This window comes from Onychomys torridus, chromosome 4, assembly GCF_903995425.1.
Source record: "Onychomys torridus chromosome 4, mOncTor1.1, whole genome shotgun sequence".
NCBI classification, from domain to species: domain Eukaryota; kingdom Metazoa; phylum Chordata; class Mammalia; order Rodentia; family Cricetidae; genus Onychomys; species Onychomys torridus.
Window position 1 is genome coordinate 3,543,118 of NC_050446.1, and position 71,208 is coordinate 3,614,325.

General features: G+C 50.0%; 1 protein-coding gene across 6 annotated transcripts; it reads right to left on the reverse strand.

The window, feature by feature from the left end:
- Positions 1–2,306: 2,306 nt before the first annotated feature.
- Gsn (gelsolin) lies at positions 2,307–57,437 on the reverse strand. Of its 6 annotated transcripts, none has more exons than XM_036186073.1 (20): positions 57,351–57,437; positions 56,742–56,841; positions 44,494–44,583; positions 28,539–28,600; positions 27,112–27,316; positions 26,443–26,597; positions 20,330–20,491; positions 18,571–18,720; positions 17,525–17,614; positions 16,077–16,209; positions 14,644–14,732; positions 14,279–14,494; positions 12,540–12,673; positions 9,799–9,889; positions 8,695–8,865; positions 8,027–8,201; positions 6,679–6,803; positions 6,416–6,493; positions 3,818–3,878; positions 2,307–2,724 (listed from the first exon to the last, which is right to left on the reverse strand). In XM_036186073.1, the coding sequence occupies exons 4-20, from the start codon at positions 28,560–28,562 to the stop codon at positions 2,555–2,557; spliced, it is 2,229 nt and encodes a 742-aa protein (XP_036041966.1). In that variant the 5' UTR covers positions 28,563–28,600; positions 44,494–44,583; positions 56,742–56,841; positions 57,351–57,437; the 3' UTR covers positions 2,307–2,554. The 6 variants fall into 6 exon arrangements, with proteins under 6 accessions (XP_036041966.1, XP_036041965.1, XP_036041967.1 ...); XM_036186072.1 differs by having other exon boundaries at positions 28,539–28,609; XM_036186074.1 differs by lacking the exon at positions 57,351–57,437 and adding an exon at positions 56,992–57,155 and having other exon boundaries at positions 28,539–28,609.
- Between the last annotated feature and the right edge of the window lie 13,771 nt (positions 57,438–71,208).

The following is a 71,208-nucleotide window of genomic DNA, read 5'->3' on the forward strand; positions in this document are numbered from 1 at the left end:
CACATACAGGCAAAACACTCATACACAGAAAATTAAAAATCTTTTTTAAATGTTTTTATAAGTTTGGGTACAGGGAGTGGTTATAGCTTACATCACATTATATATCTATGTAATATCACTAATTGTATGCCTAAGCTGATTAAAATTAAATACTCTGTCATACTCTTGCTTGCTATACAAACAACAACAAACAAAAACTGGGCATGGTGGCAAATACCTAGATTCTCAGCTTGGGGGAGGCTGAGGCGGAGATTTGCAATTCGAATAAAACCTGGACAACTTAGTGAGACCCTTTCTCAAAATAAAATAGAAGAGGATTCAGGAACAGGGAGGTGAGGCTGCTCAGATGGCAAAGGTGCCTGCAGCTCAAGCTTGGTGATCTGAGTTCCATCCCAAGAACCCAGTGTAGGAGAGGAGGGTCTCCTCAAAGCTGTCCTCCGACACTCCCCCCACACTCAGAGTCACACACACACACACACACACACACACACACACACAGAGTCACATACACACAGACACACAAAGTCACACACACACACAGTCACACACACACACACAGTCACACACACACACAGTCACACACACACAGTCACACACACACAGTCTCACACACACACAGTCACACACACACACAGTCACACACACACACACACAGTCACACACACACACACGGTCTCACACACACACACAGTCTCACACACACACAGTCACACACACAGTCTCACACACACACACACACACACACACAGTCACACACACACAGTCTCACACACACACAGTCACACACACAGTCTCACACACACACAGTCACACACACACAGTCACACACACACACACACACACAGTCACACACACACAGTCACACACACACACAGTCACACACACAGTCACACACACAGTCTCACACACACACAGTCACACACACACACAGAGTCTCACACACACACAGAGTCACACACACAGTCTCACACACACACAGACACACACACACAGTCACACACACAGACACACACACACAGTCACACACACAGTCACACACACACACACAGACACACACACACACAGTCACACACACACACACACACACACAGTCACACACACACACACACACACACAGTCACACACACACACACACACACAGTCACACACACAGTCACACACACACACACACACAGTCACACACACAGTCACACATACACACACACACACAGAGTCACACATACACACAGAGTCACACACACACAGTCACACACACACAGTCACACATACACACACACACACACACAGACACACACACAGACGCGCAGTTTGGGAAGTGTAGCTTGGTGGTAGAGCACTTGTCTAACTTGCACAGAATTTGGGGTTCAATTCTGAAAAAAAACAAACACTGACCATACCATCAAATTAAACAAAATGAAACACTTCCTCTCCGGTCCAAGCCTACCTAAAAGCTTTGCAGATACTGCAGGACTAAGCAGTGAGCAGGACACTCCCACTCTGCCTTTCCTTCCTGCCCTTTCCTGGTCAGCCTCTTGGCTGACTGCTTCCTGTGCCCTTTAGTTTTGTCTGCTGGACACAGGCAGGTTCGTTAGGGGAAAGGGAACCTCAGCTGAGCAATCGCCTGTTAGGTGGTGTAGTGGGTGGCTGTTCTTACCATGCCCTGAAGCACCGCCCCTAGAGAGGTAGCAAGTTACACCTGCCTATAACCTTGAAGTACATGCCCCTGGGGCGTGGCCCCTTGCGACCTCCTGATTTTGGATGCTGGGACAGACCAGGGCAGATCTCACCAGAGAACAGCGTTGGACCATGCTTCACCCTTTCAGGATCCTGAGACAAATGCCTTTATTCTGTCTTGTGAGTTAACCCCCAATAAATTCCTTTGATCATTAAGCAGACTCCGTGGATTACTAGCAATATAATCCCATTAAGGTGGCCTATAGGGAAGTCTGTGGAGATATTTTCTTGACTAATGATTGATGGGGAGGGCCCAGCCCACGAGAGGTGGTGCTTGGGTTGTATAAGCAAGCCTTGGGGAGGAAGCGGTAAGGAGTGCTCCTCCACGGCCTCTTCTTCAGTTCCGGCCTCGACTTCCTTCATGACAGGAGAAGCCGGAAGATGAAATGTTCTCCCATGTCTCTTTGGTCACTGGTTTATCACTACAGACTAGGACATTCCCCAGTAGTGTGTGACCAGCTTCTCAAGCTGGGTGGAGTTCATCTGCTGCCTCGCAGCCCAGGGGCACCTACCTCAGCACCTCAGAATCATCAGGGTTAGGAGCAGGTGCAGAGACTATGACACGCCTGGGGAGAACACACTTCAAAAAGCTTTTATTGAACTTAATTCCCAAAGCAAGGATACTTGAGGCAATTTTGAAAAGACCCTGAATTTTCCCAGGGCTGTTTTTGGCTACTGTAAAAAATACACACACACACACACACACACACACACACACACACACACACACACACACACAGAGTTATCCTGCTGGCCGCAAGATCTCTTTGGGAGACAGACAAAGGCACTGACTGGTGACATCGGTGGCTCTGGCCCTTACTCAGGCAGACAGCTCAGCCAGGGCCCTGTCCAGTGGGTCCACCGACCAGTAGTTGTCATCCCAGCCGAGGAACCAGCCCACAAAGGATGGAGGCTCAAAGCCCTGCCTCACGACAGTGATGGGGGTCCGCCTGTCCCGATTAGCTGGGTCCGTCTCGATGTACCGCTTAGCTGCAGACACACATGGAGAAGAAACCCAGGGACTCTTAGTGTCTCCTCCTCGGAGACAGAGTAGGGGTTGCCAGAGAATATGGTCTCATATTCTGACCACCACCATCTCGGATTGCCCCCAACACAGGAAGAACAGGAACTTCCACTTAAATTCCTGCTTCAAGGAGTTCTTCTCAGCCCTTCTCTGAATGTATCATTTCCCCCTGGTGATTAAGATATTAAATAAAGAAACCAGTCCTAGAGCTCAGTCTCTAGATTAGCTACCAAGATAGGTTCCCACATAGAGAGCCTAACAAGGGAATCTCTAGGGCATGCTGGGAATTGGACATGGGCTTGCCTCTGTTCCTTCCTTCCTCAGGCATTTTGAAGGGACACAATTATCTCTTCACACCGGCAGTAGCTTTTATATAGAATGTCCTCAGCCCCCCAGGCAGTGAGAACTCTAAGAGGTGGTGTTTTCGGCTGCTCCAGGCATTGCCCTCGAAGATACCCCAGCCTTTCCTCGCCCTTCCCAAGTCCATGGCATTACTCTGTACACTCTCCACCTCAGTACCTCACCACAGGCTCAAAATCACCAGAGTCAGTTGACCTGGGCTGAAACTTCTAAAATATGAATATGACTGAAATGGGAAACATCCAAAATATGAATTATTGCCTCAGGTAGTCACTAAAAGCCACTGGGACATCACCCCAAGCAGAGTTCCAGAAGGTCAGACTATGAGCAGAAAGTTCCCATGCCCATGGAAGCTAACTCCTAGAACATCAGAAGCTGCTCCTATCTCCCTACAGCCAAACACCCACCTCCAACCCACAGCCAAAGACCCCACCCACACCCACCACTCCCCCCCACAGCCAAAGACCCCACCCACAACCAAAGACCCCACCCATACCCACAGCCAAAGACCCCACCCACACCCACAGCCAAAGACCCCACCCACACCCAAAGACCCCACCCACACCCAAAGACCCCACCCACACCCAAAGACCTCACCCACAGCCAAAGACCCCACCCACAGCCAAAGACCCCACCCACAGCCAAAGACCCCACCCACAGCCAAAGACCCCACCCACAGCCTACAGCCTAGGTCCTCACCAGAGGTCAAGGCTTCTGTCTTTTCCTCTTCCTGTGAGTCCTTTCCAACCCAGACAAAGACCTATAGGTGAGATGTGAAATGAAAAAAATCACGTAAGAGATGCTGGTGACAGTCACTGCTGGATAAAAACAAGGGTGGAGGTGGGTCCTGTGTATCAGAAACAGACACAGCCCCCCACAACAAACAGCCTTTAGACAGCAACTGGAAAGGCATGGGACAGAGACTGCGGATCAGTGACCCACACACATGCTTGCCATTAACATGTGTTGGCCTGTAATAGCACTGTCTTTGGATCCAGTTATCAATGATGGCGTAAGAGTCTGGGTTTCCAACTTCTCCTGAAGTGCAGGAGTGTTGGGGGATATTTGATCACACTGTGAACCCCAAGTTAGCATTTGCATTAATTAAATAAAATTAACCTTGGGTCAGGAGGCTGAGTTAGCAACCAGTTGACAGAAAGTAATCATAGAGCCTCAGAGGGTGACTGGGAAAGACAGAGATGTACTAGAAGGGGTAGGGAGAGATTTGGAGTGGCATGGCCTTTTTTGTTTTGGTGGAGAGAAAGGATGGGCTTTTGGGGAGATGCCAGGGAGGAGAGAAGTTCAGCAAGTTGCTACTCAGCCTCTCTGAGCCAGCAGGTTTTCACCCTGCCTTTCAATCTCGTCTATAAGTAGAGACAGAGATTAGTTAAAGCCACCTCTAGTGGCAGCGACAGTCAGTGCAGCCCCAGCAGCCAGCCACTGATTCCTTTCTATTGCCAGAGAAGGAGGCCAATAACTGCAGTCACAATTACTGGCTGCATCAGGAGTAGATCAAGGTGCAGCCACTGTGCCGACAATAAAACAATACAGGAGGATCTGGAAGCTGGGCCATCACCTTCACTGGGATGAGGCTGAGAGGTGGCACCTCTGGTGACAGGTCCAGTTTGCCTCAGGCTACACCATTCCTCACATCTCATCCCAGCCTACTTCACTCATAATCATTGCAATATGGGGGCAGAGTTGGAAAACCCTCTTTAAGAGTTCAGAGTCACACCTTTAAGGGTGTGGTGGATTCACTCAACAAATGGGTGGACAGACGTTTTTAGCCTTCATCCAACAAAGGCATGCTGAAAGGCTACCAATCTCTACATCTTGACTGACACATGTCTAAAGCTTGTAATAAAAAGCTCATGTCATTGTGGTCCTTATGACAAGTTTGGTCCCACATAAAAACCTACTCTGCTGATTTTTACACATCATCTATTTTAAATCTTTGTATGTATGTATGTGTGCCTACTTGTGCCACAATGCACATGTTGAGGTTGGAGAACAACCTTGGGTGTGGGTCCTCACTTTATACTTTGTTTGAAGTAGGATCTTCCTGTTCATAGTGCTGTATCCAGACTAGCTGGACTATGAGCTTCCGGGGAGGCTGTCTGGTTCCCCCATTCTCCTCTTGCCTCGGGAGCATGGGATTGAGGACACACCTTATCACATTGAGCTTTTCCTTGAGTTCTGGGGACCTGAACTCGGGTCCTCACACTTGTGTGACAAATGCTTTATCCACTGGGCTGTCTCCTCAGCTCTGACACCTATTTTTATGCATCTCTCAAGATAATCACATTTAAGAGCAATTGCCATTTACTAATGACAATCAATATTGTCAATGCCTTAGACAAGAAAACGCCAGACTTCATGGCTATTTACAAGCGTGTTCCTTACAGAACCAGAAATCCCACTGAGTTGGTACCGGCCCTGTGTCCATTTGGCTTGTCTCGGGATTCCTAGCACTTGACATTTTGCCTGGAAGACAGTGATGCTAAGAAACACTGGCCAAGGACGGCCAAGGAGAAGTATAAACAGGTGAAGTCACAGACAGCTTAGTCAACAATGACAGCCGGATGGCTCAAGCTGCAGACCATGGTCTTCCTGCAGGGCTGCCCCAAAGCCACCCATGGGAGAAAGACAGACTTGGGCCTTGTGTCTAGCCATTCTATAGCCTGGAGGATGCTGGGGGCAGGCACTTGACAGAAGGGGTTAGTGAGTTGACACTCCCATGGCAGCAGACCCAGGGGGAGTAGAGGAGGTCAACTTGATGCAATCCTTCATTCCCAGCATCCCCTAGAGAGCACTGTTTAGATGCTCAGTTGATGCTAGATGAATGTCATCCATGCTGTTTCCTCTATAGCAAACCACCATAGCAGATGACATGAGAGATCCCAGAGCTGGGGAGGGACATTTCCAAGCCTCCAAAGGACACTGGGCAACTTAACCTGCACATGACACATTGCTAAGTTCAACTTTCTTCATACAGATTTAAAGCCATAATTCACACTCCCCTGAGGCTAAGGGGAGAAGGGCATGGTGCAGGGTCATGTCACCTGGGTTTCTAGAGTGCTTTACAGTTTCCAATGGCCATGCATCTGCCAGGCAGGTAACACCACTTCCATCTGAGGAAAAGGAGGCTTAGAGAGAGGAGACGTGGCTTGCAGTCATTCAGGACCTCCCTGAAAACACCTGGTGTTACGTCTTTTATGCCCTCCTTGTGGCTCATCTTGGAGCTAAAAGTCCAGCTTCCCCCTCTACCTCGGCCTTCTCCTTCTCTCCTTTACTTACCTGGTCCCAGGTGTCCAGGAGCATGACATCGTCAGTAGCCAGGTCTTCCTGCATAAGCTCTCCAGGAACCTCTTCGATCTGGGGAGGGTCAGAGGAGGTCAAGGAAGAAGCATCATTGCCCCATCGGTTACCAGGATGAGTGCATGGCCGGTCCTGCCTTCAGAGGCCCTTCCCCTGCACTGGGCCATCAGACTGTGTCTCTAGGCCCTGAGGTCCAGTGACCCCCAAACCTGCCACAAGCAGAGGTGTCACCCTAGACTCACCACAAAGCGTCCGATCCTGTTGGAGCAGGCAAAGAGGCGAGGAGGATGGGCGTCCATCTTCTTGTCTTTCAGCCTTGGGGATGTGCGGTAGACAGTCTTCCCACCCAGAGCCTCCCAGAAGCCATCTATGAGAGGAGATCGCATCAGTCACCCAGGGAAACCATGGCCCCATGAGTACAGCTCACCAGACCCCAGATCCAGCAGGCTGCTCTCCACCTGAAGATCCTAAGGGCTCGAGACAGATGGGAATGGAAAGGCCCGGAGAGGGTAAATTGGCATAAGACCCATGGCAGAGACAACAGCACCACAGGATGGGACTAATTATCTCCACTCAGCACACAGAGGCACAGGGGTAGTGATTCACCTAATTCACACATCCTGGGAGTGGTAAAACCAGGAGGTAAATCGTTTCTAAGTCCAATTTACATGTTCTTTCTACAACCTGCTCTGTCTATGTGTGTTCTGTCTGTGTGTGGCCATTTCTATGGAAATGTACCACAATTAAACAGTAACTGTTATCATTCTGAACCACTCCTTGGGGACCCACCCGGCATCCTGAAGTCATCTTATGTAAAGTCCCCTTTAAGAAAAATACAAACCCTCCCTTCTTCTTCTTCTTCCTCCCTTTCTCATCACGAGGTGGTGCACACCTCCACTCTCCCTCTTCCCCCATCTCTCTCCCTCCTTCCCTCTCTTTCTCTCTCTCCTTCTCTCTATCCCATCTCCCCTCCCCCTTTAATAATAAAACTTTCCACGTGGATGCGTGTCTGCATAGTGTGAGTAACTTTCCACCATGCCACACTGCAGACCGCCACATCTGCATGGCGTACCGCCACATCTGCACGGTGTGTCTCCTTCTCACCAGTCGTGTGGCACCTTGGCTCAAACAAGGCCTCTCGCTTGCCATTTACAAAGGTCACACTTCCTCGTGTCCATTCTTTCCCACGCTTCAAGCACTTGAAAGCCACAGTGACTATCAGCCACCACACTGCGGCTGGGGACACCGGACATTCATCCTAATGGCGTTTTCTGCTGGGCAGAGGGTGCGGACCAAGTCACCCTTCACTGCTTCCATGAGATACCAAGAAAGGGGGGGGGGGGACTCTGAGCATCAACAGAAAAGACGGTGAGGGCCGACACCTTCCTCTGTGTAGCTATGATGGTGAGGAGGCCCTCTCTGACATGTCACCTCTGTCATCATCTCCCGAGGCCCTCACAAGTTTTCCTTCCTTAGGTGTCTGGAGACTACCCTGTTGTTGGCCATCATACTCATTTGATCCTCCCACTTAACACGAGGTGAAGGCACCAGAGAAGGGTGTGGAGGGAAGTGATGGGCCCTGGCTCCCACCTGGCTCACTGCCTTCCTCCACCTGCACAGGCTGGGCTCGCAGCACCCTCAGCAGCTCCTGGGCCCCGGTCTTCTCGGCCTCACTGGCTCCTGCACCCACCCACAGGTATGCAGCTGAGGGGGTTTTCAGCACAAAGGCATCGTTGGAGTTCAGAGCACCAGCCTTCGGCATCACCTGGAGGCGGGTGGGACAGGAATAAGGAAACACAGCCTAGCCCCTCATGACAGCCCAGGGACCCTGCAGCAGACAGAGAGCACAGACTTTGGACACTGAGAGGTCAGGCTAACCCCACACTTCTCAGATGCACTCTGAGGAGTGAGAATGATCTGGAATTTGGGGCTGCATTAACAAAAGCTGAATGTTCAAAACAAAGAAGGTAACAGAGTAATTCTCCACAGTGCTAAGACCATAGTGGTCTACTATTGTGGAATCAGAAACACAATCCAGGCTGCATAGAATGAGTTCTAGAGAAGGTAGTGAGCTGCCTATGATGGAAAATGTGTAAGGAATCCTGATGGAGCAAGGGGCTGCCAGGGCAGGACGCCCTGAACATCTGCTTCCTCTTCCCACCCAGGCCCATTCAGCCCTAGGCCTCTGGAGGTCTACTCAGTGGGCTTCGAAGACTTCAGGAGGGCAATCCTGCCCATGTTCTGGGACCTGGCATTACCTCCACAGCCCTGGTGGCTCCAGAGCTGCTGGCTCGGACTTGGAAGAGGCGGGTACTGGCAGGGGTAGTCTGCCCACCATCTCGGGAGGTGCCACCCTTGTAGATTATCATCGGCTTCCCACCAAACAAGCTCATGAGGTGTGCGGGCTCCTTGCCTTGGACCACTCGGCTCTGGCAGTGAGAGAGGAGAGAATCGGCTTTGCTTTTTTCCTTTTTTATAATGGTTTTAAATTTTATATGCATCAGTGTTTTATCTGCATGCATATCTGTGTGAGAGTGTTGGATCCCCTGGAACTGGAGTTATAGATAGTTGTGAGCTGCCTTTTGGGTGCTGGGAATTAATCCTAGACCTCTGGAAGAGCAGTTAGTGCTCTTAACCAACACCCCAAAACCAGCTTTTCTACGTGGTCCTGGGCCATTCCCTCCAGAAAGGCTACCACATCTGACTACAGCAGCGGCTCGCTCTGTCGGTAGCACCAGAGCGCTGAGTGGAGCAAACTGGAGACATCACCGCCAAGGTCCGCGGTTGCTGTCTCGGCTGTTTTCCCACCCTCTGCCTGAGCCTGGTCCAAGACTCAGGGGAGCCCAAGTTTGCAAATATGACCTTAAAAGGAAGGACAGATTGCCTGAGTACGTTCTTCCAGAATGCTGACATCAGTCTCAGACAAGTGAGTCGGTGGAGGGTGTAAAGAGCCTTCCAGATCTGGAGGCACTGCTGCACCCACACAGCCCCAACCTCCCAACTCTCTCCTGTCCCTAGCCTGTCTTCTTACTTAGACCTAAACACAGCACATGAATCTCCCTGTCCTAAATGTGCCCTGCAGGAACCAACTGTGTCATCCCTCCTGCACAGCCAAGAAGGGAGGGCATGGAGACACTGCCCAGTAAACATAGTGTCTATATAACTGGATGCAGACACTAAGCCCAGTACATAGAAAACTCTGCATAAATGTTTGTTGCATGGGATGGATGGATGGATGGATGGATGGATGGATGGATGGTGAATAGGCAGATGCCTGGATGAGTGTATGAATAATTAGGAAGGTAAGTGAGCTGACAGGTGAAGCCCTGGCTGAAGCCCTAAGAGGCACTGTTCTGGCTCACCTGGACAGGCGTTCCCCCCAGCTCCTCATCCAGCTGGGCAGTCAGGATGGCGGACGCAGCGACCTCATCCTGGGTAGACTGGGCGCCCTGCCTAGAAGAGGGAGAGAGACTCAGCACTAGTTTACATAGAGTCCTGGGCCTCTTCCTTGCCCTGAGCTCCAGTAGTCAAGGGGATGGAACTGGGATGGAGACGTGCAGAGAGAACCAGAGACTAGAGCCTCACCAACCTGCCCACCTCAGTTCAGCAGACTGTCTTCTTACTTAGGGCCTAGTACAATAGGTAGATTTCCCTGTCCTAAATGTGCCTGCAGGGAACTCCCTGGGTCATCCTCTGAAGGACAGCCAGGAGAGGGTACTGAGACACAAAAGCAAAATGTACAGAAGTAGTCAGGGCATCTCCTTGTATAAAAGGAGGGGTCAGAAACAGCAGGTGACATGTGCCATCCGTAGGGAAAGACACCAGACATAACCTCATGAGCACATGTGTGAGAGACTGCTGGATGTTCACTGAGAGATGTATGGTAACTGCCCTGAGAGGGAGCGCTAGGAGATGCAAGGTCCCCTGCCTCTGCTTCTCGCCCAGGCTGGGCCTTGTAGGGCTGTACCTGGTATGGCTGTACCTGGCATACACCATAAATCAAAAAGCCTTCTTAAGAATTTTGTATCAGCCAGGCACAGTGGCCCATGCCTTTAGTCCCAGCACTTGGGAGGCAGAGGCAAACAGATCTCTGTGAGTTTGAGGCTAGCCTGGTCTACAGAGTGAGTTCCAGGGAAACCAGAGCTACACAGAGAAACCCTATCTTGAAAAAACAATATGTTGAGCATAGTAGTGTAGGCTTGGAGTCTCAGCTACTTGGGAGGTTGAGGCAGGAAGATTGAAAGTTCAAGGCCAGCGTGGAAAAATTAGCAAGACTCTGTCTCAAAGTAAAAGGCAAAAAGGGTGCTGAGTTTATAGATCAGTGGTAGTGGCTTACCTAGAATATATAAGGACCTGGAATCAATCTCCATCACCCTCCATAGCCCCCCCAACAAGAATATGTGTATTATCTAGTTTATAAATGCAGCTGCTTTAAAAGTATGGGGTTGTCAAACTGAGTCTGAGGACATGATTCCTGAGCATCACTCTTCAGGAGTCTATGGTCATGAAGGAAAAGGGTAGGCTGTGTCACAGATCCCAAAGGACTGAGGGGACACAAGGAAGAAATGCCTTGTGGGGCCCTGGGCGCTAGAGATGTCCCATGAGGCCTTAGGTTAGGGCCTGGGCCAGAGAAGACACAGGATGGAGAGCTGGTGATACTGGAGTGGACACAGACGACAAGAGCATCTGCCGGCCACAGCTGCCAGGGCTGTGATGGGAAGCAGGCACGAGCTGGCTGGGTAATTGGATTTTTATCTTTGCAACTTTTCAGTGGGTCTGAGACTATTTCAAAATGAAAACCTTAACAAAGAATAAATCTAACAACTATTAGATAGAATTCTGAAACTGTCTAGTAATAGGAACACCGGAACACTTTTTTTTTTTTTTTTTTTTTGGTTTTCCAAGACAGGGTTTCTCTGTAGCTTTGGAGCCTGTCCTGGACTAGCTCTATAGACCAGGCTGGCCTTGAACTCACAGAGATCCGCCTGCCTCTGCCTCCCGAGTGCTGGGATTAAAGGCGTGTACCAGCACCATTTTCCTAATGTTTGTTTTTCAATGCTATTGCATCCCCTAGCTACCTGCATCCCTGAAGTGTCTGCCACTGAGCCACACTCCTGACCCCAAATGCAAATTTAAATTCTATAAGATACCACTTTATAAACTCTCAGCCTGGCCAACATCCACGAGTCTAACAACACAGTCCACTGAGGTGGAGCTCTTGCCTGTAGCTGGCAGGAATACAAGAGTTTGAGAGGCTCCAAGCACTAGCTAGAGAAACTGGGGCTGTCTATCAAAATGACAGGCCCATTGACTCTGATTCTGCCAATCCGTTTCTGGGAACTCACCATCAAGAGATGTTTCTAAACACCTGACTGTCTGCTAACATTATTAATCTTGATAATGTCAATGAGGGCAGTAAACAGCACATAAGCATGTATGGGTGTGGGGAGTTTGTTGATAAATGGCAATATGGCAACCCAAAGGAATGGGACAATTGTTAGACACACCACCTACACCAAAAAGCTGTCAAGTTTCTAGGAAGTCTGTATCCAAAAGGCAAGCCACAGGTCGGTGCACTTAGCATTTGTTTACATTACATATCCTTCCAGTAATTATGCAAAAAGGATAAATAAAAATTGCCAGCTGGTCAAGAGGCAAGGGCAGGGCTTGGTGGATGAGTCAACAGCAGTACAAGTGAAAAGTTCAGAATGACACCTTTGGACTCTGCTTTGGGGTCGGAGCAATGTGAGTATATGCTGTGCTTTGAGACAAATTTCAATAGTTATTGTAACTGACACATATAATAATACTACATATTTATGTACTAGAGAATAATCTGTAATTATTACAGTGGAAGCCTTGGCATTGATTGGCAGGAGCTGCTAGGTTGGTGTGTCTCTATCCCTAAGATGGCATGTCATATTCTGATGGCAAGAAGCTTAGAGTTGTGACCAGCAGGGTGTGGTCATCCAAATTTAGGCCTCTATAATCCAGATTCCCTCAGGTCAACTCCCTCCCTCCCTCCCTCTTTTCACCATATTCAGGCACAGTCAGGTCCCCACACACTCCCGCTAACACCGAGCAGACAGCCCAGGTCCCTCACCAGTTGTAGATGATCTGTCCCTGGCGGCCACCATGGCGATAGTTGTACAGAATGATGTAGCTGTCACCTCCATAGAACTGCCCATATGTGGCAGGGTCCACTGGTACCTTGTTGGAGCCTTCGATTCTCCAGATCTGCAGGGGTAGAGCTGGGGTCAGACACCACAGTGTGCCCTCTGTCGCCTCAGGCCAGCTGGAGACCCCAGCACAGCAGACAGGACAAGCCTTTCCTGAGTGCACAGTGCCATTCAGGCCCAAGCAAAGTTAAAGAATTTGTCCCGCTCACAGAGCTGTTGAGAGGCACGGTGGGGTGATGACCCCAGGGTTCCTGCACCAGCTCTTCCCACCACATTTTAGCTAGCCCTGTGCTTCACCCTGAAAGGTCTAGATTAGAAGACAGAGGCAGGCCTGAGTCAAACCTAAGCCCCACCCCTTGAGAGGTCCTATGACTTCGGACAGCTTCACCTCTCAGAACCTGATAGTGGTAACAACAGTTAAGGGAAGTCCTTCAAGCCTTAATTAAACCCTAACCGTGAAGATGGCGTGATGCCCTGTACCACAAGCTAGCTGTCAGCGTCAGCTGCTATCGGTGGACTGTTGTTACATCTCCAACATTTCCATTCTCCCCATCGTTAAGGAAGCACTAGAGTTTTATGGGTCATCTCACTCATCAGAGCCATAGTTGGGTGGCCTCAGAATGACCCCTGCAGGCAGCTCTCTGTAGAGATCCGGTGACAGATTGTCACCGGGAGGCCCTTCGGTGACACCTGGTGGTGAGGTGGAGACACTGCGCAACCCCATTTTACAAGAGCGAAAGTGAGGCTTAGAGGGACTGAGTAATTGGCCCCAGGAGACTCAGCCAGGCTCAGCCCTTTGTCTACTAAGTACTTTCCCTGCCTCTTCCCACACCCTGCATCCACGACAGCAATGACACCAGTCAAAGATGACCCTGCAGATGCCTCCTAGGAAACAACGAGCACCGGCCTGAACCCCACTCCGGGTCCTAAACATCTCTGAACTCATCTCCGCCTGTACTAGTCCCTCGTGCCTCATTGTCTCTCCCCTAGACCATCACAGCCACTCCAGCCCTGGATGTTCCAGCTTCACTTTCCACCCCTACCTATTTTTATGGTGTGCAGAACCAAATCCGTCATTCATCTACTAAAAACAAAAGAAAACCCAAAATACTTTATTACTGCCACACCCCATGAATGGCATTCATGGTCCCTCCTCAGGATGGCATCAGCACCAACCTGGGAGAAGCACTGTCCTCCTCAAATAGTGGGTCACGCCTGGAATGCGTCCCCGCACTCCAGCAGCAAACCCCTCCTACTGTGACAGCCAACCCAGCCAACCCTTCCCCACTGCCCTTCCTGCATTTCTGCAAAATCCCCCGTGCTTCCTTTCAGCTCTGGGAACAACAGAATCTTGAAATCTGCCCTCCCATTCAGGCACTCCTAGGGAAAAGGATGGGGTCCTGAGCCTGCAAAAAGACTGGCACATGGTTGATGCTCAGGGGATGTTTGTTGCCAACAAACAAACAAAGTGAAACAAAAGGATCTCATCCACAGTAACTGTGGTGGAAACATGAAACATCCTCAGGGAGGCAGAGGGTGGGGGCAGGAGCCGCAGGAGACGGGGAGTGGAGGCATCCAGCCGGAGCCCGCCCAGGCACAGCAACATTGTAACTGTGGAATCTGGTGGAGCCAGGCCTTTGCTCTAAAACTGTGGTTCCAATACCTGTTTCTGGCCAGTGCCATCATCGTCCATGCCATGCTGGGCGGCCATGGCCGTGGAGGTGTGCAGTGTTGCAGCATCGAAAGGCACGCGCTCCACGTTGGCAATGTGGCTGGAGAGGTAGCCCAGGCCAGGGCCATCTGTCTGGTCTGGGTCCCGCCAGTTCTTAAAGAACTGCTTGAACAGCGGTGTCTCGCCACCCTCTGGAAGGACTGAAACCTGGGAAGAGGAGGAGAGTAGGGTGTGGCAAGGCTGCCTAGCAGGCGTCTCAAAGGGCCTCAGGCGCCCATCCAGTCCCGAAGGAGGATGGGGGACCCCTCCATCCTTACCACCACTGAACCTGCCTCTCCCTGGCCTCAGACCCTTACCTGGGTCTGCCTGGGGTATTCCATCTTGGTGATGAAGTCTGAGGCTGTTTTGAGGGCAGCCTTCCTCTCCTCCATGTTGGCCTGCTTGCCTGCCAGAAGTCAAAGAAATGATGTAAGGTCAGCAGCTGTGGTGATTTGAATGAAGATGCCCCCATAGGCCTTGTTGGACTCTGAGGTTTTAGATGCTCAAGCCAGGCCCAGTGTCTCTCTCTGTTCCTGCTGCCTGCAGATCAGGATGAAGAACTCTCAGCTACTCTCCAGCACCATGTCTGCCTGCATGCCGCCATGTTTCCTGCCATGATGATAATGGACTAAACCTCTGAACAGTAAGCCAGCCCCAGTTAAATGTTTCCTTAAAATAGTTGTTGTGGTCATGGTGTCTCTTCACAACAAGAAACCCTTACACAGCAGCTCAGAAGTCCCTACTCTCCTTAAACTTAGACCATAGATAGCCAGGGAGCACCACCCCTAAGAGCTGAGGGCTTCTAGTTCCAAGAGATGCCCCTCTGGGGTCCTTGCCAATAACAGCAACCATGACAACCACTATGATCATTTACTGAACACAGATTTGGTACCATAACTACACACAGATCGTTTCATTTAATCCACATAACAGCCTTAAATCATAGAGGTTATGGCTGTCTTGGCCCCTCTCCTATAAAAGGAAATGGGTGTCTCAGAGAGGTCACGGAAGTTAGCCTGCTGCATCGGTACAAATGCCCAGGCTGTACACTTGACACAGAAGGCTCCTTCCAAGGTAACGCACTCCTCCCTCCCGACAGCTCCAACCCTGGAGAGCTTCAAAGAGTCAGGTGAGGCCCTGGCCAGTCCATGCCCAGATCCCTCTGACAGACAGCCCAGCAAGTTCTTGCTGTCTCCACCCACCACCTCCCTCCATTTCCCAGCACCAGTATCCAGCATCTGAGGAAGCACTGAGGGTGGGGCAGTGGGAGGGAGACTCTCAGATGTCTCTGGGCTCTCAGAAACAACAGGCCCAAAAGCCTAACAGGAGACACTCCATCCACAAAGATTTCCCTGGTGCCTCCTGTACAATCACCCTCACAAAAGGCTCCCACCCCCAGCAGAGAGCAAGCCACACAATAACATACTGCTGACCCCATTCAGTATGCAGGGGCTCAAGAGTTTTGGACCCACAAAGCTATACCTTTTAAAGTTATACATTTTTTACACAGTGTCAATTAACTTCTCAGAGGAGTGATTTCATCACACATGGCAAACATTCATTTGAATCCAAACAGGGACTCAGGCTCTGCAAGGGCCTAGTACCATACAGTGAGCCAACTGCAAAGCTAGGCATTAACTTAGGATCCTGATTGCTTTTCATTGTTCCAGCAACCTCCAACACTGTTCTCCCTGGGGCTGAGGTCCCAAAGCCTCTAGAGACCAATGGAACCTAGGCACCTGCCCTGTACCTTTCCAGACAAAGATTTTCCCATCTCGGCCATGGTCCAAGATGAAACAGTCCTCAGATTTCAAGGCGGCCTGGGCGAATGGGTTCTCATCAGCCACGAGGGAGACTGACATGCTGCCTGCACCGTTGGAGACCTGTGGGGATGGAGAAAAGGCATGTGAGCACCTAAAGGCAGGCAGAGATCATTGTCCAGGCCCATCCAGCTCTGCAGCACAGTCAAGCATGTTATCTAGCATGTAACATGGCTGCTGCACCTGGAATAGGAAGGTGGATAAATGGAGCAAGGGAGGATCCTGGGGTTGAGCATGTAGCTCTGCTTGCCTAGTATGCACAAAGCCTGGGGTTCTGTTCCCCCAGCACCCCACAAACCAGGTGTGGTATGCACACCTGTAATCCTAGAACTCAGGAGGTGGAGGCAGGAAGATCAGAAATTCAAGGTCATCCTCAACAACATAGTGAGTTCAAGGCCAGCTGTCTTAGGAAAAGGTGTAGGGCCTCAGAAGTTGTAAAGAGTTTGCTAAGAAGCCTTTGAGATCATAAATAATGAGAAGAAAAATGACAAGAACCAGACATGGTGTGTTGCTCCGGACTGCACTTGGAACGAACTTGGAGAATGAGAATTACGCCGTAACTGGTTGTCAGCATTGGCCATACCGCGATGCTTAGCTGAGAATGCCTGATCACATTAGGAGGCTGAAGGGAAGCTGGAGGAGGTTATGCGGACCATTTCTACAATACTCTTGGAAATCTAAGAACTTCTAATACGAAGAGTTCATTCAACTTCAAAACAAGGTGTCCACCAGACAAATTTCACAAGACTGGCCCTGAGTAAGCGGAGGATCCTGAGATCCTGAGGAAGGAGATGTGGGAGCTGGGGACCATCACATAACAAAGCCCATGGGCCTCTCCTGGATTCTAAAATGACAGGGAAAGGATGAAGGCTGGCACAAGCCAACGCCCTGGGATGGGCCCCAGCACTGGACCCAAACCAGAAATGTTAGCCATAACCTTCGCCCTCACCCCAGTCCAAAGGTGCCTTCTCATCCCCCTCTCCTGGACCAGACTCCCGGAAATCCTACAAAATTCTGCAAAGATGACCCTCTGGCTGGGCGCAGTGGTGCCCACCTGTAATCCCAGGATTTAGATGGCTGAGGCATGAGGCTCAGGGCTAGCCTGGACTATACAGTAAGACAAGATCATGTCAAACAAATAACAAAAAGCCCAAACTCAAACCAAAACAACAAAGTTTGTTTCTTTTTGTAGGGAGGGGGGAGGAGCCAAGCTCTACACACCCAGCAGAGCCGCCCTCTGACTCTCTGGCTTCAGGGGAAGAGACCCACAGGGACCTGGGGTATCAGTCTCCGACCCAGGGCAGCTGAGGAAGGCGAAGCCTCCTGTCTACCTAGCCTGACCCTGTTTAGTATGGAAACTAGTACCCCTGGGGCTCACCTTGTAGAGCTTGGCCAGCTTTCGATTGGCTGCATCCTCCTTGGCTGTGTCCTCAGTACCAGCAGGCAGAGTTGGCTTAGGGCCCAGCACCTGGAGAAGGTGTGGAGATGGGGTGGAAGGGTGACCATGAGCATGGAGGCTTTTGAGAGAGCTCCCCAGCAGGCCGGAACCTGCCTGGCCCTGACATCTTAAATCTACCCCTTCTGAGGAAAAGTTCCCATGACCTGCCTGTCAATGCCCTTCCCACTCTGCGCCCCGAGTCCAGGCTGGACCTTCCCTCAGTCATCTGCTTTGCACTGGTGCCCACTGCAATGGCCAAACATCTCACTGGGACTGGAGGGGATCTCACTTACCACTCTCCATTCACAGCAAGAGGCGCCGGGAGCTGGAGAGACACGCTTACTTGATCTCAACACCTCTAGGAGGCTGTCAGAATTGGAACCTCAACTGCCATGACTCCAGGCCTGTTTGCTCTGTTCCATTCGAGGCCTTAATCCTGCCTACTGTCCCTGATGTCTGGAATCTTTTTCTTTCTCCCCATAAAATCCCTTTGCTCTTTGCAAACATCAGAACTAGATGCCCCAAGCAAGTGGGAGCAAAAGTGGTCCAGTGCAGACATTCCCCTCCTCTTCCTGGGACCTTCTCAAAGCATGGCAGCTGACAACCCCATCATACTAGTAACTAATAATGTAAATAAACAGGAATGTCAGCAGAGGGCATTGACAGCTGGGTCTCAAGAGTTTCAGGTAGTCCTCAAAAAATGTTGGAAGGACCTCTTTCCTAACCTGCTCCTTTGGAAGACTGGATCCTCCTCAATGGAGGGTGTGACGTGCACTCCCAGCATGCACCACACCCTGATTCCAACTTAGTTCTCAGGGGAGTTAAGAGTTGCAGGGAGATACCTAATCCCTAAATGTTCAGGCCAGGTTAAAAACAAAACAAGGTCTTCAGGAGCAGGGTAGGGGCTTTACTAAATAACCCTTCATAAAGAAGGCAGGAGTAGCCTGCCCCCACCCCTGTACACCCCACCCATACCCCACAGATACCTGGAGCATCGCTTCTGGCTCTCCACCCTCTTCAGACACGTGTACTCGGGCACGGCCACTCCTCTCATTGTCCCGGATGCCCTTGGACACCTGTGTGGCCTTCAGCCTTTCAAATTTGTTGCTGCTGGAGCCACACCACTGATAGATATCCTGTAAGACAGAGCGCCCAGGAGGTCAGGGCCCAGCCTTGGCACAAGCCTGCCTGGAAGGATGGCAATGAGCAGGCTGTGGCTATGTTCAAGTTTCCTTTGGCCTGTGCTTGCCCACGTGCATGTCACCTAAGGGCAGTGAGTGATCTCTGCATTAAAGGATACTGTACAGCAACATCTTGATTGCTGGCTGGTATGGACTGCGTATAATTTGTTCCTCTGACATTCATGTTAAAGTTTGATGGACACTGTGGCTACGTTGGGATTAATATTTTTCACGTAGTTCAGTTTTTCCTACTCCAGCACAGGTCACATCTGTCTCTCAACTGTTTTGCACAGGGCCATTTGCCTGTCTACAGCAGCCATTTTGTAAAGCAATTTACATAAGTAATCTCCGAGCTTCTGTTATAGAGACCCCTGCTGGTGGTAAGCAGAACTGCAAGCATTGTTTACAGCTCCCTCAGCACCTCAGAAACGCAGGGCAGAGGGGAATTCAACACCAAAGAGGAAGGTCTCCTGTACATAATTTCAGAAATGTGCAAAGCGAGTCTATCCTGTTGAGAGAGTTCCAGATGAGGGCTGTCCTCAGAGATAAAGACTGGGAGGGAACAGCCCACGCTTTCCAGGTAACTGTGATGTTCTGTTTCTTGATCTTCAATTAGATAGGAGTCTCACTGGGTGAAATCCACAGAACAGCAGTTGGGATTAGAACACGCCACGCCATTTTACTTCAACAAAAAAATACACTGAGACTCAAGATGTGGCTCAGCAGTTAAGAGCACTGACTGTTCTTTCAGAGGACCTGGGTTCAACCCCCAGCACCCACATGGCAGCTCACAGCCACCTACAACTCCAGTCCCGGAGGATCCAACTCCCTCTTCTGGCCTCTGTAGACACCAGGCACACACACACAGTACACAGACATATATGTAGACAAAACACCCTTACACATCAAATAATTTTAAGACATTTTTTAAAAAGCCTATGCTAAGTCAAGATATGATTTTATACTATAGGTGCATATGCACAGAAGTTTTGGGGTGCAATGTCTGGCTATGACCATTTTCAGGTTTGTGCTCATGTGGAGCTATGAGGCAAGTATGTAGGAAGCATCAGCCATGCAAGTGGGTATAGGTGGGTCTGGAGATATGTGCATCACACACATCGTCACATACCAAGTACATATGCAACCAATGATGTGCATGTCATACACTGTGGGTCCAAGTCTGGGTACTTGCTGCAGTGTTAGTGTCCACAGTGGACAAGAGCCTACAGGTTTTGCCCACAACTGCCATGTGCTTAGAAATGAGTGTCTATGTTTTAAAAGGTATATCAAGAGATATCAGGGAGTCTGTGTATCAAAAACATTGTGCAAATGAGGAGGACCCAAGATCCATGTACACATGCATGACATTCTTGGATCTACATGTGGGAATCTAGGCATACTAGCCTCATCTGTACTGGGTCTGTGTGCCCAGCACCAGGCTATCTGGTGCCTGTGGCCTGCCCCCTGAGTGTTCATGCACCTATTCACGAGTGTTTCTCCTCCCCAGAGTCAGACCTAACCAAGTTCACCACAGCGACCCTGGAGAAGGGCAGGCAAGACTCACGTTTCCCAGGTCCAGAATGAAGCAGTCACCATTGTTGAAGCTGTCCCAGGACACAGGCACCTCGGTGGCGCGGACTACACGGCGTCCTTTGACCTGTAGGAGCCTCTGGACCACCACCTCATTGGGTACCACATGCTTGAACCCAGATGCCACGCCTCCTTTCTGTCAGGTCAAGGGACAGTGTTAGTCCAGGGCAGAAGGTCCAGTGAAGTAGATATGGGGGTTGGGCATAGGGCTGAGGGGAGGGAAATTCTGGCCAGTGGATGCTCAGCTAACCCAGGACTTCCACTGTTACTGGGTCTGATACCAAGACATTCTTTTCTGAGGTTCAGAAAATGAGTAACATTTACCCAAGACCACACAGCTAAGAAGTATTAGATTCCCTACCCACGACACCCACTGATCTCTTGGAGTCACTTCCCTGAACCAAAGGACTGCAAACATTCCTCTCTCAAAGCCAGTATTCCCCAGGGGACACTCTGTGGCACCTATTCAAGATATTCTTCAAGGAAAGGGATCCGTGATCAAAGTGCAGGGAATGCTCCTGCTTACTCACTCACCCTGCCTATTACACAGTGCACACGAATGCAGCGAAGGCTCCTCGGGCGAACACACCTGCTTGCCTTCTGTTTCACAGAGCCCCTCCCCAGCTCACCACTTTGCCCCATCTCACCCTGTTCCAGCACCTCTTCTGAAAACCACATGTTGCTAAGGGCTAACCCACTCATCCCAGTGCTTCCACCCTCCAAGGCTGATGGTCCTCCTGGACTTCCCCAGCCCACATCATCCATCCTCCTGTGGTGTTGAGTTCACCTGGGCCTCCAGAGGCAGGCAGTGGGAAGGCACAGCCCTCCACCACAGTGCCAGATGACTCTGGCTAATCGGCTTCCCTCTCTCAGCCTCAGGTCTCTCCTCCACCCTTCAGCCGCCACCACTGCTGAAGGAACCGGCTCACGGGCTTCCCTGCCACAGTTGGCTCACACCCGTGGTTCAGTAGGAAGCCAAAGGAAGGTGGGATTTCTCCAGCTGCAGGTACTCACAGTCCTCAACCTTACGCTTCCCTGGGCACGCTCAGCAAGCCTGTGGCACAGTCAGGGCTTACCGCCTGCTATCAGGCTTCTCCCTGTTCCACACACCACAAGGAGCCTGAGACCACCCCGGCCAGGACCCTATCTGCCCACCTCCCGGCGGTGCTGTCCGACCCTCGCCGCCTTGATGGAGGTAAGGAGGGAGGGGCAGTCATTTCAAACCAGGCTCCTGTTATGCACAGTAACAGTAAGCGCTGTGGACATGTTTGTCACGGGAGCACACTCACTATGCTCACATTTCATACGTATCTCACAGGTGGGGAGCAGAGCCCACACATGCAGAGACTTGCCTAACCGCTCACGGTTGGATGGATGGCAGAACCTTGATCAAAACTCAGTTTGTCCAAATCTACAAGGCCATGTTCTTCCTCCCAAACGTCCCCAAAGGGTCTCTCTCATCTAGTACAAGCAAGTTCCCGTTGCTGGGCGAGAGCGCCCTCTGGTGTTCCTTCTTGGTGTGGGCGTAAGGCCCAGCCAGCTTTGTCCAGGCCTAAGGCAAAGCACTCAGTTCTGACTGACTTGTCCTCCCTCACACTGTCAGGAGCACTTCTGGCAGAGCTGTGGGTGCCACCAGGTATGCATGACCTCAGTATGGAGCAGGGCTATGTCCAGAGTTTCCCCTCTTGACTCGGGAAGTCCACAAGTCAATAGCAAGTCAGGAACTTTTCCCCTCATAGAAAGAATAAACCTAAGTTCTGACAAGGGCCCAGGTGGCCATGATGCCTGAGATCAAGAAAGTGAGCTGGGGCTGGGGGAGAGCAAGGGTTGAGGCAGGATGGTCCTAAGAGTCACCAGGGACCAGGTAAGGGAGACCTGGGCAGCACACCCTAGCACCCTGTGCTCACTCCACAGTGACCCACAGGACCCCAGGGCACCATGACTGACAGACAGCAAGGCGGGGCACCCGCTGTCCATGCAGGACACACAGCCTCTAAGGTAGGACAGTTATTGCACCAATTCCTAGGCAAAGACTAGCAGTCCTGAGGAACTAGGCAAGTGTCCAGGCTCCCCCACCAGGTGGGGCGCAGATGGGTTCCATGTTCTTCTGCCCTTTACAAACCAGCCTCACTGCCATCAGCCCTGGGGCTCCTGAGAGTCTGTGGGCCTTGCTCAGGTGGATAGCAAGAATGAGGGGGTCCGAGAAGCTTTCCCAATAAGTGGGTGCCAAGAGGACCCATGGTACTGGTTCCTCAGACACAAAGGAGTGTGGGGATAGGAGAGACTTTCTGCTTGCTTTATACACTCGAAAATAGTTTTACTTGTTCAAGCAAGCCTTTTCTTGTGCTTTTTATAGTAGGCGCGCCTTTAATCCCAGCACTCAGGAGGCAGAGGCAGGTGGATCTCTTTGAGTTTGAGGCCAGCCTGGGCTACAGAGTTCCAGCATAGCCAGGGCTCCACAGAGAAACCCTGTCTCTAAACGAAAAACAAAAACCCAAAAACTCTTTGAAGCTTTGTGTCATAAATCTCAGGCATCAGGAATCTGGAATCTGCACGTGTTAGGCAAACACCCTACCACTAGGCTGTATCCTTGGCCTTTTGTTAACTTCTTACTTTGAGACAGCCTTGATATATTACCAAGGCTGGCATTGAACATGCAATTCTCCTGCCTCAGCCTCTCAAGCAGCTGGGATTGCAGGCCTGTGCTGCGAAGCCCAGCTTCTCTTTCTTTACAAAGTTTATAAAGTGGAAAAAATACCTGATTTCTTATGGCTGGAGGGCCTGAGTATTCTGAGGTACTCTAGTCACAGCTCCTGACCCAGGAAATAACATTTGGAAAGACACACACACAAAACACACACACACACACACACACACACACACACACACACACACACACACACTAAATGCAGCAAGACACCAGTGGATGTACAAAGGAAAGGATGGGAATTTTTAGAATTTTTCTATTACTTTTTAAAGGATTGATTATTGCTGTCTAATCTAATCTTTGGGTGGGAAGAGATCGGCATCAAATTCTTCTAACAAAATCCCACAGGGTGAGTTGTTTAAAGAGCCATTCTCCAAATTAAAGACACAAGGCTGACAGGTTTGTGGAAAGAGCCAAGGTAACCAACCACCATTGGTCTGTGCCTTCCGGGATGGGAAGAGTGCTCCTTAGTATTGGCTAGTCTGTGTTCAGCTTGCCTTATTCAGCTACTGGGGGTGGGGGTGAGGAGGGGCCCTAAAATTCTCATTAAAAACAAACATAACCAACTAAAAACCTTCTTGCTGGGGCTGGACCCACCCATCCTCTACCCAGAGTCCTTTCCTAAGACAAGGTCCCAGGAGCTGTCTGGTCTCCAGCTGTCTCATGGTCTAGAGTTCCCAGGACTGATAGGCCCAGATTCTCTTCGAGCAAAGGACTTACAAATAACCCAGCCATTGGGGGGTCCCCAGGGTGGTGGGTGAAGATGAAAGGGGAGAGCCAGAAGGGTGAGCAACAAAGGATCAGAGCCCACCCACCCTCACCCAGGACAGTGACAGGAACAAGTGACCAGGGTGACAGAACAATAAGACAACTCTTCCTGGCGGCTCCGTGTCCCCTCACTGCCCCTTTCCGTTCCAGGACAGAAGTGGCTCCCAGGAGGCTTTCATAGAAACAAGTCTTGTGTAACAGGCCCGGCTCCTCGGCATCTATAATGGATGAGGGTGGGGAGGCCGAGGACCTCAGTCTGGGCCTGCCAAGTGCGGGGGCGGGCTGCCTGAAGATCTGCAGGAGGTGGTGAAAACGGCTCACTGCGGGCCTCCCATGTCCTCCAGGGACCAGGTTCTTTCATGACTAAAGCCACAAATCTGAGCCCTAACTGGGATCTGCTCCAGTGTTCCTCGGTTAAGAACACCCCAGAAAGCCCCTTTGATAAAGGAGAGGCTAGTTAGATAAGCAGTGGATGAGCCCCACAGAGCTAGGGTGCAAGGTCGGGGGCTCTGGAAACATCCACTCTGGACTAGCTCTCCGCTGTGCTACAGCTTCACACTTGAGTCTGCATCTCATCCACATCACTCCCCAGCTGTGTGACTTGGGCAGGGTGCTTAGCACCCAGTACTTCACTTTCCTCCTTCCCACAGTGCGGCCAGTACTGGCGACGACCTCACAATACAAAAGAAACTGGGTAAAGGGCATGCAAATGATGTGAGCACATTCTACTAGCCCGTAGGTTCATTCCACAGAACCTCAGTTTTCTCATCTATGAAATGGGAACACCACTGTCACCCTAACAGCAATGGTGAGAATGAAATGGAATTCTATATAAGATCCTTAATATAGTGTACCTCTGTCTCCAAACCTGGGTCACCCATAGCCTACTCTGCAATGTTATCTGGCCTGACAGGTAACTGAGGCAGATGGATGACCGTGCTCCCTGTGAATCCTCTGACTCCCCCTCTTCCTTGCTGCATTCAGTGGGTCGACTCTCTGAAGACTGCCAGTCCTCTCTAGTCTTTAGAAAGGAGGCAATCTGCCCCGCCCGCCCCCACCCCCTGGACACCCAGTGCTCAGTGCAGAGTCTGCCAGAATGGGGAGGGGGGCAGGCTGGGCCTCCACCACCTGTTATGTGACTCTTCAGAACCTCGAGGATAAAATCTGATCACACAGGTTCCCAGTACCACACCTGCACTGCTGACACGGTCTGCCTTCCTTCTCTCCTTCCTTCTCCTTATTCCCTTCTATCAAGTGTTTAGAAAAGACCTCCTGAAGCTCAGCTGGGCTGTGGATGTGCCAGTTAGCAGAGGATGACCTTGAACTCTTGACCTTCTGCCCCCTAAATTCTGGGATCAGAGTGTGCCACCACACCCAGCTTGATCTAGGGGCCTGAAACTGTCCACTGAGTGAATGCTCAATGGAGAGACTATGCTGGTCTTTCTGCAGCAAGACTTGGCTCCCCACCTCTCCTTCCTCAGGATTTGAGGACCCGGAGGACGGCAGGAGGGCAGAGCTGCTTAGCTGGGCAGTGGAGGAGCTCAGCCACAGTAACTCCTTAAATGTGGCTGGGTACATGCCAGGAAAGCCAGCTCAGCCCCACCCGTCCTGGGCTGCTGGTCCAGGACACACCGTCTCTTGTTATCTAAGTGTCCCAGGTCCTCTTCCATCGCTCAGTCCCTGTCCCTCACCTGGGGATGAGGGAGACACTTCTGCATTGACAAAGGGGACTCTGAGGGTCAGAGAGTGGCAGAGGCATAGGTAGGGTATGTCCTCCCTGGAACCCTGCCATAGGAGACAGGTTGGTTTAGTGGAAACTGGGAGACTGACAGGCCATCTGGGTTCCGGTCTTAACTCCACTTGAACTAACTGTGTGAGCCTGGTCCAATTGCTCAACCTCTCCGTACTTCAGCTGCCCCGGCCCCCATAAAATGAGAGCTCTAGACTCGTCTCATTCATAAACTTGTAATCCCCTCTCTATCCTAAACAATACGTGGTTTCTCTTGAACTCTTCAAGGAGCCAAGCTTTGGGACATTTCCCAGCCACCTCTGCCCCAAATCCTCTTCCTGAAACTGCAGGGCAGGCACAACTGGCTCTCTGACAACCAGAGACACAGGCAGGCTCTGGTGTCAGGGGGTCCTGGAGGCCACACAGCATATTGGGGTGCAGTTGCCAGGGTTACCAACTTGGCTTTGATCCTGTCTGGCCGAAAGCTTAGGGACAAACTGTGGTACAGATGTATAAAAGTCCAAGATGGAGGGGAAAGATGTGTGTGAATGAAAGGAGCCTGTCAAATACCTACAAAGCCCTAACAGGGTGCAGGACTGGGACTTGGCAGACCTCGGGGCTGTGAGAGACCACCATGGCTCCTGCTGATGTGGGAAGAAAACGCTCCAAAGATGTAGAGAACCTTCTTTTCATTGTAAGACAAGGAATCAGAAGCTCAAGGAGGGAGTTTGGCTTGTCCAAGGCCACCACACTGAGAAGACAGACCAGGGTTCAAACACACGCTGAGACTCCAGAGCCTGACATGTGGCTTGTCTGTCCATCACTCCACAAGGCTGGGAAACCGTGAACCCTGGCCAGCCAAATAAAGTGGATGCCAACCCACCTTGTACTTCAGTCCGGACTTGAAGTAGCCGAGGAAGGTGGACGACTCAAAGCCCTGGACCTCACGGTGCTGCACAGCCCGGCCATTCAGATAGTCATCCAGCTGCACAGTAAAGATGGCGGCTGCCCCACTCTCGTCCTGGCTGCACTCGTTACCTAGGGACATCAGGGGACGTCAGGGGACGTCAGGGCAGCATGGGACCAGCGTCTGCAAGCCTTCGGGGAGGAGGCATCCAGAGCCAACAGTTCTACTCTGGCCTGGCTATAGAAACTGAACGAGTCCCTCCCTGCCTTCCAAGAGCCTCAGTTACTCCATCTGTATAATGGGGTAACCCTAAAACAGACCAGAGCCAATGTTAGAGACTCTATGCTCCTAACTGTGAAGAGTAAATGAAGGCGTGATTGGAGCTGAGCCAAGGAAGTGTAGGGGACCCAGGGTGCCCAGTCACCCAGCATAACTTGTTTTACATCTTGTGAGGTAGTATAGTCTGCTCTATAAAAACACTGGGGAGTTACTGAAAGGCAGATCACAGGTCATGGGGCAAAGCTGGGACCTGAACGCAGCCAGGCTGGCTCTAGAGGGTAGTGGCACAGATCACCGAGTTCGAAGTGTCCAGGTATATCCACGCTTTGGGTGGTGGGGGTGGGGTGAGCAGGAACACTTACTCACCCAGCCAATAGTGGAGGTCATACTGCAGATTCCCATTCCTCAACTGTACTGTCTTCAGGATGACATACGCATCACCCGTGAAGAAGTCTCCATAGAGGTTGGGGGGTACAGGTACCAGGTCAAACTTCTCCACACGCCAGATCTGCAGGCCAGGCTCCTTCCCTGCCTTGAGGAACTCGGGGTGCTCCACCACCATGGTGCTGGGCTGCAGAGAGACAGGGCAGAGCCTGAGCAGGGGTGTGGGTCTCAGCAGGGAGAGACCCCAGGCAGAGGGAGGGCAGGTTCCAGCAGCAGGAGTGACTCACTTGAGCCTCCTGCTCTCCTGTAGTGGAGGAGAAGCAGCCCCTTTCTGGGAGTTGAGTGTACTAATCCTCAGCTAGGCCAGTCTGCCTCCCACTCTGCTCTCTCGCTTGTTTATTGTTATGGAGGAGGCAGAGAGCTCCCCTCCCTTTGTTGCCAATGGGACAGCTAAGGCACAGAGAGGCAGGACCCTAGATTAGGGAACATAGAGAGTGTCCCTGGGCTCCTGGATGGTGGTGACAACTCTCCCTGTCCCCAGAGACTCTGCTCTCTGCTCGCTTCCTTCCAGCACCTTCTTGGCTTGGAACTCATCATTCATCCCTACTCAGCAAACAGGTAAACTGAGGACCAGAAGGAAGGGGGCCTGAGCTCGGGTCACATGGCCTATTTGAGTTTGCTCTTTGAAACAGGGAAGATCACTCAGTCCCCTCCATCTTCTGTCATACCCGGAGAAAGGATTGGCTTAGTGGGCCCAAGTGGCCTCCTGCGCTGTCTGCCTCCTCCCTCCTGCCCCACCCCGGAACCCACCCCGTTTCCACGTCTCGGAAAAGGGGGAGGGATGGAGCCTGAAGTCTGCAGGAACCTGTTAGGAAGAGAAGGTTGAGGGTGGGAAAGGCTGCCAGGCATGCTCTGGGGTGGGGGGCGGGTGGGGGTTGATGGCGGGTGGCGACGGACAGAAGGTTAGGCTGGCGCCTAAGGATGGAAGTCAGCAGGTCACCTCGGCCAGAAGGAGGTCTGGTAGGAACAAAAATCAGGCCGGAGAAGTTAGAACAGACTCAAAAGGTAGAAAAACTCAGACAAGTAGAGGAGAGCGTGAAAGGGGACGGCAGGTGGGAGGGGCGGGGGAGGGGCCACAGTCAAGGTTGAGAGAAGAGAAGAACAGTCATGTCCATAGGTATTCATAGGGAAAACGGGGTGCGGGGGGGGGGCAGGCATCAAATAAAGAGGAATCTGAGAAGAGACCAGCACGGAGGGAAGTAGGGCAGACACAAGAAATTAGACATGGTAAAGGAGATGGGAACCGAATCAGTAGTGGGGGAGAGGTTAGCCTGCAGAGAGGGAAACAGCCTTGGCCCGGGGCCCCCACCCCCGCCCCCAGGAGCCCCGAAGCAGCAAGACATACTTACAAAGCAACAAAACAGTTTTTCCATGCTACACCTGAATTACTCCCCTTTTCCTAGCGCTGTATCTGCAAGAACTTACAATAGACAATTACTCGGGGAGCCCCGCGGAGCCCGGGCACTCACCCGCGCCTCAGACGCCCGACTTTGGGGCGCCCTCACTCCAGCCGCGCCCCGCAACCCGGTGGCCGCACAGGACGGCGAAGGTGCGCACAGCACCAGGACCAGCGCGCAGAGCAGCGAGAGGTTCGGAGCCATGGCGACGGTGAGGACCCAGGCTGCGGCCGGGGCCCCGCGGTCGCCCCAACCTTTAAGTAGCCGGCCGCCCCATCCCGCCCTAGCTGGGGACCGCCCCGCAGGGAGGGCCTTGTGGCCCGCGGGGGAGGCAGGGATCTGTCCTGGATCTCCAAGACATCTGGGTTCCCACACCGACCCGAATGGGTGTGGTCGCCCCTTTGACCCTAGTTTCCAAGCGAGAGATCGGCATGTGGTGGACGCAGAGCAGGTGCTAACTCAGGAGAGCTGTTTTTCTGTGACCCGTGCAAGCCCCTCTTACCGTGCTATTAGCAGGTTCAACAAAAACTAAACAAGCAAAACAAAACAAAACAAAAGAACCACCTAGCACGAACTAACCATTTGTGGCGCTTTCTACCCAAAGGGTCACTGGAGCATCTTTTTCAGAGTGGACGCTCTAAAGAGAGCCCATTTCACAGAGGGGAAACGGTGCAGGAGTTCAGGACTGGCACAATGCCATGAAGAGGACAACTAATACTGTACTGTCAACCCCGTCTCAAGTAGTTCTGGGTCTGGATTGGACTGGGCTGGGCTACATGGAAGAGCTTCAGCTCCCCATCAGAATTCTTAACCTCTGGTTCTACTTTTCTCAAAATAGCATTTGTTTTGGTTTGGTTTTTTGTTTGTTTGGGTTTTTTGATATTGTTGTTGTTGTTTTGGTTTGGTTTTTGATTTTTTGGTTTTTCGAGACAGGGTTTCTCTGTGTAGCTTTGCACCTTTTCTGGAACTCACTCTGTAGGTCAGGCTGACCTCAAACTTGCAGAGATCCACCTGCCTCTGCCTCCCAAGTGCTGGGATTAAAGGCGTGCGCCACCACCGCCCAGCCAACATTTTTGTTTTTTAAAAGTTTTTTGGCAAACCTTAGTCACTTCGTTATACAAAGTTGTTGCCTGTTGACCGGACACACTTGCCTCTGCTGGGGGCGACACTTTTATCTACCCCTCTATGCTGATGACACCTCCATCTCCTATAATAGTTTTTCTATTTTAGGTTCTCTATCCTCTCCTGGGGAGCCAGGATTTGAGTCTCCCCCACTCTTCAGCTTATCACTGGGAAGTTAGAGACCTAGGTTGGACTCCTGCATACTGTGCCTCAGTCTCCTACTGGCACAGAGGTTGCAGAGGGTTAGATCAGGCCTGCTCAGATAGTCTGGTCTGCAGGTGACAATATTCACTCACCCCAGCTCCCTCTGGAGCCTGCACTGCATGATTTCTTATTGGATAGGGTTGAACTTTGCCCTCTCCCACCCCAATTTCTTCCCACTTAAGGGGATAGAGGTGAAGCCTAGCGGGACAGAGGGGCCGTCAGGACTGAGAACAGCATTCCAGGGAAGGAATGGGCAAAGGGCAGGCGAACATAGGTCATGCCCAGTGAATAGCAAGATGACTTAGGGGCAAGCTGTCGAGGAAGGAGATGCCTGGGGCCTTTGTGTAATCCTAAAAACTCAGGATTTTATCAGGTGTCTGTAGAAGCCTGAGTTCTCTGGGCTCCATGGTGTAGGAAGCCCACCCTCAGGCCTGTGGAGCCCATAGTGGGCTGACTTAGACTCAACTCAGAGTTGATTAAAGCCCACACTGCTCAAGTGAACATTCCTGATGGCATAAGCCATTTTAACCTCTCCAGATAACAATTTGACCGTGCATATTCAAAGCACACAATACAGCACTCCCGACCAATTGCTTGCAATGGACAAGGATATTCATTGAAGCATTGTTTGAAGAGAATTGGAAAGGACCCGAAATGTGCTGGGGAAGTAAGTGATGGAGCTGTCACACAAAGGACCACAATGTAGCTGGGGGTGGGGGGGTGTCAGAGCCAACTGTGCCTGGTGGCACATAGTAGGCACTCAGCAGTCATGGAGAGAGCTCCAGGTGCAAGAAGCAACTTGCACAATGATGGTACAGAGTGGCCCCCCTCTTCCTTCCTATAAGGGTGGAGCTGATGCAGAAACCCTTGCAAAGTCAGTAAATGCCCAAGTGTTAAAGCTGTATGCTTGGAAGTGATGAAGAGAGAGATTGCACTCTGGACACTACCATGGCTGCCTGAGGCTGGAGGAAGTGCTGGGATCACTCACTGTAATTGGCACAAGGAACCTTTTTAATTGTTAGTACTACACCATAATGATGATCACGCAACCATTTCACACCACTGAAAATCCACAGAACCGGATACTTCAGTGAGTGAACTGTGTGTGCCAGCAAATCACATCCTGAGACACTCCCTACAAAACAGTGTGAAGCATAAGATCTAAAATGTGATGAGAATGTATCCAACATGGTTATTGGTTTTGTTTGTTTGTTTGTTTAAGAACTGTAGTCTACAAAGAATGCTCTAAGAATATGTGTAAAGGGATACTTGCTCCTTAGCCGACTTGGGAAATGACAAGGAACCTGAGCCAGCAGCTGAGCTGGCCCCTCAGGAGCAGCGGGAGCAGCGTGGCCCTAGTTTGTCCAGTTCGTGATTAACAGAGGGCCCTTTATAGCTTGGCCTGGACCCCTGGGGTCAGTGACCACCAGCCCGGAGTTCCTGGCCCCAGGTTAATGATCACAAAGGTGGTGTAGCTTTGCTGGCCATGTGGCTATGGAGTTTGGGCCACAGTGACTAAGGCCCAGACTCTGCCTTCTGGGACCCTAGAGCCTAGAAACCCTCACTCCAGGGCATCAGTGAATGGAGACTGGAAGGGCAACTCTCTAATCTATTCCCTGCCTGGAAGAGGTGTGAGTCCAAGGGAACAAGGGGGTGGAAGTGAAGGTGAAGGGGATGCTCCAGAGTTAGGGAAGGCTCTGCCATAGACAACCTGGATGACTGGGTCTCCTCCAAGGCCCATTTCTAGCCCCAGCATCCCCAGATCCTGGCTGTACCATCCTGCCCAGAACCTACTTGCTTCTGAGCTTCAAAGTTCCCATCTGCAAAATGGGAACACCAGAGCAGGTCACTTTGACAGGTCCTTCTGAATCAGACCACCTAGGACCCCTGATGTAAGAAAGAGGCTCTGAAATCAGTAATAGCATGTCAGCTCACCTCGGGATCCAGTGAGTAGTCAAGCCCTGACCGCTGCCCTACAGGACCCCAAAGCCTGAAAACCCTCACTAAAGAGCACAGGGTGTGGAGACTCTGATGGGGTAACCCTGCCTTACTCTGTTTCCTGCTTGGAAAAAGCTGTAGGAATTCAGGGGAGCGAGTGGGTACAAGTGCCCAGAAAAGGAAGATGTGCCGATGACAGAGAAACCGAGACACAGGCCACTCACGTGGAAGGAGGCATTGCTGAGGTTCAAACCCTCATCTGGGGCTCCCGAGCTCCAGTTCTGTCTGGGAGAGGAAGCAGGAGCCCAGGCCCCACCTCAGCAGGGAGCATCAACCCTGTGCAGGAAATGGGTTGCTGTTGCTAAACCAGTCCAAGCCCATGCCAGGCAGTCAGTCAGAAGTCTCTAGAGCAGCTGGCACTACCACATCTCCTAGGCCGGGGCAAGAGAAGGTTCCAGAAAAGCCCTCGAGCCCTCCAGATGCCTGATGTCATCACCCAGGAAAATCACATATCTAAGAAGACCCCAGGCCATGGCCACCATGTGGAGAAAGACCACAGTACCTCCATTTATTCAGGCCTGGGACAGTTGCTCTGACTTGAATGTAACACTGCTATCCATTGATTGTTTGGTGTGTGCACCCTAGTCCCTGCTCTTTACTGCACCTTAGGACTGCCTTGATCACCCTTCTTGGCTGTTTGTGAGTCCTGCCCAGTGGCCCTACATCAGGCACCCTCTCAGTATCTGCCACAGGATCAAGTGGCACAGCCCATGTCCCTCTATGGCCCCCTCCTTCCCTGTGGTTGGATCTAGGCCGCCATAACAATCTCTTGACCCGCTTTTCTCCCTATAACTAACTTAAAGTCAATCTCTAGATCTCTGTGGGCTGCCTGGGGTGACTACCAGATGAGATGTCTCACCCTCGCCCTTGGCAACAGCATACAAAAGGCCTTGGCGGGCTGGGAAGACACCTCCCTGTTCTGTTCCCTCACCCCAAACACTGCCGCTCTTCATCTCCCAGGCAGCTAGCCATCACTGGAAGAGCTCCCTCTTTTCCTCCCAGAGCCTGTTTGCTTTTGGCCCACTGCAGTGCGCTGGTCCTCCTGGGAGCACCGCCCTCCTGGTCTAGGATTTTGCCAGGAGGGACAATGATCAGTAAACAGAGAAGGCAGTTGTGAAACCCAGAGAACCAGACAGGACCCGCACATGTTCCGGCAGGCCTGCACGGACTTGAAGGCACCTGCAGTCAAGGCCTCAGTTCCCTCGTTTTTAAAATGGAATGGAGTTTAAGGTGCCAGTCTCCTGGAATAGCAAGGGACTCCAAGGCCTGACACACAGCATCTCCCAAAGGGTCCCCGGATGGCCTGCTTTCTTCTCTCAGAGGCCTGAGCCCAGTGAATTCACACCTACTAAATGGCAGCAGCCTGGAGCAGTAGAGTTAAGACTACAGATTTAATGGGACTTGGCTCGGGTGGGGCTGTGCAATCGGGAGTGGGATATTTCCCTTTCTGGGCCTCCAGGCACTCATTTGTGAATAGGGACAGTAATACCCACCTGTAGAACTATGGGAGCAAGCCGAAGGACTGCCAGTAGTAACGACCACTGACCTCCCATCTCTTTGTAGATAACACCAAGCAGGAGAAAGTGATGTCTCCAGGCCATTGAGCCAGTGTCCATAGCCTAGACTTAGAACTCAGGTCTGTGGGCAACCAGGCCAGGGCAAGGCCTGGGTCTCATGGACCAGGATTCCCTGACATGGCCAACTGGGCCTCTGCCCTGGCCAAGTCTGTTCTGGGTGTGAACAGCTATTGGGAATATGGCCAGTGGGGCTTGGTTGAATCTATCTCAGGGACTGAAGCCACTGACCCTCTGCAAGCTCCCAGAGCCAGCCCCACCTAGTGTTGTGAGGACATTCTGAGGAGGCCTGGCCCTACCACTTCCTGGCTCTGTGCCCTGGAAGCAATAAGATTTGGCCATGCATGAGTAACATCAGTCTTTCCTCCCCTGAGACACACACTCTAGCTCTGGGAAACTTGGGATTGCTGAGAAATGAGCCCTAGCCCCTCATCCTGCCCCCCACCCTAGAACTGTGTAGCAACTCCTGGGGAGCCCAGACACAAACATAGGTTAATGGCAGGATGAAAGAGCCGAAGCACAGGCTTGGTGGCTTGGGGGAAGGATCAGGAGGAGACTGGGTGGGGTGCAGACAGAAGGCTGTGATGCCCCAGCCAGAGCAGGAAGGGACAGAGATGCTGCTGCAGGCGGCTGTTCCGAGGAAAAATTTGGCCAAGTAATTCAAAAGAGCTCCCATTAGCAAAGTGGGGGAATAAGGTCTACCCCTTACCTAGCTGACAGCTCTGAGCAAGTCACCTTGGCACCAAAGCCTCAGTTTCTCTATCTGTAGGTAGAAATTGCAATATCTTCTTCCCATGAAAAGTGTAAGAATTTAGTAAGGGAACAGCTGCCCTTGCAGAGGACCTCAGTTTGGTTTCCAACACCCATATCAGATGACTCACAACCACCTGTAACTCCTGCCCTAGAGGGTCTGACACCCTCTTCTGGCCTGTACAGTTACCTGAGCTTACATAAAACACACACACCACACACACACACACACACACACACACACACACACACACACACACACACAAATGAAAAAGAGTAACCTTTAAAAACTGTAACCAGGTGAAATACACCAGGGCTCAGCATAGCCTGATGCAGGTGAAACCTGTAAAGAGAAAGCTGCAACTTTTGCTGGGTCAGTTGCTTGGGTGAGTTTCTGTCTCTCTAATCTTCTTGTGTGTAAATTAGAGGCCACATATGATGGTGTGTACCTGTAATGCCAGTGCTGGGGGAGAGAAGCAAGTTTGAGGTCAGCTCGGTTTGCATAATAAGTTTCATAATAAGCTCACCCAGGGCTAGCTAGCAAGACTGGATTTCAAAACAACAAAAGTGTATGTGTGTGTGTGTGTGTGTGTGTGTGTAAGGGGGAGGGGGGGAGACAGGCAGGCAGACAGACACAGACAGACAGATAGGGTTTTTCATAAAATAAATGTTCAAATATATACTGGTTTATAAAAGTGAGCTGAGACATTTGCATGTCCACGTTCATAGCAGTACTGCCAACAACAGTTACAACAGGGAAGCAAGCCAGCTGTTCATTAATAAATGAGTTCACAATCAACAAACACATCCAAACAGAGGGACAGTTTAAAAAGATCACACATAGGGATGAACCTCAAGGACACTATGCCAGTCACCAAACAGCAAATACTGTGAGTCCACTTCCATGAAGTTCTGAGAAGCATCAGATGTATAGGAACATACAGTGAAGTAACAGTCCTAAGTGGAAGGGAAATGTAGGCTATTGTCCAAAGAGGACAGACTTTCAGTTTGATGAACCAGCCTGCCTCCATCTTGGGCGTTAAAGCCATCTTATAGTAAAGATAAACTAGGTCCATTCCTGTTTATGATTAAATTTGTTTCTCAAAGATTAGGCTATGCCTCACCTGTAACCTTATAACTACAAATGGTTCTGTACTGCCTGTTCAGGAAACAGCAACCATGTCTTTGTTTCAAAAGTTGTAACCATCTTGCAACCCCACCTTTGTTTCAAAAGGTTGTTAAGACTACCTGTTCTTATGGCTACCTTGTTAGGACCACCTTGCAATCATGTCTTTGTTTCAGATGTTATGACTAACTTGTGTTGTAGACTATTATTTAAGGTGTGTTACTTTTGTTTATGTTGCATTTGTTTAACTCTGTGAAGCTGTGTTACTGTGCCTGTCTAAAACACCTGATGGGCTAACGAAGAGCTGAACGGCCAATGGCAAGGCAGGAGAAAGGGTAGGTGGGGCTGGCAGGCAGAGAGGACAAATAAAAGGAGAAATCTGGGAGGAAGAAGGAACAAGAGAGGAAGGAGGAGGACTCCAGGGGCCAGCCACGCAGCCACGCAGCCACGCAGCCACGCAGCCACGCAGCCACGCAGCCACGCAGCCACGCAGCCACACAGCCAGCCATGGAGTAGGAGTAAGAGTAAGATTTAACGGAAGTAAGAGAATGGAAAAAGTTCAGAGGCAAAAAGTAGATGAGATAATTTAAGAAAAGCTGGCAAGAAACAAGTCAAGCTAAGGCTGAGAATTTATAACTAAGAATAAGACTCCATGTGTGTGAATTATTTGGGAGCTGGGTGGTGGGCCCCCCAAAAGAGCCAAAAAACAACAAACTTGTTATGCTCCTGTAACCCTACTGACTTTTGCTCTCCAAATCCCCCACACACTGTTTGCAAACTCCCTAGCCCTAGGCTATAAAAACCTTATCTTCCTCAGTTCCAGTGCTGATCTCTTGAACCCTGCTTTTAGAGAGAGGTAGCTCATGTACATGAATAAAAAGCTTGCTTTAATTAACTTGGCCATGATGATTTGGGGCAGTGGCCTTTCTCCTCACACCTTTGGGTTTAAAAAGTTCTGCATAATGGAAAGTTCTGGGGATGGGCAGTGGTAACCAGTGCAAGATTTATGATGAATTAACACCATGGAACCATGTGTTTAAAATGTTAAAATGTTCATGATGCTAAGTTTCATGTTATGTCTACTTTGCCATAATAAAAACAACGGGGAACATCTGCTCATCTGCTTGTCTTTTTCTGAGAGACAGTGAGCTGTCCAGTAGGGATCCAGTCAAGAGGACTCATGTTACAGGAGTGACCAGCCCAGGATGGTTTAGGCCTTGGGACTCAGATACAGAAAGAGAAAAGGGTGAGTACTGTATTTGGTCAAGCTGACCTGGAGACTAAGTTCATTCTTCACCAGGATCCAACAGCTGGGTTCCCCAGGCAACCTTCATGAGCTATGGTGATGGGGGCTGGAAGGTGCCACATCCTCCTGCTGAGGGTTCCATATGAAGCCCTTCTGTGCCCACACTCTCCACAGCTAATCACCACCACAGTTTCCTCTGTGTTGGGCTCTGGCCACTGCATGAGAGCTGATGGCCTGAATGACCCAGGGCAGCCTGCAGGCAGAGGTCCCAGAGAGGACAAAGAGGCAGGCATAGGGAAGCAGCAAGAGGACCGAGAGCTCAGGGGACAGAGCAAGTGTCTCTTTCCACAGTGATCCGATTTCACTTTCTGTAAAATGGAGTGACAAGGCTGATGTCTGGCAGGACAGGAGACAACCTGGCTCTCAGTGTGCTGCTCAGCTGGTGTGTGGCAACTGTGGCCTCCAAAGATAGCCCCTCGGCACCTGCCAGTCTTTACACACCTGCCACTCACTTGCTCCACACCTGCCTTTGACCTCACTTAGTTTTCACAGTCAAAGCAAAGGACAGCTGAAGGGTTCCAACCAAGGCCAGAGACAGGGTGGTGGCTAGTCCAGGGTAGGTGACTCTCTGGAAGGGCCTTGGCCTTCCTGTCTACCTCGAGAATCTCTTTCCTCTATGAAGTTGGCTTGCTCTGTCCACTCAAAAGAACACAGACTCCAACACTCACAAGCTGCGTGTGACAAGAAAGTCAACCACTCTGAACTTCACTGCCCTTGGACACAGAATGGCCAAACTTATGTCACAGGTTTGCTACATCTGCTATTAATTAAATAAAAAAAAAAATCTGGAAAAACTCCAAAGGAGAGATGAAGGCCAGGGGCTAGCAATTAGCAGAGGGAAAGGATTCACAAGATCTCAATTGAATAGGCCCGTGGCAGCCACTGCTCCAGGCCCTTTCAGATAGACAGGACTCTTGGGCTCTAAGCTCCAGTGCCCACGTGCCTTGAGCGTGGTAGCTCATTGCCCACCAGAACACCCTCTGCCATCTAACCTAGCCTGGTGTGACCTCAGCTCCCTGCCCCCAGGAACCCTGGGAAGTAGCTATGTGTGACCTTAGGCCTGCCACTCTTGTTCAGAAGAAACAGAATAAAATGGTGAGTTCCAGGTACCAAGAGGGCTCAAGAAACTGCTGCCTACAACCCACGGCCTCCTCCGCTGCACCGCCCACAGCAGCTGTTAGCAATCTACTCTTGGGCCGCGACAGCCTTGCAGCTCTCTCCCAGAGGCCTGGAGGCAGTCTCTCTTAAGCCAACAAAGCAGCTAGGAGCCAGGAGGAGAATGGAAGAGGAAAATTACTGGTGCTGGCCCCAGCCAGTGCTGGGGAGCTGTGGGGGAAGGCTGACTTGGAGAGAGGGGAGCTGGGGGCCTGGCAGGCTCTTCCTGAACCATGCATGGACCCCTGTCTGAGCTAAAAGGATAGTGGGTGTACTTGGGGACCCAGTACTCCTCTGGAACTTGCCTTCTCTTTGGCACCCAGAAACAGGAGAAGGGAACAGGCAGGCTTTTGTGAGGAAGAGAAAAGCCTCCTGCCTGCTTGCTGGGCCCCAGGTCCTACCATGACAGAGCCTACTAGGGCCTAGGGACCTATAACTGCCTAGGGACCCATAAGAGCTAAAGTACCAGGCTCTTCGGACCATGTCCACACCCACGGTCACACATACACAACGTGACTACGTCACACAGCAGGCCTTGTGTTTCTTAGACCTGTGCCCAGGGTCTACTTTGTAGCTTAATTTACATCGTTCTTGCCTTTGTCATGATTCACTCACTGACACACCCCGCTATGTGCTGTTGTCCGTGTCCAGTGTACTGGGTCTCAGCCCTTGGAAACACACACTACATCCTTGCTTTGGACCTATAAATGGTGGTCCTCACCTCAGGGTATTCACAGCCTAAGAGCAGGGGCAATACAATGTTATAGTTAAGGACCCTCTGTCACCACGTGGCCTTTCCTTCTTCGGCTGTGACAGTCACATTTCTCTGGCAGGGTTGTGTAGATTAAAATAGCACACTGCTGTGCATCCCAGCACTTGACATGCTAGGTAAGTGCTTTGAAATGTTGCCTGAGTCTGTGTGCTGTGCACCAGGGCCCATGTGCCCATCATCTGCTGTGCATGAGACACTGCATGCTGGGGTTAGCCTAACAGGCTGCAAGAGGGTGCAGTGATGCCTTCTCATACTGAGAAGGAATCCTAGGTTCAGAGCAGGATAATGATTTGCACAGGGCCAGAAAGTGGGGGAGCAAGACACAGATGCTGATAAGGGTGTGGCGGGGCTAGACACAGACACCGATTAGCTGTGGGCAATGGAGGAGAGACTGCAAGCAGGGAGCACAAGGATTATTTTGGAGTAATCAAATGTCCTTGCCAGCTGTGGTGGTGCATGCCATTAACCCCAGCACTCAGGAGGCAGAGGCAGGTGGATCTCTGCGAGTTCGAGGCCAGCCTGGTCTACATAGCAGGTTTCTGGGAAGCCAGGGCTACATAGAGATACCCTGTCTCAAAAAAAAAAAAAAAAAAAGAAAAAGGAAAGAAGGAAGGAAAGGAAGGAGGGAGGGAGAGATGAGGAGAAAGGGAGAGAAAAGTCTCTCAAGCATGATTATGGAGATGATTGACAACCCCAAATTCACTAAGAATCCAAGTTCATGAAATGGAGGAAATATATATATATGCAATGTGAATTTAATTAGTTATGTGAATTATATTCCAGGAACACTGTGGAAACAAAAGTCCTCCTGTTTAGCTGAGGAAGTTTCCACTGTCGACTACCTAAGGCAGAGTCACTGGGAGAGTTCGGAAAGAGCACCAACTCCCAGGCGCAGCCCCAGCCTTGGAATGTGTAGATCTAGTCGGGGTCCTGGAACTCAATTCTAAGGGCCAGCTACCAAAGGGGACCACATGGCAAAGCCACAGTGGGGGAAACTGAGGCTAAGCAGGAGAGGGAGTCTGTCAGGTCTGGCTGATCAAACAGCAGGACAGCTGGACTAACTGGCCCCTTCCTGTTTTCTTCTCTCCTTTCCCTCCCTGGGCGGGCCTGCCCTGCCATCAGCTATGACTCAGACTCTTGAGTCATCCTGTGGCACCAGAGAAGGAACTTCTGAAGAAAAACAATCCCTAACACAGAGCTCCCTGGATCTTGGGAACAGGATAGGCCCAGTGGGCTGGGAGGAGGAGAGAGAAAGGTCAGGGCGGTGTGGGAGGCCAGGACTCCCCAAACCTGACTGCTCTTAGCCACTGAGGTGTGCAGTGCACTGTATAAGGAGCCTCAGTGCCCACCTGCAAATAAAACCTCCTTCTGCATTCAGAAGCTCCATATGCAACAGTCATCATGACAAGAGCTGTGTGTGTGTGTGTGTGTGTGTGTGTGTATGCATATGCATGCAAGTGCAGATTTGTGCAGATGTGTGTATATATGTGTGCGCGCAGATGTGTGTACAGATGTGTGTGCAGATGTGTGTGCAGATGTGTGGTGTGCATGCATGCAGATGTGTGTTCTCATACATGTAGAGGCTCTAGAGATCAAGGTCAGCTGTCTTCCTCAATCATTCTCCACCATATTTGGGGGGCATGTTTTCTCCTTGAACCTGGAGCTCACATTGGCTCAGACAGTCTAGACAGCAAGCCCTTGGGGATCCTCCTGTCTCTGCCTTCCCTTCCCTGTGGTTATATAGGTGTGAGGGACCCAGCAGGCACATGGGGCCCTCCACCTATTAAAATATCTCCTCAGCCCTGTGATAGGAACTTTATAAGCAGCAATTTCCTGAACCCTCACTAAAGCTTATGGGTGGCATCATCCATGGGAAAACTGAGGCTCAGAGAGTTTAGCTGAAGACTGCAGTCAGGGAATGCAGAGCAGAGTTTAAATCCAGGGCTAGATTGTGAAGCCTGTTACTCTCTCCCTTGCTGCTTTAAAAGCACCTATGTGGGCTTGGGGCAGGGTGCAGCAGTTAAGAGCACTGGCTGCTCTTGCAGAGGACCTGGGTTGGGCTCCCAGCACTAGATGGTAGCTCACAAACATCCCTAACTCCAGTTGCAGGGGATCCAATGCCCTCCTCTGGCCTCCTTGGCACCAGGAACATATACAGTGCTAAAGAGATGTAGACAAAACATATAAAATGAAAATAAGTGCATCTTTTTTTATTCGTATTCTTTTAAGATGTATTTACTTTTATGTTTATGGGTGTTCTGCCCGCATGTATGGCTCTGTGTCATGTGCCTTGGAGGCCAGAAGAGGGCACCAGAATAGGCAGACAGCCTAACTGGTAGCTAAACTGTGGCTTTGTCTGAACAAGCTTCAGAGAGCGCCTGGTCCCCTGCTACTCACCATTCCCCCAAGGGCTTTTTCCTCAGTCACAGCTGCGCAGGGCAATAAATAGACCCTGTGGCTTGGGCGGAACTCGCTATGCCAGGCCCCGTGCCACAGGCACCAGAGCACAAATGGGCCCAGAAATGGCTCCCTCACACAGTTAACTAAAACTTCTTCAGGAAGCCATTGTTCACGCTCCTTGAGGAAAAGGATTTGAGCAAAGAGCCCATCTGCCTAGTGGGGATACTGGACCTGGGCCTAGGCTCCTTTTTCTGCTTCCTCCTTCCCTGCTTCTGTCTGAGACTCAGTTTCCCAAAATGCGAACTGGGGAGGTCAGTGTGTGCCCTTGGGCCCTTTCCAGACTGGATGCTCTTGATCTGTCTGTGACAGCCTCTGCCTCTCAAATATCTGTTTCATTGTGTCCTGCCCTAATCAACTTGGAAGTTGTGTTTTATCATTACTTCAGCGCTGGGCTGACCCCAGGCAGGCCCTCTATTGCCTGAGCTACATCCACAGCCCCTGTGGCACATTTCAAATTCAATTGTATTGTTGTTATTGTTGTCTAGGATTTCTGGGGACCTCATCATCCCAAGTGCTGAGGGCAGAGGATGAAGAGGCAAACAAGTCCTAACCAGTCCCCAGGCCTGGCCTTGGTGCGAAAGGCATTTCCAGCCCCACCCCCCAAACTCTGCTGGGAACATCGTGTTTCTGGTTCATACTGCAGACAAAGAGGATTCCCCATGGGGCAGCTTGTGACCTGGGCAGGGCCTTAACCTTACAGCCATCCCATGTACTCGCATGTGCTACGGACCTTCCTCCCCAGTTCACTCCCGGCACCATCCAAGCCCTACTTCATGGATGCAGACAACAAAGCTGAGAGGGACTGGAGAGTCGGAGAGATCCTGGCTCAGACTCTCTTACTCCTGGAGTCCAGGGCTGCGGTGGTCTGACTCGTCAGCCTCCTGAACAGTGGGAACAGAACCGGACAAGAGCAAAGAATGCAGAGAGGTGGGCAGGTTGTTCCTGTGTGTGTGTGTGTGTCTGTCTGTCTGTGTGTGTAATGAAGTGGTAACACACATTCTCTCCTATGGGATTCCAGCATTGCCCTCTCTGACCCGCCCTCCTCTTTGCCTGCCACCAATTGATTGCTCTGAAATCCCATCAATCAAGTCACTCCTCTTCTCAACAGCCATCTAAGGTGCCCAGTGACCAGAAAACTGAAGCTCAGCGTTCCAGATCCCCAGATAGCCCTGCTGCCTCCTGCCGCTCTCACCTCAGTTTCCAGGCATGACTCACTTGTCAGCAGGGACATAGGGCTCCTCCAGGTGACCAGCCCTTTGCACACAATCCTCCTGCCTGGATCACTCAACTCCCCATCTCGGCCCAATGTTCATCTCATGGGCAGGAAAAGCTGACTGGTCCCGTGGGCGTCTTGGGAAGTATCTGGGTATCAGCCACCATCGCCTCCCTCGGGGGTTACAGTGGCTGTCCTTTCGCAGGATGCGTTCACCACCCATTCCAGGGTAAGAGTCAGCAAGGGTTGACTGGGAAACGGGGATGGGTGGAGGTAGGTGGAGGCAAAGGGCCAAAAGATCCTGAGCAAGCACATATTTCCCAGGACTCCTCAATATCAGGTCTCACGGAAAGCATCGGGGCACTTCTGTGAGAAAAACCCTGAAATAACACCATGCAGGGTCTTAAGATGTGTGTGCATGCGTGTGTACATGTGGGTGCGCATGTTAGTGCGTGTGTATCATGGTTCCACTAATGAAGTTCTCCAAGTCTCCCACTGGGAAGATCCTAACAGTCTCCAGTAGCCTGGAGTAAAATCCACAGTCGAGGGCAGCATGGCCTGGGAGCTCCTGGTCCCTTGCCTAGTCATTTCCCACTCTGAGGGATGCTCTCCCTTCCTAGCTCACCCTGCCATCCAGCACTCAGGCTTCTCTGCCCTGTCCAGATCCTCCTCAGGTGAAGAAAAACAAAGCCATGGCAGGCGTAACCATCTCCACAAGACCCAGGAGGTATGGAAAGGTTTTTTTATTTGCTCCTTCTCCAACCCCCAGCGCCAAGCCTAGGCATCTGTCACATGATTCTGTGAATGAATGGATTCTAGAATCCGCTGAACATTTAAGTCAGAAAAACAAAGCCCTGTACATAGTCAGAAAGGGTGGCGTGGGACAGCTTGGGAAACCGACAGTACAGCCTTCCAGTGGCAAGGGAGAGAATGTTCCAGATAGAGAAGAAAGAATCAATGTGCCAGAGACTTGGGACAAGGACATCGGAGGATCTGACAGGAGGGCACCAAGGCACCCTCCTTACCTGCTGACACCCAAGTTCATGGAGATAAGCGTGAGGTGGGCGCAGTACAGGGGATGAAGGAGCTGCAAGGGTGAATAGCCAGACCCCCGAGACATTCAGCTAGGCCTGAGCAGGTCTGGCTGTGGCCATGTGGTGGTTTCCAGGGCAGGCCTGTGACATGGCTTTCAAAAGCATACATGGGAAAGGACACCCCAGCCTCTGCATTGTCAGAAGCTGGCACCCCAGAAGCCAGGTGTGATCCTTCAGTGGCAGCTGAGGCCAGGCCAGGCCTCTGGGCCTAGAGAACCTTCTAGAAACCCTGGCTCCAAGGACTAAGTACCTTGATGACCACCAATGGCCCTCTCATCTAGACTTTAAGAGGGACAGAGCCATGGTCAGCTCCTGTCACCGCCTGGCAGCTGGGTGCAGTGGAGCATTGGGAAACACAGGTACTCGCTTCCTGCTTCTTCTGGCAAGCAACGGTGACGCCATGGGCTGGAGGGCGCTTTCCTTTCTCCTCACACAATTAGAAGCTCTCCTCTGTTCAGGCTGAAACGCTCTCACAGTGGCCCTCGTGGCTTTTCAGCTCACAAAGGCACCTGCAGGCCTGTCTGACCCCATTACCACCTTGTCAGACACAAGGGGACCGAATGCACAGCCTTACAGGAGGAAAAGCCGGGACCGCTTGAGAGGGAATCTGGGTCTCCTGGCTTGTGGCCCAGCACTCTGCATTCCACCCAGCCTCCCAGTGCACTGCACCTCAGGCTCACCTGGGAACCTGATAGGTGGGCCCACCCACCCAGCCAGCCAGGTGGGGATGACTCATCCACCCTCACATGACTCACTCCTCAGGTGCCTCCTAAGGCCAACAAGCAGGGGACTTGGTGGCCACAAGCCAACTTCTTGCACCTCTCCACAATCTGCAGGGAGAGTTCCTATCTTGCCTCCTCAAGGAACCCACCCCACCATAGAGCTCCCAGAAGGCTTGAGCACAGCAAGCAAGACGCACAGCCAGGGTGAGAGCAGGCATGGGGCGCTCAGCCTGCTGCATCCCTGCCCTCACCTGCCTTTCCCCTGTGAGGAGCAGATGAGGTCATGAATAAACAGTTGGGCCACAAAGGGAAAAGCTTTTAATCCACAAAGGCTGTTCAGCTGCTTGCACTCTGGAATCATCCAGACTCCCCGGGACCCTGGGTGGACAGTGGCTGTGTTGTTCTACCTACCTTACAGGGCTGTGCAAGAAGAAGAGAGCCACTCCGTGAGGAGACGCTGTGACAGCTGCTGAGGCACAGCCAAAGAAGAGTCGGTGGGACCTGGAAAGGGCCAGGAGTCTCGGTGTCAGTGTCTGAGGTAAATCCTGCCAGCCTGCAGAGCTCCAGCAACGAGACACTCACTTCATGACAGTGGTGCCCACACCTGCTCCTGGAGGGTTGAGCTGGCCACAAGTGGACCTCAGGATGCCAGGCTGTGAGCTCCTCAGAGTAACTGCTTCACTCTGAGACTGTGGCCCAGTCCATGACCTGGCAAACGCCACTTCCGGGGCATGTCAGAAGAAGGGCTGAAGGACCACCCTATCCTAATCCCAGACCAGTGGTGGGTTGTACAGCTGAGCCCTCTCGCCCCTGCCTTCCAGGGACAACCTGGAACTTCAATCCTATCATCGTGTCCCTGTCCCAGTCAGCTCCTTCCAGCTCTAGAAGATCTTGCTACCCAAACCAGCTTCTTCCAGCCAGGAGAGAGTCAGGATCCCTTCACAGTGGGGCCTCACAGGCCTCACAGGTGAAGATACAACAGGCCCCTTCCTAACCACAGCGTATGGCCCAGACATTGCTGGTGGTTTCTGCAGTGTTGGTAGGTGACACAGCAGTGGACCTGAAGCCACAGGCAGAGAGGTCAGAGGTCACATGTTTATCTAGGTCTGGGGAACTAGAGTTAAATGGCACTTCTGCGGGCCTTTCTCAAATACCTTGCAGAAAATCCCTAATTCCTAGAGTACGTCAAAGCACATTGGGAGTTTGTTTTTGAAAATGACAGACAGCTATGAACACTCCAAACCAGTCTCACCTGTCCACTGGGGAGAAGGGGTGCTGTATACGTCCCCAAGGGCACCCCTTTCCCATTCAGCAAAGAGTATCCCCAGCCACCATCTCCCATCCACACAAGGACCCAGGCAGCAACCCCCACAACCTCCAGTTCAGCCTCTGACTGCACAGGAACACACCTCCACCCTCCATCCCCACTGTCACCTCTCGGTTGGACCGTCCACCTCTGACTTCCTCACAATGCAAACCTCCTCAGAGCAGGCCCAGACCACGTCACCGGGTGCTCAGACTCTGCTGTGGCTCCACACAGCCCCTAGACAAAGTGCAGGGTCCTTTACCTACTTCTCAGCATCTACTCTGTGGTCTGTCATGGCCTACCACTTGATCCACAGTTCTCATCCACTAGATCTTCCATCTGGACCTGCCAGACTCCAGCCAGACAGTGTCTTCCATGTCTTGTATCCTCTGTGCAAGTTTTGTGTACACTGTTTTCTTTAATCCTCTCGGCCCCTAGGTTCTCTGCCATACTAAATTGCAGCAGTCTATTTCTGTAAGACCTGTTCATGCTACCCCAGACCCTGCCTACTGCAGCTCCAGATTCTCCAAAGGAAGAAGCCAGGGAACAATATGTTTGCCCACATGGCTGACACGTGCTCACAGGCACATTCCCACAGAACTTGCTCACAGTACAGATACTGCCATCTATGGGCAAGAACACGACACTCTTCTAGACGGACACCAGCTTTCATGCTTGGATGAGTTGACAATGAGCCCAGCTAAGTCTAAACTTGCAGGTTTCCCTTCCAGAAAGGCTGTAGCAACTCAACAACAAAATCTGCAAGCAGTTGATACTACTTGCTAGGTCTCCACCCACATGCTCCCAAAGGAGCAAGAAAGAGAGGGTTTCTGTTGCAGCCCCACCCCATCCCCCACCCCAGGCTGCTGGTTCTGAGTCTGCCTGTGCACTGCCTCAGAGCTGAGGGGAAGGAGGTAGCTCCCAAGAGTCAGGTTGTCCACCAAGGAAAGGCTAACCTCTGGGCAGGGAGCGCATTGACAGTCAGTGTGCTGCCACCAGGGGACTCATCCGGAGCATTCTGCCTGTGAATGGTGGAAGCCGCAGCGGTGGTCCTTCTCATCCTACAAGACCCCTCCCGAGTCATCAGTGGGACTTCTGGACTTGATGTCCAGCCACACCACAAGGATTCAAATGGCCACCTCCAGTGACAAGTTGTCACTTTCGTACACCTCCTAGGTATCAGACTCTACAGGTAATACAGGAAGTCTGCTAGGCAAGTATCATGCCACCTGTCAAGTGAGACCTCAGAGGGGCGAAGTAAGGCGCCATGGGTCAGGTCACACAGCCAAGATGTCTAGACAGACCACTGCTCTTGGGTCTAGCTTGGTACTCAGTACCAAGCTATAAATAAGGTTAGGCCTCCTGCTCACTTGGAGAAAGCCCCAAAACTTTGGTTGCTCAGGTTTACAGCGAACTTGTGCGGAGGGCTACGGGGTCCATGATCTGAGCCACGGCAGGCCACCGCTGTCTCTTGATAAGCTTCTGGGATTTTATTGTTTTCTCCCTTCCTTCCTTCCTTCCTTCTGTTTTATTTTATTGATTGGCTCTGAGCCAAGAATGTTTTTTAACCAAACAGAAATAGTGAGTCCCTCCAGCAACAGTTTTCATTCACATATTTACTGAGAAGAATGTTTATCATCTTAAGGGTAAAACCTCCTGGTGGAGATGTTTATCAAAGCCCATTGCAGGCCCTTCAGATGGCTCCCCGCTGAGTCACTTGCTCCTACTGAAGGCCCTACCTCTCATGACTTGGCAGGAGACTGTTTCAACAACTGCTCACATTCTAGAAACTCTGATGCAGAGTCTGAAGAGAAGAGGGAGGCAGACGGAATCTCCAGGGAAAGACACGAGAAGACCTGGGACGGGGGCAGCTCACGGGGGACGCGTGCCCAGCCAGCACAGGCTCTGGGTTCTATGCCCAACTCGGAAGAAAACAAAAACGTATCTGAATCTAGACTGGCTGTTTATGCCTTACCAATAGATTTACCTTTTAGATGATCATTCTAAATTGACTATCAATTGATTGTCCGCTCCCTTTCCTTTCTGAGACAGGGTCTCATTTATCCCAGGCTGGCCTTGAATTCAATACACAGCCAAAGGTGATCTTCAATTTTTGATCTTCCTGCCTACTTTATACAGGTGTGCAACATCACACCCACTTTATACAGGTGTGCAACGTCACACCCACTTTATACAGGTGTGCAATGTCACACCCACTTTATACAGGTGTGCAATGTCATACCCACTTTACACAGGTGTGCATCATCACACCCACTTTATACAGGTGTGCAATATCACACCCACTTTATACAGGTATGCAATATCACACCCACTTTATACAGGTGTACACCACTGCACCCACTTTATACAGCTGTGTAACATCACACCCACTTTATACAGGTGTGCAACATCACACCCACTTTATACAGGTGTGCATCACACCCACTTTATACAGGTGTGCAACATCACACCCACTTTATACAGGTATACAACATCACACCAACTTATACAGGTATACACCACTGCACCCACTTTATACAGGTGTGCACCACTGCACCTATTTTGTATAGCTATTGATCACCACACCCACTTTATATAGGTGTTCACCACTACACCCTCTTTAGCATGCTGGGGATCTACCTCAGGGCTTCATGCATGATAGATAAGCACTCTACTCAATCCTTGGTTGAGAATCTTCCAGTTCATTGTGACCCCTGCACCAGCAGCATCAGCTGAGATACATCAAGAGTGCAGATTCCAGGCCCCAACCCAGCCCTAAGGAAACAGCACCTACATTTTCAGCCAGTCACTGGGTGATTGTGGACATGGTAAGTTTGAGATTCTTCAGAACGTCATTTCTGTCTACTTTCAAAATCGTTAAGTCTAAAAGCATCTTCTCTGGTGCCACAGTGTCATCTCCCTGCTCTCAGATCTGACCAAACACAGAAAGAACTCCACTCCAGGATGTAAAATGGACAGACCAGGCCTACACTTGATCTTGAGATCTGGCCCTAGCCAGGCAAGGAAGCTGACTGGAGAGGAGAGAAGGCAGCATCCCCATTTCACAGAGGAGTGGGAGCCCAGTTAGGGAACCAGGTCAGACAGGTGGGCATGTGACTTACCCAAGCTCAGCAGCCAAGAGGAGCTAGGGGCATGTCCATGGCCAAGTTCCCCTATCTTTCCAGGCCTTGGGTTGAACAACTATCACAAGTGATGGCACCCGGGAGCTAGGAGGGTGTTGGTGGAAACACAGTCGCTCTCTCAGGGTGTGGGAACCCCTGGCTGAGGAGTGAAGAGGTGGAACTCGGCAGTTCCCGAGACCCATCTCTACAGGTCAGGTCAAGAGACTTGTCAGGTGAGAAGGCTGTAAAGAGTGGCACCTTCTGCAGTCACTGGCAGAGATGCACATGCTCGTGAGAAACTGAGGCCTCCAGAGCTGCCAGGGCTTTTTCCTAAAGCCAAGAATCTTCCCCTTCCACTGCCAACAATGTGGTGTAACAAGAGCCTAGGAACTGGCTTTCTTCTGGGAAAACTCCATGTGGGCAGTGAAGATGGGCCACCCCCAGAAGCCTGATGCCAAGAGAAACCCTGCTGGTATGCACGTTCCCTGGCTTTTTCCTCTGCATGCTCCACTCTGCTGTGAGCCAGGTGGAGATGGACTGAGACTCACCCACTCACCTCAGTTTTGGACAAAGCCATGAATAAATTATATTTTCCATCTCTCTATAGATTGTTATTTTTCTTGCAATGTGGAGGACCTTTTGGACCCATGGGTGGCAGGGTAGTAAGTCCTACAGCTCTCTGTAGTATGAAAACAATACAGGAACATCCAGTTGTATGTGAATGAGTAATGTGGGAATTATCAGTCCCCTAACAAATACTGTGTTCTGCTTTACACATGCAGACATCACAAAAAGCATTCAGTGTGGGCTTTGACGGGAAGGCCTCTGGCATATAATGTTTCCCACACCTGGAGCTGTGTAAGAATCCCATGAACCTCCTGTAGGAACGCAGGATGGATGCAGTGGAGCTGGGGGAGGTGGGGTTGCTGGAAAATACCCTGCATGCTCATTTAAATCTGAACTGCAGATACACACTGATTTTTCTTTATAAGTATGCCCAAATGTTGCAGGGAGAATAGAAATACTAAGTAATTATCCAATCTTTATCTGAAATTCTAATTTAATTAGCATCCTGTTTTTAGTTGCTAAATATGGCCACCCTAAGGGCAGAGTCTGAGATTTCACGTTTCTAAAATGTAGCCCTGCTGCATCTAAAATATCATTCACCGCTATGGAATTTTATACAACCACAAATTCTACAAGTTTTTAAAAAGGCCATTTAAAGTCAGGCAGGCAGTTCCCAACTTCTAAAGGAGTATTCTAGAACCAAGTGTTCCCATGAGTCTGGGAGAGTGCAAAGGGGACAGGGCCTAGGCTAGCCCATGAAAATCCCACTCTGAATGATATAGCTCAACTGACTTCCACCTCCTGACCTGAATGAAGCTCAGGAAGTCACTAACATGTGACCACACGAAGACAATGGCCCTCGCTGTTCTGCCCTGGCTCTGAGGTGCTTGAATCAGATGGAGGAAACAACAGTTCTGAGAGTCTGGATGATCTGCACTGAGGAAGCGGTACATCATGGGCACATCGGCACATCTGCAGTCTCAGAACCCAGAAAAGGGATGGGGCTGGCCTCAGCTAACAGTGTGCTTGTCTAGCAGGTAAAACTGGGCACAGTGGTGCCTGACTATAATCCTAGCACTTCTAATGGGGGTAGGAATTCAAGACCATCCTCAGCTACATAGTGAATTCAAGACTGGCCTGGGCTGTAGGGAACTCTGTCTTAACAAAAAACTAACAAAAATGTAGGAAGCTAATGTTAAAATCTCAACTTTACCCTTGAGGAAACCAAAGCACAGTGGCAGTCCACTCAAGGTCAGAACCGCAAGTACAAAAGAGAACCAAGTTCCCTCTGCAGAGAGGCGATCCAATCCAGGTCCGAACCGCAAGCGCAAAGCAGAAGCTGGAAAGAGAGCCACATTCCCGCTGCTCTTCGGCCGAGAGTCTCAACTCCACCCTCTTCTGATACTGGACTGTGCAAAAAGATTTGCTGAGAAAATTAGTTGAAGTCTGATGTTTCAGGGAAATAGTCTGTAGACCTGCAGGACAGCTGTGCTCCTAATTGCCAGCTACAGAGCTCCTTCAAGAATGTGGTTTCCCCGCCAATGGTGCCAGGAACACAGGACCACTCGTGAACCACTGCAACCTCTGAATACCAATGTGGAAAAACATGACAAAAAGCTTCAAACGTCTCACAACTGAGCCAGGAACTCCATTTGTAATAATGAAGGGGCAAGACGTGGCTCTGTGGATCCAAGCAATTGCTATCAAGCCTGAGGACCCCAAGCCTGAGAGAACATACTCCATAAAGTTGTCTGTGACCCCTGCCTTGGCATGTGCACATACAAATAAAAAATTTTAAAAGAACATATAAAAAATTACTCACTAGGGTGTCAACATGGTATTGTTTAAGAACAACCTAAATGTGTGATGTTAGATAATTGGTAAGTGAAGGTACCTACCTGTCCACCAAGGGTGGAATAATACCGATGAAAATCAAGTTAGCATACATCACTTTTATAATTTACAAAAAATAGGGCTGAGAGTACAGTAGAGAGATGTTGTCCAGCATGTATGAAGCATTGACTTTGATGCCCAACACCAAGAAAGAAAAGGAAAAGGAAAAATTTAAAAATAAAATAAAATTAGCCAAGCGGTGGTGCACAAGCCTTTAATCCCAGAACTCGGGAGGCAGAGGCAGGTGGACCTCTTTGAGTTCGAGGCCAGCCTGGTCTACAGAGTGAGTTCCAGGAAAGGCACCAAAACTACACAGAGAAACCCTGTCTCATAAAACCAAAAATTAATTAATTAATTAATTAAATTTTTTTTAAAAAAGGTCTGGAGAGATGGCTCAGAGGTTAAGAGCACTGACTGCTCTTCCAGAGGTCCTGAGTTCAATTCTCAGCAACCACATGGTGGCTCACAACCATCTGTAATGAGATCTGGTGTCCTCTTCTGGACTGCAGGGATACATACAAACAGAACACTTTATACATAATAAATAAATCTTAAAAAAAAAAAAAATTAAGCTAAATATATTATGAATGTGGAATATTAGTTTAAGATGTGTTACATTCGTTTATGTTGTGGAACATTTGTTTAATGGTGCAAAGATGTGTTGCATTCTTTCATGTTGCATTTGTTTACCTCTGTGAAGCTGTGTTTCCTTGCCTGACTAAAACAGGTCTAATGAAGAGCTGAGTGGCCAATAGCTAGGCAGGAGAGAGAAACAGGTGGGGCTGGCAAACAGAGAGGATAAATAGGAGAAATCTAGAGAAGAGGGAGGAGCAAGAAAAGGAGGAGAGGAGGACACCAGGGGACAGCCACCCAGCCACCAGGCCACACAGCCACACAGCCTCCCGGCCAGCCACACAGTAAGAAGGAAAGAAAGACATATAGAATAAAGAGAGGTAAGAAGCCCAGAGGCAAAATGTAGTTAAAGAGAAACAGGATAATTTAAGTTAGAAAAGCTGGCTAGAAACAAGCCAAGCTAAGGCTGGGCATTCATAAGTAAGAATAAGTCTCCCTGTATTTATTTGGGAGCTGGTTGGTGGGCCCCCAAAGAGTAAAAAAACTAAATATTATTCTATCATTTTAATCTTCTGGCCCATAAGAGTCAGAGTTTATATAGAGTAAATAAGTATGCACTTGCCTACTTGGGTATAGTAAACCTGAGAACACTTTTAAAAGTTAAGTTTAAAGAATCCTTCATGAGAAAATATTTTTGTTATAATACTGAGAAAAAGGCAAAAAGAACAGAAACTTATAAGTACAGCATGACCATCGTGTGGTGTTGAAAATGTCAGAAAGTGGAGGCCAGAGAGACGGTGTTGTCCGGAAGATCTGAGTTCAGTCCGCACCAGGCAGCTCCAAGTCAGACACTGTGCAAGCACTTACACTGACATGCACGTCCCCACACAGACACACTTGCATACACACAAACAGTAAAATAAATATATTTTAAAAAAGAAAATGCCAGGAAGAAAGCACACCCAAAGCCAGTGGCACTCACTCAGGTGATGATTATGGAACTTCTTTGTTGTTGTTTTTATTTATTTTTATTTTTTAATTTTTTTTCCGAGACAGGGTTTCTCTGTGTAGCTTTACGCCTTTCCTGGATCTCCCTCTGTAGTCCAGGCTGGCCTTGAACTCACAGAGATCTGCCTGCCTCTGCCTCCCGCGTGCTGGGATTAAAGGCGTGTGCCACCACTGCCCGGCTTGTTGTTTTTAAATCTTTAAAAATTTTTATTTTCCAAGTTTCCTATCACAAGTGCTTGCTACCATGAGGAAGGAAGGCCCACTGAAGAGACGAAGCATAAATGCCTCCCATACTACCAGGCTACTCCCCAAATTTAACTGGTATTTACCGAGTACTCACGAGTCCAGCCCAGCCACAGCCTCTGAGCAGGAAATCAAGGGCCCCACCCTGAAGGCTGACTTACGTGGAATATATATCCTTTGCTTGATAAGTACTTGACCCAAACGATAGAAACGTTGAGGTTAGAAAGTAACAAGACACCGTTTGCTTAACCAATTTAGCAAAATGAAGGAATCCACCCCCACAGGCCTGGCCCCCTCATCAGAATTCCTTACCAGGCTCCATGGCTCAAACCCTTTCTGGATTCCTCTTGGGAAAGCCAGTTTCAGAGAGACTTTATAACCAGAAAAAAATAAATAAATAAAAAATAAAATAACAAAACAAAACAGAAAACGGACCAGACATGGTGGTGTACACTTTTAATCCCAGGACTTGGGAGGCAGAGGCTGGCAGATCTCAGAGTTTGAAGTCAACCTGGTCTACAGAGCAAGTTCTAGGCCAGCCAGGGATGTGTAATGAGACCCAGTTCCCATTCCTTAAATCAAGCACTGAGTGCAGGAGGCGGCAAGGCACCGACATACAGAGCTAACAATGAGTGGTACTAACTACAGAGTAGAAGAGCTGGGAAGGGACTTCTGGCTTAAGCCACTTTACTCCTCTAGGGAAGGCCTCAGTTTGCTTATCTCTTAAATGGAGTCAATAGTTCCTCCTTCCTAAGCCTATTTAAACAGTAAGCAAAACAATAAAAGCTGGAGGTGAACTGGAGATCAAGGAATAGCATCTGGGAGTGAAACCCCATTCTTGGCTTCCTGTCTGCAAAATGGAGCAATTGGTTCTGCTCAAATTCTACTTGTCTGTCCAAATTCAAGTAGGGCCACAGAATTTCTGCATCTGACTCACCTGCCACTTCTAGGCACGGAGGAACCATGTCGGTATGCGGAGCACAGGCACTCTGACTCAGAGCCAGGCAAGCCTGACCCTATGCTGCCCACACTACGGTGTGCAATGGATACCAGTGTCCACTAAAAAGTGCGCAGGAGCCAAATCCTACCTCTTATTTAGTCAGCAGCACAGACAGGACCCCAACCCGGCCTTTAGCCGCCTAGTCTCATCCACCACACCCACTGCTTTTCTCTCCCTACCCTGCAATTGCCCCGTGTGGTCCCAGGCAGGGAAGGAGCATATAGACACGTCTCAAGAGGAGGGGGAAGGGAGCCAGCAGCAGCAGGAACTATGCCTGCCTGTGGTCTCCAACTTCACAAACCACACCAGGCTGAAATATGACACACGGTCATTCAGCTGAAAGGGAGGAGATATTTTTACTTAACCACACTCAGCTGCCTAAACATTGCTCACCCCTCCCCAGCACCACCACCATGTACAACTCCTGGGACCTGCTTTTCTCCGCTGCAGCTTGCATATCTTAGGAGGTACCAGTGGGACTCACTTTTCCCAGCTTTTGGGGATGTCTCTAAGAGTTTGTCAAATAGCAGAAAGGAAGGACCAGTTCTGGCTGGGTGCCCAGCTAACGAAAGACCTGAGTCCTGGGGCCCTAATTTCCTAAAACAGATGGGAGACTGATCCACACTCCGGGGACGCATTAGTGGTAAAGAACATATGTGTTTATAAATAACCCTGAGGCCCCTCCAGTCTTCCCTGAGCTGTGCATACCGGTACACTGAGGGTGGACAGGATAGAGGCAGATGAGTCCCTGAAGCTCATTGGCCAGTCAGCCTTGCTAAATTTTGAGCTCCAGGTTCATGGAAAGACTCTCTCAAAGTGGTGAGATGGCTGAGCAGAGTGAGAACTTCTTACACACTCCTGATGACCTACCTGAGTTTGGCCCCCAGATGCAGTAATAATAAATTAATAGTAAATAAAAACTTTAATAGAAATAAAGAGGAAAGTGATTGGAGATACCTGAAACTGACCTCTGGTCTCTACATATGCACCCATTTGTGCACACACATGTAGGTACATGCACACACGCCACAGACATATAAAAAGAACTAAGAATGCAGCTCCACGCCTAAGCTAGCTAGCCCTTGTAATTTCTCTTCCATTCTCTCTCCCTCTAACCTATCATTTCTGGTCAGTAAATATTCAAAAGCTGTGGGTGCAGGCCAGAGAGTTTCCTTGAAGAAAACCAGAGATCAGTGTTTCAGCAAAGTGCTACAGGCCAGAATGATACCATCTCTACATGCTTGTCCACAAGGAGTCAGGAGGCGGCTTGGAGCTGGCCCCAGAGGACAAGGAAGCTGGGAGCGATCCCTCCCATGCACAGTGCTCGCTGTGACAGTCCAGCTCAAAGCACAGACCACTGTTCACCTCGAGGGAAAGAGGAGGGCAATCAGGACAAAGGAGCCTGTGTGTCTGTCCCTCATTTTGAACCTAGAGTAATAGTCATTTTTATTTTAAAACTAATTTTTTAAGAACACCAGCAACATTGAGACACTAACAATAACAGCATCTATGGAGTAGCTGCATCCCATCTGTGTTTAGATAAAATTTACCTAAGTTTCCAGAACCTGCTGTTGGCCATCCCAGAAGGCATGACTCTGGTTTGGACCTGCCTGCTGGCCACAGATGGCCTTCTCAGGGCCTCCCTTCCTCATGTACCCCCACATCAGCCGCTAGCTCAGTGAGTTCTTGGTCACTGCACAAACCTTTCCCAGGATCTTCCTGCCTGTGGAATAAGGTCTAAGTCCTTAGTTTACCCAGCTCTGTCTTCACTCAGTACCAATTCCAGCCCTCCAACCTTGCCCCATCCTCTAATCTAGCCATGTAGAATGTCAGAAAACCTCAGTGCCTTTGCACAAACTGCCCCTGCTTCTTGAATAGCTCTTGCCTGATTCTGGCAAACTATTATTCATTTCTCAGGCCTTGCTCACACAGACAGAATTAGTCAGCCCTCTTACTAGGCTGAAGTAACTGAATATGGTCTAGATACGTCAAGATGGGAAGTATAGAGGGTGCTTTCCTCCTGAGGGCTCCTGAGGGCCCCCCCCCCACGGTCAGGACACAGACCACAAACCATAGAAAGCTGCATCAGGTTAGGAGGGAAGGAAACAGACTGACAGGCAAGCCTGCCTGCCTCCCCCCAACCCTCCCACCCCCACCCCCGCCGCTCCTGTGAGTCCCTAATAAAAAAGACTATGGAAAATTCTGAAGTAGAATCCCTCCCCTGATTCACATGGGAACCTTTGCTGCTGGGTAATTTACATAAGTGCCAAACCAAGCTCCCTTGGCTGTTTATGATTTCCCTGGCATTTATAAATAGGGAGGCCCAAGAAAGGAAAACAGTCTCAAAGAAGCTGGAGGCCACCAGTCCCCTGTTCCCACCTTCTTCCTCTTTCTTTTAAATAAAGTCTCCCAAGGAATACCAACCAACACCCACAACTGTGTGGGGCAGTGTGAGACCTCTGGCCATTACTGCACAGAACACCCCAAGAGTGTTCCCAGGAAAGGAGTCAGGAAGAGTAGGCTGGAACTGGGCCCATGCCCTGCCACTGCCTCACTGTGACTAGAGCCCTTGGGGTCACACTCGGAGATGGAGTATGACTCCACAGGAGGTCAGTATAAAGTGGCTCTGAGGTCCTTGTGCTCAGGTCAGAATTATGGTCCCTGGGGGACAGGATGGGCAGGATTAAGTCTTTGAAAAGTCCCAGAAGCCTAACAAAGGCAGAGGCTAACTTCCACAAAGGCTTCCAGGAACTCCAGGAAGAACTCCTGGTCTGTTAAGATTCCTCTTTGCTGGGTGGAGACTAAGAATGGATTACAGGGGTCGTGTCTGGGCTGCAGAGATCTCCTGCTTGCCCAACCCTAGCTCTCAGACCTGTGGCTTCCCCTACAGGCCCGCAAGTCCTAGACCATGGGGAAGTTGCTATAATAAAGTTGGGGGAGGGCAGACCTGAAAAGTGATGGAGACCCAAAGACAGTGCTTCTAATCACTCAGAATGGCGTCGACGTTCAGTCAGAAGTTTCTCTCCAGGCCGGAAGGGAACGCAGCACTGCAAGGCGGGAAAGAAAACAGCTAAATGTCTTCAGGAACAGGCATGAAGATGTCAGGCACGTACAAGGAGGAAATTTCTAACAGTCTTGGGCCCTGAAGGAGGAAGGCATTGCTCAGGAGTGAGGGCTCCGCTGTGCAGACTCCTCACCTGGTCACTGTTCAAACCATGCGTGGGCCTGACACCCCCAAACCATGCACACGGGGGTCTGACACCCCCAAAGCAACGATGACTCGAGCCCAGTTCCGAGTACCCGCGGGGCGGGGTCAAGGTGAGGTCCGGAGCCTTCAGCACAGCGGATCTAGGCGTGGCGGAATGGACCTCTAGCCCCCAGCCACCGTCCTCCGTCCCCTTGAAGAGAGGCAAGTGAGCGAGCACGTCCTTCTCCCGCTATGTACGCATGTGGGCCAAGCTCCAAGCTCATCCGAGCTCGGATGGGCACCGGAGGGAGAGGAGGTTCAGCTCGGCCCACCCCCAAAGCCCGGGACCCGGGCGGCCCGCCTCCCTACCTGCTGCGGCGGCGCTGGCGACGGCGGCTGCTCAGTCCAGCTGTGTGCTCAGCTGGTTCCTGGCGTCGGGCGGGGTGCGCTGCGCGAGCTGCAGGGTGGGCAGGGCGCGCACCGGAGCCGCCCTCGAGGCGGGGCAGGCTGCGGGGAGGAGCATGGCTAGGGGATGAAGACTGGCTCCAGGCTAGCATTCATCAAGGTGTCAATCAAGCCCTCTGAGGTCCACAGGAGGAAACTGAGGCTGGGAACAGGGAGGGCAGATCTGAAGGTGACTAAGGTAGTGAGGAAGAGGCTAGGGACAAAGAGTGTACTGCGCATGGGTGGCCTGCAGTGCAAAGCTAGAGCAGTCCGGAGAGGGCCTTCAGAAGCAAAGCCCTCCTACTGTGAAATAGCTCCCGGCAGGAAGAAGAGGTGGTGTGCCGTCCGCCAGCAGCTTGCCCTACTGAAGAGAATGAAGGAGAATCTTTTCTAACATCACCCAGAAATAAGGAAGAAGAAATGCCAAGAGACTCCATCCTAAAATGTGAACCAAGAGTCAGAAGGCCTGGGCTGGAGCTTTGATGTGTCCAGCCTGGGGACTCTGGGCAATGAACTATGAACCTAACACATCTCAGCCTCAGTGCATCCACTTGTCAAACGGGCCTGTCATGGTGGGCGGGGACATGACACGACTCACAATGGCAAACACAGTGGAGCCCTCATGAACAGACACATCAGTGTGAAAGCAAATCTTCCTCCGGGAAGATGAGAGGAAAGGCATTTTCATGCAAGTGTAAGAACTGACTTCTCCCCACTGCATCAGACACTATTTGAGCATTCGTAAAGGAGCAGGATACAGGATGCAGGATGCTGCAAGCATGGCTTCCCTTTGGAAGAATTCACACACCCATAGGGGACTGCACGAAATGACCATGTCCGCTCCAGTCTGAGTGCTGACAGTAGCTCATGTTCACCAGAGTAAAGCTCCCTCCAATACAAGGTGAAAGGTACCGGGATTCAGTAATTACTAGGTGCCAAGGCTGGTGTTTCAGTAGCAGAGAAAGAAGAACTCAGAATTTCCTAGTCTGGTCTTTCATTGAGAAGTAGCCAGGAAAGCCACAAGGCCTGGGGAATCCCAGGCTGGTACACCACGAGTGCTTCCCACATCACCGTCTTTCAACCTCCCTTTCCTGTCTCCCAAGGTAGGCATTATGATGTCTGTTTTTCAGAAGAGATGATGGAGCCACAGGAAAGGTGGAACTCTCTGGGCCTGGTCCTCTGGGCATGAGGCTTGGCTGTGGCTCATCTGTTCAGTGTCCCGGGTCATACTCTGCCATCCTTCCTGGCTTGGTGAGCTGCCCAGTTCCACTTTCTCTAACAAGTAGAGTGCCCACACGGAGGGAAGCTCACACCCCATCTGGAGGGCCAGTGGGCTGGAACAGAAGCGCAAAGCTGCTTGGCTCTCCACGACTCCAAGCCCAGGCATTCGTGTTCACAGGAATTATCTAACACGTGGCTTCCAAACCCAGCAGTGTCTTTCAGGGACAGGAGCCTTAGATCTGTGTCTCCTTGTGTGTACAGCCCCTTGTCACCCACCCTTGGCCCTGCGTCTGCAGATGAGGTTAGGAACAGGCAGGCTTGGGGAGTAGGAACCTGCTACTCCAGCTGGAGTATGTTGAAAGGAGAGTAGCAGGTGTAGTACAAATACGGTGTCTAGTGAGAGGAATCTGTGACTGAGGCATTCTGGAGAAGGAAGCAGGCACTCTGAGATTGTATCTCCCTGGAGCTAAAGAGTATCATGTTGGGACAGAAGAAACACTAGAGGACATTTGTTCAAGCCTTCATGTTAGAGAAGGCAGGACTGAGGTCAAGGGCGCAAAAGGGCTTGTTCCTGTAACTCTGTGATGATTCCTCTCAGCAGCTGGAGAGGCACAGAGCTATCACCTGAAATTACAAAAACTAATTATAAGGATGAAGATACAATGATCAATGCTTGCAGAGGAGGGCCAAGCATGTCCCTGCTCCTTTGCTTCTTGGTGTTCACAGACACTCAGAGGATATCCTAACCTGCCCTATTGGGTCAGATCTTATTTGCAGGGGTTCTAGAAGTCCCCTCGGCTCCATGTCCTGTCCCCTTTCTTTTCTGGACTGCTTGAAGCCCAGCATCAGTCAGGTGCATTTGTCCTGGATCCTTACCTGCAGATTGAAGAAAGAATCTTTATGTAATCTTCTGGCAGAAGACTTCCCCATCCTCAGAGTGAGGATGTGAGAGATAAAAGCCACACATAGGTCATGCAGTAGACAATCTCTTCTTTCAACATACTCCAGCTGGAGAAGCAGATTCCTACTCCCCAAGCCTGGCTGTTCCTAAAATCATCTGTGGATGCAGGGATGCAGGTCCAAGGGCGGATGACAAGGGGCTGTAGCTTAGCTGATAGAATGCTTGCTTTGCATGCACAAGGCCCTGTGTTCAATCCCCAGTACTTCATACAGCAAGCATGGTGCTACGTAACTGTAATCCTGACACTTAGGAGATAGAGGCATGAGGATCTGCTGTTCAAGGCTATCCATGACGGTGAGTTTCAGGCCAGCCTGGGCTACATGAGATGCTATGTCAAAAAGAAATTCTTTGTTAATTAAAAAATGAGGGAATTCTGACAGAGTAAAACAGTTTTAGCAGGCAGAAGGCTGGGGTGTCTTTGGGAGGATGGAGAAGAAAGAATTGATGTGAGAAAGGGGGGCCAGCTCTTCGTCGAGAGTGTGAGGCAAGCAGATGGAGGATGGAGACAGCTGGAGGCAGGAAAGGAGTCTGCTTTGCTCCACTCATTGCCCTTCAAGGATGACCAGCTCACACCAGCTCACACCAGCTCACACCAGCTCACAGGTAAACCTCTAGGAATGTTTAAAAGCCAATTTAAACATAACTTACATCAATAACAATTCATGCATGAACTAATAACTAAATAAATTACACTGGCAATTCATTCTCAAAGCATGATTTCCAAATTAACTTTACTATAATTCACTACTGACTAGACTTTTAAGATCATTTCAGCTATATCCCCATAAGGTAAAAACTCTATATTTAATTGGTACTATTTCATGTCTCTTTCCGATTCTACATTCCCTGATATAATGTTGGTAGCCAGAGATCAGTCAAGGTAGAAATCTTTACAGGAACCAGCAAAAGCCTTAAGTCAGAGCTTCTAGACCTTCAGTCCCTGACAGCCTTCCTTCTAACACCAGCAGAGCACAGCCCACGATCTGCCCGCCTGCCCCACCCTACCTGCCCACTCTCTGAAGTAACATGTCAATGTGTGTGGCCTCATTCCACTGGGACTCAGTGGAAGGGGAAATATGTCCGCTTCATTTTCATCTCTAGCCCCACTGTCAAATAGTGTCCAGCACAGAGCAAGGGCTGAACAACTTTTTCAGTGGATTAATTAGTGAAGGAGATGCATTTGGTCAGATACAGGGATTGGAACACATTATGGCGCTTTAGAAAGGGTTGAGAGAACTGCCAACCCAAATGTTTTCTGAGTTTCCTAGGCAGGAATGTTTGTGTACCATTGTTTTGTTCTAGTGTATTGCATGCTTGTTTGGTTTGATTTGGTTTGAGTGCTGGGGAGATTGCATCTGACACACCTCCACTGTATGCTTAGTGCCTCTGAGGTAGACACAGTTCTATGCAACTCCTGCCAACTCAGTCCTGAGACCCACAGTCTATGGACCTCCACACCACTGGGTTCTAGCAGACATGATCCTGTAATTGTAATAAATGCCATTGAGAGTCTACACAGCTGACATCAGCAAGACCCACTGATTCTGTGACACAGCACAGGACATCCGCCTCCCCCTCTCTCAAGTCACATTGTCAAGGAAGGTCTCAAAGTACCAGATACACTTCCATTCTGCAGAGCCTGACCCAGCTACTCCCAGCTGACGTAGCAGGTCGTATGTTATTCACAATAATCCTGACAACAAAAAGCACAGTTACAGCGGCTACGTATTGCTTCCAGTAAGCCTTGTTAACTTTGACATCACAAGTCAGTAAGCTAGGAGAGCCACAGAATGAGATTTGAACTGAGATCTGTCTCTAGCACAAATCTTTTCTGTAGCCAAAGTGAAAGGCAATTGAGGATCAAGGTCCTATACAGGATCAAGAATTATTTGTCTAGGAGGGGGTTGATGGCTCAGCGGCTAAGAGGACTTGCTGCTCTTACAGAGAACCCAAGCCTAACAACAGTTCAGATTGGCACGATTCTGACTCTCACCTTCCAGATGGAGAAACTGAGGCTCAGCAGCAAGGTGAAGTCTCTTATTTCTGTTTCGCTCCTGGGAAATGGCCAACCTGAAATAGAAACCAGTATCTTGGCAATCAGGGTCCAATGAATGCCGAAAAAAATCACACCATACAACAGACCTCATGTAAGAGATTTAGTGGGGGGAGGGATGCAAAATGGCCGCCTTTGAGAGGGGATGGGGACAGCTGTGGACCAGGTTGTGATGGCAGGCTTAATAGGGGGTGTGGAGCACACACATATGGAAAATATGATGTCACATTGGCCATTAATGGTGATGGGAGCCGGCCATTGGTGCTGAATCATTGAAGGTGGAGAGGAACATGGTTCCTGAATGTGGGCAAAGAACTTTTGGCGGTTCTCACAACCAACACATATACTCACTCTCTGAAACTGAGCCTCAGTGAACTCTCCTTCTGTAAGTCGCTTTGGTCATGGTGTTTTGTCATGGCAATAAGAAAGTAACTGAACTGGAGCAGCGGCGCACACCTTTAATCCCAGCGCTCAGGAGGCAGAGGCAGGCGCATCTCTGTGAGTTCAAGGCCACAGACAATTTCAGGACAGCCAGAGCCATTATACAGAGAAACTCTGTCTCAAAAAACCAAAAAAAAAAAAAAAAAAGAAAAGAAAAGAAACTGAAAACAGAACGGGGTGGCCGTGGTGCATGCCTTTAATCCCAGCACTCAGGAAGCAGAGCCAGGCGGATCTGAGTTTGAGGCCAGCCTGGTCTACAGAGCAAGATCCAGGAGAGGCACCAAAACTACACAGAGAAACACTCAAAAAACAAAACAAAACAAAACAAAACCAGAAGGGGACAGAGAGAGAGAGAGAGAGAGAGAGAGAGAGAGAGAGAGAGAGAGAGGGGCTCTGGTGGGAGGGCCTGGGGCCCTGCTAGCCTCACAGTCCATGCCTGCCAGGGGTTTAGCAGGAAGAGCAGCCTTTGTTCTGGATGAATCAGGCCAGCTGTGTGTGAAAGGCCAGGCCTTCTCTTCTGGGTGCAGCATACCAGAAGGCATTCGGCTGTCCACGCAGATCACCAGTGGGAGGAGGGGCCGTGCTTTGTATACAGGACTGTACCATCGACAGACTTACATTATCAGCATACAGAACAATGGGCTTTTCAGATGTGGCGATATGTCTTAGCATTGAAACACAATTGGCTGGCAATACATTACCTTCTTTGGGATTTAAAAAAAAAAAAAAAAGCTCTGATAAATAAAATTAAAAATCAGCAGAGCAGCTGCTGGGGTTGAGGTTGAGATTTTAGTGGAAGATACTCATAGACTGAGGAAAGTTGGTAAAGTGCTTGGCACATAAGCATGAGGGCCTGAACTCCAGCCGCAGCATACACGGAGGAAAGCTGGGGCGTGCCTGTAACTCCAGGGCTGGGGGCCTGCTGGCCAGACACATAAGCCCCAGATTTAGAGAGAGATCTTGTCTCAAAAATAAAGTGGAGCCAGACTTGGAAGGGCACAACTTTAATCCCAGCACTCTAGAGGCAGAGGCAGGTGGATCTCGCTGAGTTGGAGGCCAGCCTGGGCTACAGAGCGAGTTCCAGTACAGCCAGGGATACATAGTGAGATACATACTTTTATTTATAAATACAATAAAATAAAAGTGTGTGTGTGTATGTGTGTGTGTGTGTGTGTGTGTGTGTGTGTGTGTGTGTGTGAGAGAGAATGTGTGTGTGGAGAGTGATTGGGCAAGACACCTCAGACTGACTTCTGTTTTCTATACACACACTCATTCTCTCTCTCTCTCTCTCTCTCTCTCTCTCTCTCTCTCTCACACACACACACACACACACACACACACACACACACACACACGTGCACATGCCCAATATTGTACAGTTAGGCAAGCTGAGGCAGCATGCTCACTGGTTAAGCCTGAGCTACACAAAGACACTGTCAAAAAAGACAAGCAGAAGATTTGCTTAACCCCTCTGCCTCTTCTCTCATTTTTACTTTTCTTTCCTTTTCTTTTTTGATTTTCTCTCCTGGTTTTATTCTTTTTCCTCCCTTCCCTCAGAAATGTTCTCCCCCCCCCCCCCCCCCCCCTTTTTTTTTTCCAAGACAGGGTTTTTCTGTGTAGCTCTGGCTGTCCTGGAACTCACTCTGTAGACCAGGCTGGCCTTGAACTCACAGAGATCTCCCTGCCTCTGCCTCCTGAGTGCTGGGATTAAAGGTGTGTGCGCCACCACACCTGGACAAAAAACGATATTTTGCTGGAGTTGAAATAATCTTGCTGAGCCAGCTGTCCTGCCTCCTCCTCTCAGGTGACCTGGGACAAGACCTTCATTTCTGAGTCCACCCCACCCACTTCCTCACCTTGTCTGCAAACAGACTCTGGAAGTAACTACTCAGAGCCCACACCTGGCTCATGGCACCAGATAGCTTCGTGCCCCGAGGACAGTGAGCCAGCAGCTGTCTCCTAAGACTCACCAAAGCCGACCTTCAGGTTACCAACCTTTAGGGAAGTCACTCTGTGCTGTCTGACTCAGCATCTTTAATCTGTAAGAATGCTTTAAGACCACTGCCGATGCAATCCTTTCATGTTTTCTGCAAATGGAAATCAAGAATCAAGAAACTCAAACTTGGATCACTGTTGTGGGACATTTGATCACACTGTGAACCCTGAGTTTGTGTTAATTAAGTAAAATTAGTTGACAGGAAGTAGCCATAGAGAGTTAAGAGAGTCGGGAAAAGCAACAGAAAAAATGCACAGGAAGTAGTAGAGAGAGACTTGGAGCTTGGCAGTCTTTTTTGGTTTGGCATCAGGGAAGAGAGTCTCTCCTGCTGAGTCACTAGCTAGGGAGGAAGGTCAGCTGGCTGCTTCTCAGCCTCTCTGAGCTAGCATGTTTTCATCCCAGCATTGATCCCGGAGCCTTTATTGGTAAAGAATTAAGAAAGTTAGCTAAAAACTGTATTTGGCTACAGAGGCAGAGGTGGTTCTGGCGGGACACAGAAGCCCCGTTAGGCCTCCGCCTGAGCAGAGGAGCAGTGATTGCCCAGCTGCAGTCTGTACAGAAACAGCGTAGATTCAGGCGCGGCCCTTATGAAACAGCCATGGATTCAGGTCAGTTCTTAGGAAACAGCGCTGATTCTGGTGCAGTCCTTACGGAAACAGCGTAGATTCAGGCCCAGTCCTTAGGAAACAACGGTGGATTCAGGCGTGGTCCTTAGGAAACAGCGTAGATTCAGGTGCAGTCCTTAGGAAACAGTGTAGATTCAGGTGCAGTCCTTAGGAAACAGCGGTGGATTCAGGTGCAGTCCTTAGGAAACAGCGTAGATTCAGGTGCGGTCCTTAGGAAACAGCGTAGATTCAGGTGCAGTCCTTAGGAAACAGTGTAGATTCAGGTGCAGTCCTTAGGAAACAGCGTAGATTCAGGTGCAGTCCTTAGGAAACAGCATAGATTCAGGTGCGGTCCTTAGGAAACAGCGTAGATTCAGGTGCAGTCCTTAGGAAACAGCGTAGATTCAGGTGCAGTCCTTAGGAAACAGCGGTGGATTCAGGCGCAGTCGCCATGCCTACAGTAAAACCACAGATTCCCCAGAAGCATGCTTTGCTTTTCCTGCTGAGTGGCCGCTTGCAGGTCCAGGTTACCGAGCGGGGCAAGGGACCAAAAGCCATGTGTAGCTTCTCATATATCTATTCTCCAAGGTCTCAGCTGGCTAGGAACCCTATGTCAAAATTTGTTGTAAATCCCTCACTCCCTACAGACTCTGGCTACGTTCTGTTTTCTGACCTTCTCCACATTACCTTTGAGGAACGAAAATGCAGACTCCAGGCAAGTTTGAGGCAAAGTACCCCAAAAGGACCGTTTTCCTCAGTAGGAAAATCGGTTAAATTTTCAGAGGCAATTTATGACTTGCTTTAAAATTTTTTTTATTACAGCAGACTGGAGAGCTGACCCTGCCCCCCGACCTAGGTAGAGTGGGAGAGCGAGAGCAGGCAGGCTAACCAACTCGGCTACCACCCAGGCCCAGATCCAGAGCTTTGAGTGGGGGGACCCCAACATCTACCCCATCCATACACTGCTGGAGCATGAAGAGGCCAGTTCTTCACGACACAGGTCAACAACAGGACATCCAAGAGGAGTCCCAGTGAGGGTGCAGTATTGGTAGTGTAGCAGAAGCCAGAGGCCTCGAACCAGTCCAGTGACTGGTTGCAAGGAACATTTGCAAGTAAAGCTGTTTGGGCAAAAGGGTAGACTGCACGGCACTGCAGTTCCACGGCCGGATTTTTTTTTTGTTTTGTTGTCTTGGGGGAGGAGGTCGCAAGGGCAGAATTGCAGATATGGAGGAACGGGAGATGAGTGGGTTTGGGATACATGATGTGAAATTCACAAAGAATCAATACAAAGTTTTAAAAAGTAAAATAAAGGAAAGAAATTTAAAAATATTTTATTATGTTATATGTATGGGTGTTTTGCCTGCATGCATGCTCAGTGCCCACAGAGGTCAGTTGTGAGCCCCCATGTGGGTGCTGGGACTCAAACCCAAGTTCTCTAGAAGAGCACCAGCGCTCCTAACCATAGAGCCATCTCTCCAGTCTCTGGGACTTGCCTTTAAAGTATACAGCTTAATCATGGCATAAAATACAACTGGTGATCTGGCCTTACAGGGACTCGTGACTCCAGGAATTTGAGATGTCCAGGGCCTGGCGTGGGTGGGGTTGGTAAACATTGCAGTTCTCATCGTCCAGACAGACGGTTCCTGCTGCCCTGCCTGGCATTGTGACCACAGGTGACCAGGCCTCGCTATCACTCCAGCCTCATCTTGTTCCTTCCTGCTTGAACTCTGTACCCACAGCTGCTGAATCACTTGCTAGTGCCATGGCAGCTTACCGAAAACCCCCGAACCCCGAACCACGAAGCACCTCTCTCTTTCTCTTTCTTTCTCTCTCCTACTCACCACCTCCCACTATACTTGTCCTTATCTTTCCTCTTGGGGCTTCCTCTGGGGGTGTGGGGCGCCCCTTAGGAAGCTTTCTATGACTCCTCCAAGTATATTATATTAGCTGTCCCTCTGTGTCCCCGGGACCCTCAACACGTCTCTATCCTGTAGAACCAGGCTCCTCTATCCTGTTGCTCTTCACCCCAGAATCCCTTTGAAATCTCTATAACTGACAGTTGTCTGGCTTGCTGGCGAGCGCCTTTTACCAGCTGAGGCGTCTTACCAGCCCCATTTAACCTAGTACCAGAAACAGAGCTGTTGATAATATTACTTTTCCTATTGGTATGATTATTGCTGTACATTGTTGTTTCTAATAGGGTGCGTACACTCAGTCCTTACCATCATTATCCAGACTTCCCACTCCTTAACTCACAAGTAATTCTGCAGAACCCATCCTGGGGCACATCGTTGTCTTTCTTTTCCCAGATTAAGAATTTTTTCTTCAGAGTCTAGAGAGAAGGGTCAGCAGTTAAGAGCACTGAACACTCTTCCAGAGGACCCAGGTTCAGTTCCCAGCACCCACATGACAGCTCTGTAACTCCAAGATCTGACACCCTCACACAGACGTACATGCAGGCAAAACACCAATGCACATAGAATTCTTTTAAAAATTAAAAAAAAAAAAAAAAAGATTTCCCTCTTCAGATTAAATTTCCAAGTTTCCTTCTGCTTTATGAACCCTTGAATATTAAGGCTGATCTGCAAATGCCTCTTTGACTCCTGTGGTAGTTTGAATGAGAAATACCATTTATAGGAGTGAGTCTCAACCTTCCTAATGCTGCAACCCTTTAATACAGTTCCTCATGTTGTGGTGACCCCCCACCATAAAATTATTTTCACTGCTATTTCATAACTGTAATTTTGCTACTGTTATGAATTGTAATGTAAGTATCTCTGTTTCCCAATAGTCTTAGGCAACCCCTGTGAAAGGGTCATTGACTTCCAAAGGGGTCACAACCCATCAGGAAAACCACCACTCTGTAGTGATACTTTGTTTGTGCTCTAACAAATAAAGATTGCCTGAAGATCAGAGGGTGGAGCTAACTATTAGGTAATCAAAGAGGTCTGGAGGTGTACAGATGGGAAGTGAAATGGCTGGGTAGAGAGAGGAAACAAGGTGGATGAGGACAGGAGCCCCTTTTTTGGTAGGAGGATTCAGAGAGGTAAAGGTGACTGTGGCTGCTCCTTTACTTCTCTGATCTTCCAGCATTTACCCCAATATCTGACTCCAGACTTTTACTATTAAGACTAATTAGAATGTTGTGCTACACTGCTCTCTAGGCTCAAGCATTTGAGCACTGGGTCCCCACTTGGTGGTTGGTTTCTGGAGGTTTAGGGGGCATGGCCTTGCTGGGAGAAGTACATCACTGGGCATACATAGGCTTTGAGAGCAGATGGCTCTGCCCTGCTTCCAGCATGCTGTCTCTGATTCATGCTGGAGATAAGGTGTGACCTCTCAGTTGCCTGCTCCCGCCACCAGCCTGCTGCTCACTGTTGTGCCTCCCCACCATGGTAGACTCTTGTTGCAGAATATCCCTTTATACTGTGTGAGGATGTGTCATTGTGATTGGTTCAATAAAGAGCTGAATGGTCAGTCTGGTCTATAGAGTGAGTTCCAGGACAACCAGGGCTACATGGAGAAACCCTGTTTCAAAACAAAAACAAAAAGATGCAACTATAATAATAAGTGAAAAAGAAGTTGCAAAAAAAAATGTGTATAGAATACCAGTGTGCATGTTAAAAAAAATAGTGAAGGAAAGGAATAGTTGTTTATTTGTATGTACTTACACAAGCTGTGTTGGAAAAACACATAAGAGATTGATATCAAAGGCCAGTTCTGGGAGAGCTCTGAGTGGCTGGGGACAGAAAGGAGATTTTTATTTTTTAATTATATGTATGTGTATGTGTCTGTGTGGGAATGTGCACATGAGTTCTGCTTCCTGAGGAGTCCAGAAGAGGGTGTCAGATCCCCTGCAGCTGGAGTTACAGACTAGAGTTGTGAGCTGCCCAACATAGGGGCTGGAACTCAGACTTGGGTTCTATGCAAGAGCAGTGCTCACTCTTACAAAAGAGAGATTTTCCCCCTATGTGTATCTTTTTGTTGCTTTTCAATTTTAAACTATGTGTATGTATTTTCTACTCAGAATAATAATAGTAATAAATACCTGTTATGGACACAAATATCGCTATTTGTGATGGTGCTATAAGAAGAAGAGTTCACATTTGGGAAAGCCAAAGCTGGGGTCCAATCTGGAAGGGAAAGGGTGACACACCTGCCATAAATGTGAAGGGTAGGCTCTCTGGGTTCGAAGCTAGTTCTGATTTTAAGTAACCTTTTATTTTCCCTAGGGAAGACCCCAGATATCTGAACCAATAGGAAATGGGGTGTTGCGGGGGGGAAAAGAAAGAACTTAGCTCTAACAACAGAGGCCAGAGCTGAGGCAGCTCCCAGCTCCCTGTAAGTGTGTGAAACTGTAGACCGTAGAGAGCCATCTTGTGTTAAGAGCACTCAGCCTGGCCGTTGTGCATGAAGGCCTGAGAAGGCTGGTGCTGCTTCAGCATCAGACCTCACTGATTTGCTTGCCTCCTTGTTTACCCAGCACGGTCATTTGTCTCCTGCATGACACAACTCAAATGCAGAGTGACTACCAACTCTTTAAGAGGAAGGAATCTTTCCCCTTTCTCTCCAGTCCTAGTTTCTGATCTAATCAGCAGTGAGCTGCCTTTTCCTCTGCCTCTGCCTCTTCTTCCTCTTCCTCTTCTTCTGCCTCTTCCTCTGCCTCTTCCTCTTCTGCTTCTTCCTCTGCCTCTTCCTCTGCTTCTTCCTCTGCCTCTTCTTCCTCTTCCTCTGCCTCTTCTTCCTTTTCCTCTGTGTCTACCTCTGCCTCTGCCTCTGCTTCCTTCCTTCTTGGGACAAAACTCCTGACAGAGAAACTCCAAAGAGGTTTACCCTGCCTCACAGTTTGGAGGGAACAGTCCCGTTGGGGCAGGAGAGGCTTCATTGTGGTGGCAGCAGCTTGCAGATGCCTCCTCTCACACCTTGGAAGATCAGAAAGCAGACAGCTCAGGCTAGTACCAGAAGCAAATACCAACCCCAAGTCCCATCCCTGGAGACCACTTCTGATAATGAAGAGTCCACCGCCTAAAGGTGGGGACCAAGTGTTCAAGCGTGGAGCCTGTAGGGGGCATCCCACATTCAGGTCACAAGTCATCCATTGATTGAGTCTTCTGTTAATAGAAGATGCTGAAAAAGACGTCATAAGAAGGTCAGAGTGGGGGAGTGCAGGGGGGGGGGCTGGAGGGGTACAGTGAAGTAGGGTCACACCAATGCTCAGCCAGTCCTGAAAGCTGATCTGGGGCAGTTTAGAAAGAAGTAGGTCAGCTGAGAAGGTGACTGTCTCAGAGCAGGGCCTTGGGAGACTCTGAGAACCAAGAGCAGGCTAGACCTGAGCCACTGACACAGACATGGCCACAGAGAACCTCCTGTTGCCTCCATCAAAAGCATGTGTAGCCTGCTTCCCTGTGGGTTGCTGGGCATTATGTCACTCCACCAGCACTGACAGCTGACCAGTCCAAACAACCCACTACACTCCAGGCATCACCATCCTAAATAATGCTCCCAGACTAAGCCCAAAGGAAGAAAATGGTAACAGTGAGATGGTAACAAGATAACTAGATGCCTGTGCTCAGTGGCAGGAAGGGGAAGAGCAAAGTGAGAGATAAATTTAATTTCAAATGCTGCCTGGATGGGAAAGTGCCTAGTGACATTGCTGCTACAAGTGGGTGGGAGCAATCTGGATGAGTGTCCTGGTGAGTCTGAAAATGTTATCTACTTATACTCATCAAGGCTCAAACACTGCTCACACAATTCACAGGCTGAAATTCTAAGCTCCATGCGATGGTATTTGGAAGTGGAGCCTTTGGAGATAATTTGACTATGAGAAAGTGTGGGAGCCTACAACTGACTCGGTTTCCCAACAGGGCTGTGAGAAAATCCTGTTTAGCCCATGGGAAGGTACATACTATCTAGTTAGACACAGGCTGCTGATAGCAGCTGGAGGTACATTGAGACAGAAAATAAAACTGCCTGCTCCTTGACTCAAGGACAGGATAGACAGTGGTTGAATGCCTGTGCTGTGCACTGTTCTACCTCTGTCCTTCAAGACTGTACATAAGCTGGCTGTGAAATCAACTCAGGACTGTTTGGTATTGACTGGCAGTGCTCTTGACTCTGTTCTGTCTTCTTCATTGTCTCTGCAATCTTCATGCCTCCACCCAGACACCCAGCCAACTTGTCGGCAGGCTCCGACAGATGGCGCCCAACATGGGGCTGGGCAAGGAGGATTCTGTGACGGACACAGCAGGAGAAAAAGGAGTGCACTCAAAAGAAGTAGAAGATGTGGTAAGTACAACTCGAGAACGAAAGTAGTAAGTGTAAATAAAAAAGCAGATGAGCAGTAAAACACTTGAGAATAAGTGTAAAAAGTAAGTATGGGTCAAGGAAATAGTAAACAGCTGTTTGCACATTTACTTAAAGGTATCTTAGAGGCTAGAAGTACCAAAGCAGCATGTCAGCAACTGTGTAAATTTTTAGAATTTGTAGAAAAGATTTGTCATTGGTTT

Excerpts from the sequence above, each read along its gene's own strand:
- Gsn (XM_036186071.1), bottom strand. The coding sequence starts at position 28,790 with ATGGCTCCGAACCTCTCGCTGCTCTGCGCGCTGGTCCTGGTGCTGTGC. Across the intron at positions 14,495-14,643 it reads AATACCCCAGGCAGACCCAG|GTTTCAGTCCTTCCAGAGGG; the intron begins GTAAGGGTCTGA and ends TCCTCTTCCCAG. Across the intron at positions 12,674-14,278 it reads ATGGCACTGGCCAGAAACAG|ATCTGGAGAATCGAAGGCTC; the intron begins GTATTGGAACCA and ends CTACCCCTGCAG.